Genomic DNA, 71,609 nt, shown 5'->3' on the forward strand with positions numbered 1-71,609 from the left:
AGGATGTACGTTACGGGACCCTTAAGGATTCCAGTTGGATGATTGGAGGATTATTTAGGAGGATTGGGATGAACAAACTGGTTTCAGTGGTGAAGGGTTAAAGGTATTGGCTCGGCATCAAAATTGTAGAAATGCAAAATAACTACACTTTATTATCTATATAAACATGTACTGGCTCCAGTTTTTTATTTTATTAAGGACTTTTGTCATAAATCATTACAGAAAATCTAAATCCTCTCCTCCAGACAGTGAAGAACTGTGTTTCGCTTACGTCACTCCAGCACGTAAAACAAGCTAGCTGCTGATGCTAGTATATTGTGAATCACTGTTATTTGTTTACTTTCATGCTCCTAATTATTACGTAAAATTGCATTTACAGCTGCAGCAAAAGGTCTGAGCCATGTGTCTGTGTCCTACACGCATTTTTAAATAACAGGTCTGATCTAAAATAATAACCTACATCTATAAATCCATCTAGAACCGCACCGCTACTTCTGGACTCCAGACGAGTCCCGTTAGCATGACTGCAGCAAAACTAACCGTGTTCGCTCTGGTAAGGAAAGAACAAGTCCTTTGGGAAAGCTACGACACACACACACGCACGCACACACACACACACACACACACACACACACACACACACACACACACACACACACACACACACACACACACACACACACACACACACACAGATATAATCTAAAAGATGATCTCTATATTTCAACATTAAAACCTCCATGACATCCTGGATTAGTGCAAACAACGAGTTGAGCTAAGGAGCTAAGGAGTTACTCCAGCATCAGGAAGACTTATTCTGGTAAATTGTCGGTTAAATATTTTCCAGAGTTATATCAATAAATACACACAGCAGTAAAACTGTAGATTACTGAACTATATTGGGACACATGATGGAGCTAAGACCAGCTGAGAACTCGTCAGCTTAGAGCTCCCAGTGGAGCAAATGAAACATTTAAGAAAAGTAAACAAACTGTACCAATTTTGGTTCTGAAGATGAACAGAATCCTCCTCTATGTCCAAATCAGGTTGCAGGTCTTCTGAGTCAAACGGTCTAAAACATGTCTGCACCTCTGGTAGTGATATCCAGCTGGCGGGGTCGGAGTTCGGTTGAACTTCTCCAGTAATCTAACATCCGTTCTCGTCGCCGTATCCCAGAGAAAAAACAAATCTGATGGACTAGTAGAGGCTTCAGAAGCTACATCTGATTGATGACACATTGTTCTCTGCTATAACGCTAACGAAGAAACAGCGGAGCCAGGCGTTGTTTCCTACAGCTGTTTCAGCAGAGCTCCATGTGAAACATCACCAGCTGCCCAGGGCTTAGACCGGACGTTAGTTTCTGTTTTTCCTGCGCCAGTCACAAACATCAGATTTTCTTACAATTCCAGCCGTCAGAATCCAAAAACCTTTTTCATCTGAGATTTTAATACACATTTACACATGCTGTTCAAACAAATTTTGCCTCTGGCCGATATCTTTAAATGAGTGAGTGAACCCACTACCAAAGATGAACTCTGCTAACTTTAACAATCAGCTGCTCTAAATAAGCATTCAGGGAAAAGTCATGGGCTTGTGACTATAACCTAATTTATGTTACTAGTTTGCAGTGTAACTGCCTTTGTACTTCAATATGCTTATTTGTTCATTTGATTTAAAAAACGGCCACTTTGACATTTATACCCCATTGTCTTTTTTTTTAACTATTCAGAAGAGCCCGTCCTTGCACAGTCAAAAAAGTAACTAAGTAACTTTTACTCTGACTACATTTGAAATAAGCTACTTTTTACTTTTACTTGAGTACATTTTGAGGCAGGTAATTTTACTTGTAATTGAGAAAAATTTCATGAAAGTTTGTACTTAAGTACAACATTTTAGTACTCTTTCCACCTCTGGTTAATAAATGTATTGCCAATTAAGATTTTTGTCTCAGATTGAGTTTGTTTGTGTGATATGATAAAAATTAACTGCAGCTCGTTAAAGATTCACGGAACGTTTAGACAAGATTGATGAGAGGTTTGGATTAATTTTTCCCTTGTTAAAAAGGGTGGTGCCCCGAGGGTATCTCCGGATATCCTAATTACGTAATAAAATCAGTAAATATTTCCATATTCACGAATTTTATTGACGAATCCAAAAAGTAAGTAAAAGCTTACAAATTATTTGTGCCCAATAATCACAACACTGCCATCACGACCCTCGCCTGTCTTCTACCACGTCTCCAGCCTGCTCCCTGTACCTGCTTGTGCCGATCTGGTTTTGACTCACGCCTGCCCTCCGACTCTGTCTCCTGCCTTGCCCTTCTCTGGTAGCTCCACAAAAAAATAAAAGATTTTTTTATATACTTTTACTGTGTTTTGCGTCATTACGGGTCTTCTGAGTTCTGTTCATGACAGTTCCTGTGTGAATCACAGCTTTAGGATTCTGTGTTGAACCTAAGAGACACCTGGTATAGTCTTCTGCAGCTGGGGTCCATCTGGAGGTGACCTGGATGCTGTTCTGTAGACCTTGGCCTGTTTGATCTGCTGTTGCCTTTGGATCATCCAGTCTGCTCGTTCCCGTCTGACCTCTGACCTCAACAAGACCTTTGCATCCACGCAACCGCTGCATACTGGTTATTTTCTATTTCTCAGACAATTCCCTGTAAACCCAAGAGAAGGTTGTGGGTGAAAATCCCAGAAGATCAGCGGGCTCTAAAATAGATGGATCACATTTAGGTTGTTAAATCAGTTCCCTCTGCACTCAAATGCTCAGTTTGAACTTCACCAAGTCATCTCCACCACGTCCCGATGCCTAGATGCATTGCTGTCATGTGATTGGCTGATTAACTATTCATGTTAAACAACAACTGAACTAGCTAATCAACAGTAGGTAATTAAGTGGGCCAGATAAAGATCTTACGTTTTATCTTGCCGCAGATCGGCCTCGACTACTTCTCTGTGCTTACCTGCATTGGACTGACACGTTCAGAGGTCAGTGTTCTATAATCTCGCCCTCACTCTCGTTAAGTTGTCACGGCTTTTAATTGGGGCGACAAACAGCCCACCTGGGACTCGTGGGTAAAGCGAGAGGCGAGTGATGACCACAAAACCGAACGTGGCCCGTCCGCTTCTGTCATTATTTTTACAAGTCTTTATGACTCAATTTAGCGGTTGGGAGATAAAACTAGCAGGGTGTCAGAGCTTCAGGGGCTTAGATGAGTTAGTGGGACTCCCTGGGCTGTCAGAGAGCTCATTTTGGTGGCATGGGGGCTGGGATTCAGCGGGCAGGAAGGGGCAAGACACGCCTCAATCAAGCTAGTTTACTCAGATCAACGTCAGTCTTTAGCTTTGCTTCGGATCTCGGCAGCTTGACGTCACGAGCAGTTAGCTGATTTTTTTTTACATTCCTTTTTATTTTCCAGACACTGTGATGCTGTTAGCACCGAGCTCTGATATCGGTGCCTCTGCTATGGTGCCCTGAGAAAGACGTATTCTTTCATTTTTCTCAAACAAAGCGAGAGCGCACACGTGGAGGAGAGGCTCTGTAATTAAAATTCTGTTCAGCATGACAACGCTGTTTCATGCCTCATTTTTCCGAACACGTGGGATGAATACAGGATGAGCTTGGCTTTAATAAGTAAAAACATGCCGCCGGCGTGCGCCAGAAGGGCACGCCGCTTCACCTCGAGCGTGCACGCAGGTGGAGAACAGACGCACGCCCCGCAAGCTTATCAGCAACAGCAGCTCGCAGGTTGTGTTTGGCAGTGGCAGACGCTGAAATGTTTCATGTATGCTTGGGAAAAAAAAGTCTGGAGCTTTGTGCTTAGCTCTGTGCTCAGCTCTGAACTTGTATCTGTGTGTGTGCAGGCCTACATGTCTGAGACAACACTGCATGCTTGCTTGCGTGTGCTGATTCTGTGATGTGTTTACTCATTGAAGGGTGGGGGTTGGTTTGGAAGAGCAGCAGAGTCTCCTGGGATCTATGGGGGTTGTCAACTACTGTCACTCAGTCATCAGCCAGCAATATCCCATGCTTCCCTGCACAGTCGTCTCCCCTCTAGACCCACCAAACAAAGACGGCGGCAGAGCCGCAGCAGCTGCATCCAGAGGGACCATCACTCTACCAGTCTTTAACCTCTGCAGCCTCCTCCTCCTCCTCATCTTCTGCTACTCTCCTTCATCAAAGCATTTCTGGCTATTTTGTTTCCCAGCTCAGCAGAGAGTTATTGCTCATGACAACGATCACAGTCGTTTATTTTCTCTCCACAGCCCGGCCTCTGTGCGCGCGCCAGGCTAGTATTACCCTATGATATTCAAGCACTCTCTATTAAATATGCATGAACCCTGGAGATGAAAATTAATTTTGGGAATGTTGTCTCTCCGTTTCTCCCCTCGCTCTCTCCTTTGAATGTTCAAATATGCCTTCATCTTCCTTTGTGTCAAACCGTGAATTCATGATTTCATTTGCCCGGCGATGGCGCAACGTAACACAAAAAGCGGACGTGCAGCGATGTTGCCATATCTTGTAGAAGCAAGGGCCGACGACAAAAACAACTCCAGCCAAAAACCATGGAGCGAGTTTTCATTGGAACGGTTCCCGAAAGTTTTGGCAAAGTTTTGCCCTGAGCTCTTATCACTCATGAATATTTAGGACCATAAAATCGAGGAATATTATGTGAATTATTCATGTAAGAAGCGATGGAAATCTGCAGCAGGACACTGCATCTTCTGTGCTTTTACAACACGATCATCTCAGCTCCTCATTAGACGCCCTGCTGACCTACAGACTCCCGCTCTGAGAAAGTACGTGGGCTCTAACACGCTGATTGGTGAATGGCAGTATTCTTCCGTCAGGAGCGTGTGGACATCAAAAACCCTGGAAACACTGACAGCCTGGCTGTGTGGGAAGTGGAGGATGAAGGATGCGACAAGAACCTGCACAGAACTGTTGAGTTGTTCTGCCGCAGTCACACCGTCCCCAGCTCGCTTCAGTCTTAGCTGCTACTTCTTGTTACTGAGCGTAGCTTGAGTTCTGAAGACCTCGTCAGTGAGGTCTACCGCGTTGCACCAGTTTACGTGACTGTTATCCGGTCATGATGCAAGGGCCTCGAGTATTCCAGCTGATCTTAGTGACCCGCTTTTCCCATTTTTACCATTTCTTTGTTTTGTCCGTCATTTTAAAATCACAATCAGCTAAAATCGGTCTTAAAAATGTCTCACTCGCACAAATGTCACAATTTATTTGCAGTTTTAATGCAGGTTATCAGTGAGACTCCAGCTGAAGATTTGTCTGTCGTGTTTCTCGAGTTAGTCGCAGCTGAAAGAAATACTGCTCTGCTGCATTTTTGGAAACTGTACCTCTAAAGGAAGACTGCATCTTTGAGCGTCATTCTAATTCACAATGCATAGCTGCTCGAATATCTGCAAACAAAATTAGTGCTGTGCATTATTGTATTTCAGTGACTCTGTGTCACCAGGAGGGTTCTGTTGCCTGGAAGAGCTGCCTGCTCAGCAGTAGGGGAGGGGGGCATCAGGCTGCCCCTATGGCCTTTATTCAGTCACCTCTCGTCCATCTGCATAACTGTATCTTTCATGAGGGTTGGTCAATGCTCAATCCATACTGTATGGGACTGTGTGTGTGTGTGTGTGTGTGTGTGTGTGTGTGTGTGTGTGTGTGTGTGTGTGTGTGTGTGTGTGTGTGTGTGTGTGTGTGTTTATTTTGTCTTCCCATTTCAGTTTCACCATGCCATACGTGAATCTTCAAAGCTCGTCCACGTGTCCAGGTTTGGGTCATGGTGGTTTTGGACAGTTGCAGACTAATTGCTCGGGTCAGCAAACGAATGGTCCCGGTTTCGATTAGCTACAAATTAGCACTCTCACCTGTATCTCTTCATCACCTTCATGGTTTCTACTAGTGGCACCTTGTTTAAGCCCGTTCAATATTAGCAAAGAGGGATGTGGGTGCCGGTAGCTGGAAGACGACCCCTGTAGTTCTTATCAGGTAAAGTGGTTTTTGATTAGTGTTAATGGCCTGGACTAAATAGCCTTCAGCTTTTCCACTGGCTACGCTTATTATATGTGTGTGTGTGTTTGCATGTGTGTGTTGGTGCTCTGCTCAAGGGCATGCCAGCAATTCATCACACTGAAAAAGCCGTGTTTGCGTCACATGCCTTGATATCTAAACCTGCTGTCCTGTTGTCTTTACGCATCTAGAGACTGCTGAGAGCGTCTCCCTGCAGCCAGTGGGACCTGCTACCATAAACAGCCTTGCACATTCTAGGCATCATCTTGTTGTGGCCCGGAAAGACGGGCTGCAGCACCCGCTCTCCAAAACGCTCGGCATCTGGTGCAACAGACAGCCATGCATGTTAATGCAGAGTTAATATTATTCTTATGAACTGCGAGTCACTTCGCATGTTAGTGAGCGCTCTGTCAAATTAATGTCACTTCCGTTAATGCCACCGTCTATTTCTTGTCACAAGCGCGCTTGTGCCAGGCATGCTGTGGCTACCCACACACACACACACACACACACACACACACACACACACACACACACACACACACACACACACACACACACACACACACACCAATGCACGAGGCTCATGCAAAGATTTACACCCCTGCATCTCACCAGCGGATAGACACAGTATTTACACATGCACGCAAGCGCGCACACATGCCATTCCTCTACAGATGCAACAGAGGAAAGGAAAATAAATGTCCCGACTCGTTTATCATGTAGCGCCAAAAGTACAGATGAATCCAGTGATGAAAATCTGTCCTGAGAAATGTCAGGAAGATATTAACTCCAATACATCACAGAGGAGCCGCGGTCTGTACTGCCAGCCCCAGCTCCCAGCCTCTGGTTAAGTAGGGGAGCACCAGCTCCAGTGGAACTCCGACCATTTGTCACACCCAAACGAGTAAATAAAGACACAAGTCGCTTCCATCCAAAGATTAACATCCGAAATGGTGCAGAGCGAATTTCATTAGTGCTCAAATGCCATTCTTTAGATCTGTCTGATCTCAATGAAGTGTGAGGGAGTGAAGAGAAAGAAAAGAAGAGGGAAATTGCCTTTTCATGTAGATTTCACTAATCACTTCCCTAACAAAATATGGCTGACTTGTACTAATAAGTGAGTTAAGGCTCAGTGGACAGATAGAGCGAAGCGGCACAGAGGGTAATGGAAATGAGAGCTTTCCATGCCTCCATGGGTGTCTTAATTGTCAGAAGATTCTCAGATGAGCGCTGCAGAGCTCTTGTCTGCTGGATTTTGGGAGGCCTAAATTGGCGGGAAACTCAGTGGGGTTGATTTAAGTCTAAGCTTGTGTTGTGTGTGCGGGCTGGATCCAATCCCCCCTTTAAAAAACCACGTCCTGGAATGTATGCTTGTTTATCCGTAAGCCTGCACCGCCAGCGTCAACTCCTAAAAACTTCTGCTGTCCTGAGTCTTCTTTTCTTTTCACAGATTCATCATTTCGTTTTAACATTCATGATGAACGTCACTGATGTGAGTCATCTGAAGGAGGGGGGAGCCTTTTCAATCCCAGCCGGCGTGGATTTATTGGTTGTCGTTGCTGCGGTTAGCCGTCTACCTTCACAGTGATCTATTGAAGCGCTGCTGCTAGTTAATGCAGCACTAGAACATCCAACCGCTGTGGTTCGTTAGGAGTGAAATTAGAGTTCCGGGGAGTCTGTGAGAGATGCAGAATGCACTTTTAATCTAAAAAGGTCAATGTGCACAAGCTATTTTGGAGATTCACTGCAAGCTTATAATTGGGGCCTTGTCTGAAGACAACGAAGAATTAAATGAAGACAAAGTTACAGAGCGTGTGGCTGGCCTTTGATGAGAATCAGGAGGTGCAGGCGCTTCATTTGCAACCTTTAATCAGTCCAGTGAGATCGGATTCACGTGTGATGGTAGAAGAGAAGAAAGTGGGGGGGGGGGGGGGGGGGGAGAAATGAAATGGTAATTAGTATTGATTACCTATGTGCATATGACCCCGCACTCGCCCCTTGCATTCTTAAATCAACCCAAATTATTGGATTTTCTAATTTCATGCTCAGAAAGAGGCAGCCTGCAACACAAAAGTGCCTGCACAACGAACCATGCAGCAGCAGCGGGGTCTCAGGAAATTATAGAGAAAGGAAACAAGTCTTGTTTTAGTGCAGAGCTGCAGGTGTGAACCCGAATTACTCAAAGTTTGGAGTAATTATTATCCCTGAAAAGTCTGCAGGGAATAAAGGTGATGCTGGTTGCTTTTTCTTCAAATTACATCCCACGTCACTCCGCTGTCACTAAGCCGTGGCCTCTACCCAGACATATATGTATGCAATTACTACAGTTAGCAGAGGAAAAAAGGGTCAATTTACCCAGGAAAAAGCTGCCCAATTACATGTATGCACAATTAATACACCCATGGGAAATTGAAATTTTCTTTCAAATGATAAGATTAATTCCTAATTATTGCAACACACACACTCATGCACGCTTGCACAAAGGCTCACACAGTTAATCTGTTTTAGAAATAAGCCACCGTAAAGAGGAGTGGACAGCAAGTGATGGAGGGAATCCGTGTCAGCATGGACCCGGTGAACCGGGAGGCGGCAAGGATTAGCCAGCATGCTGCCGCCATCTGCTGGCTCTGCAGCAACACAGCTCTTTTTCTTACCACACACACACACACACACACACACACACACACACACTGCATCATCCCTGAACACAGATGGAGGCAGATCTCTGGATCTAATCAATTTCCCTCTGGGATTAATAAAGTATTTTTGAATTGAATTGCATTAAAATTCACAAGCTGCACATATTTTATAATTGTAAGTTAAAAATGTTGACATTCTGCACAAATGCAGCATCTTTATGGGCTTAGTTTTTTTCTTTTATCCATTTTCACTTTTTCTGTGGTTATTTTGTATTTGAGGTGATTTTGTGTCGACACCCTCGGCCACTTTAGACACCTGCTTTATTAAAGTGACAGATAACAGGGATGTTTATATGTAAAATTGTTATTTTACAATTTTAGTACCAAAACTGATATTTTTTTCCAAGTTGACGTTGATGAAGTTGCGTTTCAGGATTTCTATTACAGGACATTTAAAAAGGAATAGACAGAACATGGTACACTTCTATAATCTGCTTTTATTCCATGGTAAACGTGGCTCACACATCTAAATTGGTGCAAATGACAGACAGCTACTTAGTACAGCAGGTTCTACGGTACAGTTATCAATATATCCATGTTTACAAGCAAAATAAACAATGTTAAATTTATAAATATTAGTTCTCTGTGTAAAGCACAACAAGTCAGTTGAGCTGCAGCAGCGAAACTGTTGCATCAGTCTCATGAATATACTGAACCTCTACTCGTGCTAGGCAGGCAGACACACACATACACACACATACACACACACACACACAGCAGATAAAGTGTCTATTCTGTCCTTGTGCAGCTCTGCAATCAGAGCCTGTCTAAGCAACTTGGGACAGAGAAAGTGCAATTTAAAATTAACAACACTAAACATCCAGGGTCACAAGAACACACGAGTTCATGGCAAGATGGCTCTGTGTGTGTGTGTGTGATAAAAGGAGCACTGCAGGAGCTGAGAGTTCATGAGCTCAAGGATAGAACAGTGACACTAAAAGAAATGAGAAACAGGAAATGAGCACAATGTGGGGCCAAACAGAGCGCTCCTTCACACCTGGACTATCACCTCACACGCTTCAGCCTCACACACATCAACTGGACTTTGGGGACACAAGGCGAGGGTCTTCACATGGCTACTGAAGCGTCAGAGTCTTTGGGTCGACTGTGGATGACGTGTTCCACCTGTCCCGAGTCCGAGACATCATAGCTCGTCTTGTACTTGGCCAAGATCTTCATCAGAGGACGCAGCTTCAGCCACCATTGTTCTTTAGGGATCCTGTGACTGCAGAAACACATGATGCTCCATGGTTACGATGTCTTGTTGTTGGGGTGCGTGAGAGAATGGATTTAAGACCGGGTAATAATATACGCACACAAAGTCAGTGTCATCTTTGAGCTGCACAACAGGTTGGAAGACCAGAGCCCTGGCACGCATCCCCAGCAGACAGCAGGAGTCCTCGGTGTTGGCAAACACTTGTCCTGCAGCAAATGTTCAGAAGATCACGAGGCGCAGCTTGCAGACACACAGGTAACACACACCCGCCAAGAGCATAGCTGTCACATTAAGGATGTTTAACGACTGGACTGATGCTCTTTTATTATGAACGTAGTTATTAGATCTTACTGCGTTTTCTCTCTTTCATACAAGGTCATCTTATACCTCTACTGTTTATAAGAAGCTGTGCTGAAGGTCCTAGAAGGACTTAACAAGGCCGGGCCTCAACTAACACTGGATTAACAAATACTCATCCGTCAGCCTCAGATAAACGACGTTTAGCAAACACGAGACTCAGTCCTACCACCAACTGGGACCTGCTGACACACCAGCGTCTGTCCACACTGAGACCAGCTTTACATCTATGTGCACCAAGAAGAAGGCTCCTGCTTCAAAAGACACACCTTCAAGCACAACTCTAATCAGTAGTTGTCCACATGGAGGAGACAAATGTCTCCTGGGGAAAGGTTAATGCCCAGATGAGCGCTGTCCAAAAATAACTAAGTAGAAAGAACACACTGCACAGCTAAGCATGGCGGTGGCAGCATCATGATATGGTGGATGAAATTATGAAGCAGAGGAGGATTCCTCTGGAAACATGGAATAAATCAATCATCAATAAAAATCCCCTAATAACGGACACCTTTGCTCATGGTGGGTGTGTTTAAACACCTGACAGCATCTGAACATGAGAACAAACACCACAGTCTATATGAAGGGACATCGAGGTGATGAGCCAACACAAAGAGAAGAGGATGCAAAAATAAAGGTCGTTACTAAAAGGCAACTACAGCGACCACACAGCCGGACAAACAGGAAGTGAGAGGGGAAGCAGCTAAAACATGTTTTATCCATCCAGCCATGCTTACACGTGCCCAGCTCGGTTTTTTTTAGACGACTCAAACTGGAGACGGCTCACATGCTGGCTGCTGACAAGCGTGTGGACAAAGGCACAGTTGTGCCCCTTGTGCCTGGACAGGATGTGTGCATCTCTAAGATACACAGTGGGACGGGGGACATGGAGCTAAACGTAGAAACATGTAGATGGTCATGGAGCCAGCATGAAAGACATTTACCTTCGTCTTATGTCGCCCGTGTGTAACAGAAACGACACAGAAACAAAGAGAAGTTGAATTTAAGCCATTAGAATAATCAGGAATTAACCAGACTCCATGACAGAGGTGTCTAACGGGGGCCATGTCTCTGCAGGGGAGGGGCCTCCTCTACTGCACCATGGGTAACGACACAGACACGGAGACCACCAGCTTTACCTCGTCTGTACGTCTCCACCAGCTTCTGGGAGAGCCACTGCATCGCCTTGGCTGAGATCTTGGTCCCAAAGTTACGATCAAACGGCGACGGCGCACCTCCCTTCAGAAAAGAATTGCGTTTCATTATAAAACTACATTTTAAAATGGGGAAGAGCAGACTTCCTGCTCTGCTGCCCAGTCTGGGGAGTCGTGTCTTCTCATGACTCGCGGTTTGATCTACCTAAGCTGCGGGTCAAATGAGAAAGGTTACCTGCTGCATGTGTCCCAGCACGTTCTTCCTGCAGTCAAACACCCCCTTCCCTTCTTCTGAGTACAGCTGATAAATGAAGTCCGTTGTGTAGTTGTCGCTGCTGTTCTCATTCCTACACACCAAACACGGCGTTAACACCAAGGCACCTGATCTGGCTTCAGCCAAACGGTTTGTTTCAGTTTTATTCTGCTTCACGCATGCTCCACACGTCTAAAGCAGAACAACACGAGGCCACCGTCTGTATCTTACAGCAGTTTATGGCTCAGAAACAGCGCCTGCCTTTTACGAACCACGGGCTGGTGTTTATCGATCCTGGTTCACGGTGGTGTTAAACACATAGCATTCACAAGAACATGTATTTCTCTACTACTCTGGTATTATTATGAGATGTTTATAGAAATAAGAAAAACCGTCTCCCTGCACTGTGACCACGTGGATCACCGATGGGAAACAGAACATGTTCTTTAAAGAACCAGTTAACGGCTCTAGCAGCAGTCATGGAAACCTCACTAATAGTCAAGCTCCAGCCTTATTACGTTCTCAAAGGTCCCACCTGAGAACCAGTCCTCTCTGGATGCTGGTCTTCATTTTCTCTGTCAGATGCTCAACGTTCGCCTGTAAGAATAAACATTAGCTAGTTTGACAGGTTGCGGCTAGCCTGCTCTGACCAGATTCAGACCAGTGTGTGTTGTTGTACCTGCAGATCTCTGATGTCAAAGGGCTCCTCGTAGATGTAAGCTGCATCAGCACCAGCCGCCAGGCCTCCGACAGTAGCCAGGTAGCCACAGTAGCCCCCCATGGTCTCAATGATGAACACACGCCTCTTGGTCCCGCTGGCCGACTGCTTGATGCGGTCACAAGTCTGACACACGCACACACAACCCCACAGCGTCAGTGCAGGTTAACGAGGTGTACATGTATCTGAGCTACGTGACGCTTTAGCGTGGTAGCTCATCTAACCAGCATGAACACTAGAGCAGATTAGTGTCATCATGTTAGCATACTGTCTAAATAACACAACAGCCAATCAGCATGCTCTTAAGTTTTACTGGGTTCAATCAAGCTAAACACCACTTCAGGGACTGGTCGGACTCCTGCAAAGGATGAGAGAGCATGTGAAACATTTAAACGTGTATGTGGGAGTCTGTCCTGTCCTCAGCTGGATGGAACTGGGTCGACCCGGTGCTGTACTCCTGCAGTGTTCTATCTAAACTGTGTGGTTTTAACTCTTGAACAAAGTGATGAAAGCTGCAGCAGACTGAACTGTCTTACCTCCACAATAGCATTGAGGGCCGTGTCTGCCCCGATACTTAGATCAGTGCCTGGTACATTGTTACTTATGGTGGCAGGAAGCATACACATCGGGATGCAAAACTCCTCAAAGGTAGCACGAGCTTCGTACAGCTGCAGCAGACACTCAAGCGCCTGAGGCGGCAGTATACAAAACAATAGGTTAGAGCCACTAGGGAGGGCCGGGAGGTAGGACTCTCTCAGTCTGAGAGGGCGGACCCTGCCATTCTGGCTCTTTCCGTGTGATAGCCGCTGTGGCTTCCCTTTGGCAGACAGTGCAGCAGAAAGGATGGAGAAGAGGGAAGAGTGAAGAGGAGGATAGAGTGCAGGTGAGCATCAGACAGGGAGAGAGGATGGAGATCTGGCTGTTAGTGTGTCATGGCGCTGAGTGGCTATTTCAGCTGTGGGGGCGTCTAAACACAACAGACGTGACGAGCAGCACTGATCAAGTCTGCAGACATGGAGGTGAGAAGATGATGGGCTGGCTGATGACTTTTCTTCTGCTTTACATGCATCCTCTCATAGACCACGCTCTCTCCTTATTTAACTCTATATATAAAGTTTGGAAAATGCAAATTAAAAAAAGCTTTCCTCGACTATTTCATCCGTGACCACACAAACCCAGAACATAAATCTACTCGGGCCTGCAACAGCCTCCAGAAAAGTTCAGATGAAGTTATTGATAATGTTTCCTTTCCTTTGTCGTGCCTTAGGTGTGCAGAAATGTGGGTTTTTATTGAGGTCAGTAAACATAAACCTGTTCTGTAAGATCCCCTAAAAGACTACCAGCATCGGTTCTGGCCCTGAAGTGTCCTGACCTTCTAGAAGGTGCTGCAGGAATCTGGGTGGAAGTCTTGAGTCGTTCCTTTGTTTTATGTCCAAAATGACTAGAGTGGTTTTGATCACTTTAACTCTCCAATGTTTTTCTTTGGGTTGTGGCTCCAGCGTCTGGAGTCTAAAGCTTGGTTTATGCTTGACGCGTTCACTTTCCGTGCGGTGATGCGGCTCGCGGATGGAACGCGCTTCACAACTCGCAGCGTTTATGGTTCGTGCGGCTCGTCTCTGCGGTGAGCCAATATTCTCCCAAACTGAACGGGGCAGCATGGAGCTCTACTGCATGCATCCAACACTACACCATAGTAGAAGTAGAAATTACTGTTTACAACATGGCATTCCAGCATTTTTAACAGCGTCCTCATCTTTTCCGACAGTGTGAGCTATTTCTCTCCAAGAATTATTAACAACATGTTGATCACGGTGATCTCTGAGAGCTGAATGATACAAATGTCTGTATTTACGAACCTCTGCCATACTAGTTCTTGCCGGTCCGCCATGTTTTTCCGCGTCCGTCCGTGTGGTTAGAAATTTCCCTAGGTGCGCGTTGCGGAAATGTTGGGCCGTGCGGAGACGCGGTGGAGGGGCGTGGTTGTTAAAATGACGCAATTTCGCCGTGCGGACCTCGCGGACTCGTCAAGCATAAACCAACCTTAAAGGAAACGGTGTGTGTACGTTGTAGCTCATCCCCACCAGAGTGTGAATGTGTGTGTGACTGATTGTTGTAGTCAGCTTTGTCATTTCAAATTGTCATTTTTAAAAGTGTTAGTAATAAATTCTTAACTTTAAAAACCTGACTCTTCTTTGAAATGAAACACAGAATGGTGTATATTTTTGGGTTATTGAAAAAGCAAAGATTCCTTTAACTTCTGATTCAATAAATAAACTTTTGCTATTAAATGTAATGATCTTAAATGAAACATTAATCTTTGGATTAAAAATAGACCAAGCTCGTTGAACTTCTATCGAATATATAATATCCTAGATATTTATATGTGACAGAAGCTTCGCTGTCAACTTGTTTGAGCTTTTCTCAGAATCTAACGAAGCTGATAGCAAACAGCGTTAATTCTAGTATGTAGTTAAACACGCTGCATTGTGTTGTAAAGCGCCTTGAGGGGTTCCAGGACTCTAGAAGGCGCTGTATCAAATACAGGCCATTTATAAAGGAAACGCTTGTGTTGTTGTTCCTAAATCAGTGCTGCGTGATCTGCTGTGGACGGTTTGAGTTCAGATCTAACATTTATTTTATTCCCTACTTGTCCATGCTGCTGTCGTGATCAGGCACAAGAGCTGGACAGAAAAAACACGAGGAAGCAGCCCAAGTCCAAAGACAAAGACTGGAGAACCATGAGAACTGTTCATCTGGAACATCTCAAAGGAAGCAAAGTTCAAATGAAAACATTAATGGTGTCAAACTTTTGCACTGAACTGTAGTTTAAACAAATAGTATTTAACATTAAATATTTTTTGAACTTCTTATGCTGACTAAACATTAAAATCTATGTTGTTTAATTTTCCCTTCACATGAATGAACACACACACACACACACACACACACACACAGTGAGGGGCAGGCAGAGCAAACATAGCGGTCACAACCCTCGTGCAGCTCACAGCATGCCTCCATGTTTCCACTTACCTGTTGGGTGAGGGAGGGATGTCGCTCATGACCTCAGCTGTCACCAGTCGTGTCTGACACAGCACACCGGCTGAATTTGATGCTCTAGTTGAGCTCTAACGTACCAGATGTGGTGTACAGCTGCTGACCGTCACAAGAACCGTATTCTGACTGCTTCCATGCTGTCGTTCTTTTTAAAACACAGAAACAGTTTTGTTTACCTGTTTTGTCGCTATGTTTCGCCGGCGGCTGCAGGCTTCCTCAGGCTGACGCTGATGGTGGCGCGTCACTTCCTTCTCCGTTTAACGTGCTCTGCTGCCCGCGGATAAACGGAGAAGGAAGTGACGCGCCACCATCAGCGTCAGCCTGAGGAAGCCTGCAGCCGCCGGCGAAACGTAGCGACAAAACAGGTAAACAAAACTGTTTCTGTGTTTTAAAAAGAACGACAGCATGGAATTAGAACCACGACACAGCAAGAACACACCTAAGATGTTCTGACTGGTTGGTACTGAGTAACTGGTGAAAAAAACTGGGTGTGATCCCTCCCTTCTTGGACCAGATGGATGTGCTGTGTGAGCATGTTTGTGGATTCTGTGTGTGTGTGTGTTGTTTGCATGCATGTTCGTGAGCTAATCTAGTCACCGTTCTCCATCACTTACAGTAGTGATGGCGTTCAGAGCCGTGTCGGCGCCAATGCTGAGGTCTGAGCCAGGCACATTGTTGGAGACAGTGGCTGGGACCATGACCATCGGCACACAGAACTCGTCATATTTCCCACGAGCCGCTGACAATTCCAGCAGCGACAGCAAGGCCTGCAGGGCACAGCCAAGGGGTTTAGTCGTGTCTGGAGGGGGGACTTTGGCACGGTGCTTTGGTTGAGAGGTGCTACTTGCCACAGGGAAGGGAAAGAAAACAGTGAAGAGTGCCAAGGGGAGGAGCCAGGTCTATCACAACGGACAGCAGCAAAACAGACAGGTACCACTCCACACTCAGCCTCACAGACACTCACATGAACACAGGAACACTTTTACTTCCATACGTCACAGGAAAATCAAAGCTGGAGAGCATCTAAACAGGACTGCATGAAATGGCTGGAGGAAAGCAGGATTCCAAATCAAAACTTCTAAGCTGGCCCAAATCACTCCGATGCTTCAAGTTATTCTCCCCATTTTTAAATCAAATGGTTGTTGCAGTTGGACTCATTAGCTGTGATGTTTGAGTTTTACACAGAGAAAGGACTCTGAAGCATCATTATGCACACATGAGCCATATGGTGATGTGCTGGCATGAGAGGGAGAGGACTAAAGGAACAAACACATCTGGTATAATAAGTCAAGCTAAACAGCTGTCGGTTTAACAGCATCAACAACAATCAGCTGCTCAAGTCATAAATATTCATCATTAAAGCTCTTTTTAAGCTAGGAGACAAAGATCAGCCAAATAAATAAATAAATAAATAAAGTAACAGGTCTGAACCTACCTCGAATCCACCGATAACCAGCAGAGCGTTGATGTTATGCTTCCGCATCTGCTCGGCTATTTTCTCCACATGCTTTGCAGGAAGTGTTCTGAGGAGGAGAAGTATTCACAAATGTACTCACGAACTGGAGAGGTGCCTAAAAACTCAGCAGCCGTTTCACACAGAAGGAGATAAACTAAACAATACCCAGCCACAAAACACAATCTGTTCTTATGTCCTGCAGGACAGCTGAGGTCAGAGGTCACCCTAGCACTGCTGCAGTCTTCAAGATGTCATAGTTAGTTCATGTGATGATATTATAAACTGTAGCCTTTTCAGTGCCTCCATAGGTCAGGTCCAGCAGGCCTCTCTAACATAAAAGTGACAGCACTGCAGAGGTTTAGATAACATGAGAACTGTGACATTCTGGTGGCCGAAGCCCCACCGTCGGAAAACACTTTGGTCCTGGCTGGGTGCAGATTAGCTGAATTAGCCATTAGCTTAGTGATCCTGTTGGATTTCAACTACAAACTCAGAAGATTCAGAAAAAAGTTGACTGGGAGGAGTTTCGTTTCCTATCTGAGGAGGAGCTTTCACATTCAATTCATCATGTCAGTTAAAATGATCAGTTTAGTAACTCGTTCTTTGAACTGAGGCCGTTCAGGACGGTGTCTCTGGGTTAGAATGACACAGAAACACACTCCGATCCCAAATTTCCATGGAGTTTTTACCTTTTGGTTCCTAAAAGCGAGCCACCCTGTCCTGTCCATCCTCCGACATCTCCCCATTTAATCTCCTTAATCTGGGAGGACGACAACAGCAGCACATCAGTCACTTCATGACAGCAGGTTCAAAGAAGAAGAAGGGTTTACCATGACCTGTTCCATGGACCCAGATCAGGAACAACAAATAAACTCTTTACATTAAACCTTAATGACAGATTGTTAAAAAGCTGCCTTCCCACGAGCTGCCGTCTGATTTCTGCGTTTGCACCAACTGGATGCAGAGACCAGTCCTTACACGGCATTAAGGGAACAGTAGCTAATGTATTCTCATGGACTGAAGGGTTTCAGGTTTCCTTACAGCAAATAACAGGAAATGTAAGAAGAGTGTGAAACCACTTCCATCGGTAAGAAAACAAAGAAACAGTCTCAGCTTACAGCCGAGGCCAGGCTAATCCGTCTAATCAAACCTGTCCGTCCCTCTGAGTGAGGACCCTCTAAAATCATCCATCTCTTCTGTTTTTAACAAGGTAACAGACGCTGTTGCCATCTGCTGTTTGTTAGCGGTACTGCAGCTGCTCAGGCGGCTCAGGGAGAGTTTATGTGAGATTATCCCTCGAGTTTCCATGATTATTCCACACTGCACTGCATCGGACGCCTGTCAAGCTAAGCCAATTCTCTCTGAGTTATTGATTTGATAAAAAAATAAAATAAAAAGTGAGCTGTGCACAGAGTAATTTCCATCAAGCTTTTTGGATCGATTCCAAACAATTCAAAAGGCCAATCTGAAATCTCTCTTTGCTGTGATGATTCAACATTCAAATCCTGGAGACGAGCAACATCTCAGCAGCTCACCTGTCCTTTGTAGAAGCCTTCAAAACCATCGTTGACTGCAAACATCTTGTGTCCCTCAGAGATCCCCACCCTGACCGCCGAACGGACAGCGGCGTTCATGCCGGCAGCGGGGGCTCCAACGTTCAGCACCGCCACGTTAAAGTTGCTCTGTGGGCGTGAAACACACAGCAACAGGACACATATGAGCCAGTGTTTCCCCTAGGAATTTTTCCAGCTGTGTGTGTGTGTGTGTGAAGGGGGGGGGGGATTATGACACGTCTCACCTTTATGTTAATATTGTTTTATTTGATGCACTCCACTCTGAACTGCACCAATCCAGCAACTGCTGCATTTTTATAACTAGTATTAAAGGTGAATACACCAATATTTGCACAAGAATAATTTTTGTTTTAAACTCGCAGTGACACACTTTGCAGGGGGGTTGGCATTTAATTTTTCTTGGCGTCTGGAAAAAACGTCTCCTTTTGCCCCCCTTTATTTGACTTCATGCCCCCTTTATTTTGGTCCAAGATCATTACTGGGCTGGCCCTATTAAAAACGTTCTACACTAGGGGTTGTATGAACTAGTCGACTAGTCGACTTCACGGCTCTGTAGTGACTTTTTATGCCTGTCATCGACTAGTTGCTGTCACGTGATAATGACTGACAAGATGCAGTCCTCCAGCAGGTGATGAGCCCCTGCGTCGGGAGGCGGAGGCGACGCGCTTTGCCAGAGCGTCGGTACTGACCCCGGCGGTAAAACGGACATTTAACCAAACTGTGACCTTTTCCCTCTTGCAATTTTACCTTCCCCTCACCCCCATCCTAATCTTAACCAGTTTGCGCATGCAAAGCTCTGATCGTTGACGCGCTCCAGACATCTGCGTCCTGAGCACCGCCAAATCAGGTGTCACCACCTCAAAAACAAATTAAACACGCGATCGTTCATGTCGGCTCATTTCCTTTCATGTTTTCTGTCTGTTATTTGTGCCTGATGCGTTTCGCTGCTGCGGAGCGGGGCGCATCACCTGTTTTGTTCTCCGGTGACGCACCCCAAAATTCCACTATCTCCGCTCCGGCACGAACTCCGCAGCAAAAACGGTTCCGTTGTAGTCGGCCGGCGAGCAGCGGCACTCCGCTGTTTTTGCGGTCGGTAGATCTTTTAGAACTGCAGTTCAGAGGTAACTCATGAGGTGAATATATATGAACCCAGGTAGCAGTTTTTCTTTAGGATTGAGAGGAGATGCAGGAAGATAATAAACAGACAGGACAGAAAAACTGTCAAATAAAAACAAGTTAGTTTTGTACCTGGTGGTTGCAACAAACAGACACCACTGAAGGTAATCAGAAGTGAGGAACAGAAAATGAAATAATTATTTTAATGTTTAGAGCAGCAGGAACTCCGAGAGGCTGCAGGCGCATCAGTGAGTTTGCGGCCGCTGCGCAGGGGGAGGGGGGAGAGGGCTGAAGTAGGATGCAGAAACTACCGTTATTAAAAGAGATGTGTTAACTTAGAAAATGTGTGCGCAATTTTAATTGTCAAAACTCCAGCGAACCTACCGACCCCCCCCCCCGGTGCCGCTTCAGGTGTATGACGTCATCAACGACTAGTCGAAGTCGACTCGATTTTCATTACTTGACTGTCGACTTGCAACTCCTATTCTACACCCCTGCTTAGTAGACTTAATGAAGTATTTTTAGGTCAGTAAATATAGTGCAGAGTGGAGACAACCCATAGAAGCACTGATTTGATCTCATTTCAGAGAAAAATAGAACAGGTCAGATGCACCAAATAAATAAAATTACTAACAAACTCAGGAATCTGTTTCTTTGCTTCATTGTTCTGGTGCTGAAAATATCACTAATGCGGATCAAAGGAGACACACAGATGAATGCACCTTAATATTTGGAAATTAGTGGGTGTGGTTTACATCAATTCATTATTTTAAATCAGAAATTGATATGGATTGATCAGAAGCTGCTATGTGTATTGTTTATTTGGAAACTATTTACAGAGCACCCTCAGAATTGAGATTAAATATTTTTGACCACAATAGTAAAGAAACTATTACAGAACAAGTGTTTCAGTAAAATCAGAACATTAATATTTAAGTGCTTGAATTAATGCATCTGAACTCATGCAGTAGGAACTAGGAAATATGAAATACTAGAACCATTTTACTTTAATTTGATTAAACAGATTTTTTCCTAATGCTGTTGGCATTTTTCCCACACACAGTTAAACAAAACAATGTTGATTAAGGTGTGTGTGTGTGTGTGTGTGTGTGTGTGTGTGTGTGTGTGTGTGTGTGTGTGTGTGTGTGTGTGTGTGTGTGTGTGTGTGTGTGTGTGTGTGTGTGTGTGTGTGTGTGTGTGTGTGTGTGTGAGAGAGTGTGTGTGTGTGTGAGAGAGTGTGTGTGTGTGTGAGAGAGTGTGTGTGAGTGAGTGAGTGAGTGAGTGAAAGAGAGAGAGAGAGAGAGAGAGAGAGAATAATAAAAAAAAAAAACAGACCGGAGAGGAGGCAGTGACCGACGCATGCACGAGCAGTTTTCAGCTCTGTCTTGTCAAATAAGACATTATCTGCGTACGTTACGAAAAAAGTAACTTTAAATATTCAACCGAAAAAGAGGCGAGCTGAAGAAAACCTAGGGAGTACCGAAGAAACGTGAGCAACAGTGATGCAAGCACAGAGAGATCCGTTACTGCCTGTGTGTGTGCGTGGGCCGGAGCAGAGTTTTGTGTGTGTGGGGAGGGGCGGGTGCTCTATGCCAGTGGTTCCCAACCTTTTTCCCAAGGGACCCCGTTTTTTACCAGTAAAATTTTTGACGACCCCCTCCCATTCTCTCTTCCAGTACAAACATTATTAAGAAATGATAAAATTGTTCAAGCACATTTTAATATGCTTTGATTCAATAGATAACAGTAATAGTAGGCTCCAGTACAGAACAGTCATTAACAATACCAAACAGAGCATAATGTGCTTGACAGTTTGTATTACTTTTCTGAACACATTGTTTCTTGTAAACACTGATAAATCAATCATTCCTTTCAATAAACGTTTGACACATAAAAAATACACTGAGCAAAATGTACTTAAATGTGTATATTACTGTTTATACTAGATTATTTACTGTAAAGGCTGTGATTAATCAACCAGTCCTATCTTTAATGAACTTTTGACACTTGAAAATAAAACAGTGAGCTGAGCAAAATGTTTTTAAAAGTGTGTTACTTTTTCTGTACTAATTATTTCCTGTCTTAATATCAGTAAACTTTTCACTCATGAAAAAAAAATGTGAGCAAAATGTAGGCTATAAACAAGTAATAAATGAAGTTTTAACCCCTTAAAGTGGAGAGGTCCTGGCGACCCACTGAGAGGCTTTGGCGCCCCCTTGTGGGGGTCGGGACCCCCAGGTTAGGAACCACTGCTCTATGTGACTGGCCAATCACAGAGCGTGAAGGCAGTCAGTTACCCAATGAGGATTTTCCTTCAGCACGATTACAGATATTTACTAGTTTTACTCATTTCATGCTGGTATTCGTCAAAAATGCTTTATCCGTACCGGATACTCATCTGAAACGAGTATCCGGCTCATCCCTAGCTGTAGCCACCCTGCCCTGCCTCCTCCTCCTTGCTGCCTGCCGGCTGTGATCACAAGCAACAACAGAGTAGTTCCCGCTGCTTCTTCGGGAAACCGCACAAAAAAATTTTAAATTAAAATTAAAATTTAAAAAAATCTATGAAAGGGGATCTTGCAGGCGTGGCACTGGGATTTCAGCCGTGGCGGGCCGCAACGGCTACGCCTATGCAAGGGAAACACTGTGAGCTGTACACATCAGAGGTGACCTTTCCATCACCCCTGCTGTAGTTTAATCCCACTAAATGTCACGCTGTATGTCAGAGGGCACCTGTTGATGTTCTGAAGAGGAAATCAATACTTGGCTTCTGGTGTATTCTCAGTTACCCGCAGAACACCCAACTGTGTGTGTTTGGGTGGGGGTCCTTAATCATCCTCCTGGCCAGCATCAACCAGCCACGCATCAGCAAGGGAGCAAATCGTCATCTGGTGTGTGTGTGTGTGTCAGACTCACAGTGGGCAGTTCAGACTCAGGTTTACGATGAGCCAGCAGTTTGTACGTCTTCAGGTTGTTTTCAAAGCTCCTGTATCAAACCCAGATGGTTAAAATGAGCAGAAGCTACTGAATCAGGTCTCCGTACAGCTGATCACACTCCACAACATGATGGAGTTCAAAGATATGATCACGTCCATACCTGCCCCGAAGCTTCACGGCCTCCTCAAACCGCTTCTGGTCCATGGCCTTCTGGACTTCTTGAGTCTTAGTAAAGAAGAATTGATATTTTATTTTTGATTTCAGCAGAGCTAGATTGTTTTTCATTCCTGTAGAGACTGTGTTTAACATCTACGTATAACCATCCTGCACACTACAAATCCCACAATGCACCAAAACAGTCACCTGACTCCAACATTACCAGTGCATGTTCTCCAGTAGTCTCATATTGAACCTGAAGCCTACTGAAACAAGTGAAACAGGTGGGAGGATATCTCCATCGTTGCATATTTCATTTAAAATCAAAATATTAATAAATTTAGTTGGATTTGATGACTTTGAGACTGAGACGAGGACAGTTTCTCCAACAGTCTCCTGCTGCAGAAATCAGTCAAATCCATTTGTGCTTCCAAAATGGCTATCAGATTTGTTCCCAGCAGAACCCAAGCAGGAGGGGCCACCAGAACAACACAGCTCCTTTGTCTCTGACATCATCAAGACGGCAGTCACCACCCACCCGGCCAGCGTCTTCAGATGAACGATCTTTAACCAGAAACACACGCTTCAAATATCTCCTCATTAGTAAGACCTGTGTGTGTTTGTGTGAGCAAGTGCAGTACACGTGCGGTATTCTTGGACCGTTTCCAGCACCATGCAGAACTCACCGTCTGTACACACTCCATCAGAGGCACACGCACCGACTGGTTCCCACACAGAGAAACCACACAGGCCGGTGTGTTGGCGGTGGTCTCCAACAGGGCCAGAACAGCCTCCACCCCCATACGACTGGCCTTCACGTGACACACACACACACACACACACACACACACACACACACACACACACACACACACACACACACACACACACACACACACACACACACACACACACACACACACACACACACACACACACACACACACACAGAGAGACAGATGAAACTGCATCGTTATCTGCTTGTTTTGGCAGCATCCTCGTGTTTATTTAGAATAGATCATAACACCTGTCTGCTTGGTGGAAACCAGGCAGGAACTAACCTGAATTTCTCCACCAGCTGAGCCCTAAATCTCTTAATGTATTTAACCTAAAGGCTGACACCATTTCATCACTCAGGTCATCCAGGTGACGACGCCAATTTATCTAAAAATAACTTTTGCGACACACGAAAGCAGCGTCAATAATTTATTTATTCTTTAGAAGCAAGTTGCTATTTAAGGCTTAATTATTTCATCAATTATGTAACAAATGGCAACAAAAAGCTGTAGTTGTATTAAATGCTGTAGGACAAACACATGCATGCAAAAACACCACCTCCTCCCTGTTGGAGTTAGACAAACTCACCAAGATGCGGTCAAAGGCAGAAGGTGTTCCTCCTCTCTGCACATGGCCCAGAATCGTCACTCGTGTGTCGAAGCCCAGGTTTTTGACAACGAGCTACGAGGACGAAGCACACAGGGTTCAGCAGCTGGTACCATCAGTCCTCTAGGAGGATCTGCTACTGAAATCTGATTCATTTATGTTTGAATTCAAGACAGAAGACATAACAGAAAACAGGCACATCACACACTGGGACACAAACACAATATCCAAGCTGAAGAGAAGGGGAAACGACAAAGCACAAGCAAGCCATTCTAATTTTTCAGTCATGTTAGCAAGGAGCCCGTAGCCCACAGAGGATCCCAGGCAAGATGTGAACTAGTCAAAAGAAATACTCAGGCAGGTACTATGAAAATAAAACACTCGATGGATGGAACCAGTCAGCTGGGGGATGGGAATCCCTCCAATCAAAATAAAAGTGAGTGTCACAAACCCAAAGAGAAAGTGTGAAAGCATCTTGGTGGACAGAATAGTGGCTGTGAGGTTTTGTGAGAGTGTTTTAGAGCAGTTAGAGTACAGTGCCATGAGAGCCATCTTACCAAACTAGCAACTGTGCCTGATAGAGCATTTCAGAAACACAGCAACAGAGTCAAAGCCACATCGGGGCAGAGGTAGAGGCATACAGGAGGCTTGCTGCACAAAGCTCTGTACTTACATTCTTAATATAGTCAGTGGTAATGGGCTTGTTGTTACGATCAATCGCCCCTTCGGCTACAATTATGATATTCAGCCTTTTCATCCCTGCACGGTTCTATAGGGAGGGCGTGGTGGAGAGACAACATGACAGAAAAACTCAGTGTGGCTGTGACGTGGGCTTTCAGAAGCACAGGGGCCAGACGAGGACAGCCGGGGAGCCCAGGTCCAGAAAATAGTAGGACCTGCTGTCCATCGCTGCCATCAGCAGCATCCTGCTTTTCCTGATGCTTGTCATCACTTTATCATCGTCAGATTAACAGGCTAGTGAATGTTCACTCATGCTAGCTGGGGCTCTATCAGGCGGCGCTCTGTGCTTCTGGCTTCCCCTCTCCTCCACAGTCAGGTACTCACATCCTTGACAAAACTAGAAGTGATAGGTTTCCCGTGCCTGTCAATGGCTCCCTCTGCGACTATGATAATGTTGAGCCTTGTGCCCCTGGACCGGGTCTGAATCATAGATCATTGGAACGTTTCAGAGCAGAAAACACAGAGCGAGACATCAGATGTTCAGATAGAATCAGACTTTTCTAAATGAATAAACCTAACGTTCCTCCTGCAGAAACAAGAGCTGTAACAGAAGTTAAATAAAGTTCGACTCATGATGAACACGCGTTAAATGTGCTTTACTGAGCTTCAGGTGGAGGTGCGAGTTACCGCTGATAGTTTCTGACACATCTTCTCCTCCCAGCCATCCTCAGGCGGCATCTCAGGGATCAACACCCAGTCTGCACCGCAGGCCAGCGCGCTCACCAGGGCCAGGTAGCTGAGATAACACACACAGACAGAACACTCAGGGGTCAAAGGTCGCCGGCGCTGCTCTAGTGAGTCGGCTTCTTACCCGCAGTGTCTGCCCATGACCTCCAACACAAACGTCCTCTGGTGGCTGTGGGTGAGGAAGAGAAAAGCTGAATAAGAAAAGGACTGATGTCTTCAACACGACAGGCTGGAGAACAACGCCACGCTCCGTCTCACCTCTGGGCGGTCGTCATAATCGCATCCACCACCTCGATGATCCTGTGCAAAGCAGAGTCAGTGCCGATGGTCATGTCGGTTCCACAGAAGTCGTTATCGATGGAGCCCACCATCCCCACGATGTGAAGGGCAGAGTACTTCTGGACCGCGTCAGCTTCGATCAGTCCTGAGAGGGTCGGGGGGGTTCAAACAAACACACTGGAAACTTTTCAGCTGAACAAACACGTAAACGCATCAGGACAATGATTTTACTTCATTTAAATTAGTTCCACAAACCAGAACAAAGCCTAAAATCCACCTGGAAGCAGAAACTAAATAAAAAGCCATCATGAGGGATACGTTTGTGTGTCTCTCCTCTACCTTGCTCCACCAGCTCAGCCAGTAGCCCGCTCCACTCCTCCCTGAAGAGGTTGGCCCCCGTCAGGCTGCCGTCTCCTCCGATCACACACAGGTTGGTGATGCCGTGACGCACCAGGTTGTGAGCGGCCTTCAGCCGTCCCTCGTGGGAGCGGAAGTCTTTGCAGCGAGCGCTGCCGATCACAGTCCCGCCCTGATGACAGAGACAAATCCCCCTCTATACGACTCATCTGTGTTTATTCCCCTCCCTTCTACACAGAAACATGACTGAAACAATCCTTTACGGGGTTATAGTAAATCTGTGAAACGCTGCTCACCACTTGCAGCATACTGGAGACACCCTCCCATGTGGCCTCCTTTATGTTCTCCCCTCCATCCACCATACCCTGATATCCCTGAGAATGGAAGCGGACAGGATTAGCTGAGTGGGTTTGAAAACAAACACGGCGAGGCTCACAGCTTAGGTCGAGTCATTGTCTTCAGACAAAGAGATAAGTTTACTACATGCATGTCATGAGTCCATCTCCGTTCTGTATGGTTGTGTGTGAGAACACACACACAATGCTGCTGTGCCTCGGGAGAGGGGAGGTCCATATGACGCAGCTAGGAAGACCTCAAGTCAGTTATGTAACGACACGCAGAGGGAGCAGAACACACATGTGAACGCTGCTTTCACTTCTCTAAGCTTGGTAGACAATCTGCTGCACCTGCAGCTTTTAAAACACACACACACACACACACACACACACACACACACACACACACACACACACACACACACACACACACACACACACACACACACACACTAGGGTTGTCATGATACTAAAATTTCAAACTCGATTCGATACGGGGGGAAAAACTCGATACTCGATTTCGATACTATTTAAAAACACCAATTTATTGAACAAGTTTATTCAAAAAATAACATTCCTCTATTTATATTGCAAAAATAAAATGTTAAGAATTAAGTGTATAAAGTGCTTAAACCTTTCAAGTATCAGCATTTTTTTTAAAACGTGCATACAAAAACTGGCGAAAGTTAACACTTTAAATCATGAATTGTCTCACTATATATACACTATTTGCAGAGTGATGTTTTGCTGCTTAAACTCTGTTTAAGGTGCATTTTTGTCATAAGCTGTAATGCCATATGTTTTGTTCTGTACTTTTGAACAACTCTGTTGGTCAGTAAAGGGAGAAAACGAATTTCTCCACAGTAGGGCAAAGGTACATCTACCGGTAATCTTAATAAAAACAGATTGGCACACGGCAGTGACGTCATTAAAAGCATCGGTTAATTAGCCGCAGCTAGTCTGTTTACGCCTAGAAATCCCAGACTTGCTCCAAACGAACAGGGGAATCATGTTAATGATTCCTAACAAAACCTTTCGACATGAAGATGTTTCGGTGCAGATAATGTCTTATTTCGAGGCTGCACCATGGGTGCCCGTCCGCACCCGTTATATGGATATACACTGACGGCGATTCGCCGATGGATCTAAATACCCCGGGGAATCCAAGTAGCACCAAAGTTGTCAGCGTGAGTAAACAAACGTACTGCATGCTAGAAACTAAGTCTGGGTTGCAATAAACGGGAGTTTTCCTTTAAGCACATAAGCGTGAATATACAACTACGTGTCGGACTCGGAATGCTGATGAAGTTGGGCTGTGAAGCGCCTCCCAAATTCGCTGTTTAAGTTTTTGTTTATTTGTTTATTTTGTTTAACTTGGATCGGAGACAACTCGCGTGGGAAATTGCAATGTAGCCATGCGGCGTCTTCTTCTTCTGTTTGTCTGGGAGGCGGAGGCTGCTTTACGGCATCTGGCTGTCGTGCGTGACTGTGTACTTGAAGAAGGCTGCGTATAATAGTCCATAATATCGATACCACAGGGATGGAGTATCTAATTTAGATACCACTTTTAGCATCGATTTATATCTAGGTATCGATTTTTTTGACAACACTAACACACACACACACACACACCTGGTCTACCTGTTTCAGCCAGGACAGAACCCAGTGACCCTCGGCAGCAGACCAAACTGGTGGAGTGATTCATGCAGCAATGCTAGTAAGATAAGTTAGTGTTAGCATGTGTGACTGTTGTGTGCTGACAGCTCACCTCATGAATGAGATAAACTTTTGCACCCACGTAGATCCCCATCCGGACCACAGCACGCACAGCAGCATTCATCCCTGCAGGAAACAGGAAGATCCCGTCATAAAAGTGACTTGGTGCAGTAACGTGTGAGCTAAAACCACACGTGACGACACGTTTGTGGTTGGGAGCAGAGGTTCTGCAGGTCCAAGTCTTTTCCTCCAGCCTCTTACTCACGCTGCGGCTGGCCCAGACTGTGTGACCGGAGAGCCAACATGGCGGGTTAGCTGGAACACGGACAGTAAAGACAAAAGACGTTGCTGCTCCCACCGAAGGACTGAAGGAACTTGGCTGACTTGACGAGGTTCATTTCAACTTACTCAGAAACGAGTGGATCACTGCAGTCTGGTCGCTAAGCAACCAAGCATTCAAGCTGCTGGACCAACGAAAACCTGCTGATTTTAAATTCAGTGTTTCACTAAAGTCTTCAACAACTTTCAATGTGTTTCAGTTTCTTTTTTAAATCTGTGAAAATCAGTTTTTAACATTTTATTCACAGGACATTCATTCTTTCACCGTTTTGTAAGAAATGTTTATTTTTATTTGACGAGCTTCACAGAATTCAATCTTTATAATGTCTCTAAACTTGAAGAACGAAGGTGTGTCGCGTCAAAACAAGACACACACACATAAATCAAGTTATAATCTGTAGGCGAGAGGAGTTTTAAGAGGATTCCACCACAACAACTCTTATTTTACCGGTGAGACATGTAAAATAATCCAAACCTAAAATCTGATATAATTTGAACGTGTTAACAACAGAAACTAGATTAAATCTCTCCTGTTATGTGTAAAGACTGCTATTTTTTTCAATTATTTACTAAAAACACCTCCTTCTAAAAAGCTTCTCCACCTCTGGCTTCCTCCACTCTTGGTCTGGTGAAATGAGTGTGCTACATCAGCTAACAGCTCTTTGGAAATAATGGAAATATCTTTTTCTACCTAAAAAAGTGTGAAACAAATTCTGTTTTTGTGACAACCTAAATGTAACTTCTGTCAGAGGCTTTTTTATGCTTGAGGAATTAAAAGGGTCAGTGTTAAATGACAAACCTTCCTATAAATTATTCACGTTGAAATGATCAGATAGACTGGACTGAACACGATCAGCAAAAATTAGTGATTGCTGATGAAAAAATGGACTTTTGTGGCTCCAGATCTTTAATAATACTAACTGGAACCAGTAGAACACATACAGGTCAGAGAGGGATTACCAGTGATGTTCATTGCAGCAAACCATGACCTGTCGTCTCATTATATAACCATGTAGAGACGTTTTAACTTAAATCGGGGGATATTTCATGGTGCTTTCAGGTCTCGATCAAAGCGGACAGTCTTTTATTCTGCATGACTGAAACTTTCTCAGGCACACCGAGTTAAAAGGCTGCAACAATGGCCTCGGACACCAAAGCTCTGCATAAACCATCTCAGGTCTCTAGTGCCTTCCCTGGGTGAACTATCGTTTCAGAAACGTCACCATAATCATGAAACATCTGGACAAACATTGTTATTATGTATCCGAGCTTTAATTCTGGTACATTTCTAATCAAAATGTACCGGTGGTGCTGCAGTCAATAAGAGATGAGCCGGTGGGTCACGTGACCAGAGTTTCCCCTCTGACGTGAGGCGACTGGGTGCTGCTCATCACGTACACAGGATGCAGGCATCCCACTGCTGGCCCACACTGAATATCATCACAGCCATTACCGGTGGCGTGGTGCCCTCAGCGCCGCCAGCATCCACTGCCTCCTCTAAGTTACCCGGCCTATTACACTTAGCTCGTCGGTGATTATGCTACAATATCCGGTGTGAACGGAAAACCCGGCCGGCACAGGCTGACCTTGACATCTTCTCGGACGCAGAGCTGATGGAGCACCATAGCCTGTCAGAAAGATGCGTCATGTGTTAGCACAGCTAGCTACCGGCCTTCCTGAAGGCAGCATCGCTGATACAGCGTTACTGTACACGGACCTCGCTGGTAAAGTAATAGATATAAACGTGACAGACACAGAAACACGTCCTTCATCAGCAGCTCACTGCTGTAGCCGTGTGTTTTTGCCTCCTACAGACCGGTCTGCTCGAACACCAAGGCTCTTCCGTGAGTTCCGGTGTGTGGATGTGAGTTTTACCTTGAGCATCTCCTCCGCTTGTCAGCACGGCGATGGCTTTCCCTGCTCCCGACAGGTTCTCAAAGAATATTTTCTTGGTGTCTGGCTGCGCCATTTCCCCTTCGGTTCAGAAAATGTCCAAGTTAAATTCGATAAAACAATCTAAGGATGTGTTGTTACAGCTTGTACACTCTGTGCTGAAGTGATGAAGGACAACAGTCCTCAGCCCCCTCTAACCGCGTCTCTCCTTCTCCTTGTTCCGCATCTAACCGGTGGCGCGCGTGAGGAGAGTGGTTGACGTAACGGTGAACCAATGAGATCTTCGCACAGCGGCTCAGTTGATTTTGAACCAATCATATGGAGCACAGCTCGTTTGTAGGCGGGTCTATTAGTAGAAGGTTTGTGATTCGCTCTGAGTGGTTTACTGGGTTAAAAAACCCATTTAAAACAAAGTTATTCCTAAATGCTACACGTGATACCAAAACATCATTAAATTATCCCAGAGTCCCTGCAGGTTTGGATAAATAGATTTTCTCATCAGTACCCATTTACGTCATTTGTATCCTTGCCATTAATATACATTTGACACATTTTTAGGCAAGGCGAAGCAGCTTTCATACAAAGGCAATCCAATGTGTCTAAACTATTAATGTCTCTTTCCAGTTTTAATAAGAAATTATTTAGTTGCTTTAAAACTTAGTTCTAGCCAAATTTGCAGTGTTGCGCAGTATCTGAATGTTTACTAACATAATGCTAGTTCATCATAATGTTATGTTAGGGATATAACATTATGATGAACTTATATCCCTAATTAAACGAACTATTTTTCTGGACTTTTTTCTTTTCTCTGTTTTGGGTTGTTTTTTATAACAGTCAGAGGTTTGGAAAATTATTATTAATGCTTTTAATCCATTTATTTATGTAAAAACGTCAACATGATTGCAAAATCACGGCGTTTTGTATATTTTAATGATCTTTCTTCTAATTCACTTCAGCGTTATATAGTTATTTTAATAGAACTGTTTCATACCAGAAGGCTTGTAAAGTTTTACACGTTCATCAAAGTCATTGACTTTTACGGCTTTGAGTTCATTTTGAGAGTTGTTGTAATTCCACCAAATTGCCATACGAGGGCGCTCATCATCCATGTAAAGCTGAAGCCAAAGATCAAACGGAGGTAAGATAATTCACTGCCTTCTGCTCTCGGGCTAAGATGCTAAATAAGCATCCTAGCAAGGTCGTGCACAAGCCCCCATTTCACCTTGGTATTGTTCTGTATTTCTTTTACTTTGACTTTAGTTTCCTTCTTGTTTTGTGCTTTTAAAGGCTAACTTTAAGGGGAAAATAAAATCCCTTTTGAAAAACAGCATGAAAGAAGTGTGCTATTATAGAACGTACATTTTGACTCATTCACCATGGGGCTCAGAGCTCAAACTACAAAGATGATCTACAACACTTTGGCCAGCTGGGATGCTGTTTTTAAACAGGCTTAGAAATAAATTTGGTATGGTATGATTTCCAGTCTAGTTCATTAGTGAGCAGATGAGTACTGACGTACTATGTTCAGACTAAATCAGTTGAAAATATTCAGTTCTTATTTTAAATAACAGTAACAGGTTATATATCAAATGTAAAATTTCATAATTTTAAGTCCAAAAATAAGTCTGACACCCTGCTGGGGTTTTAGAGAGGCTATGTGCTATTTCAGTCGCACCACAGCTACGTAGCGAGGCCAGTGTCACAACGCTGTCACTTCGGATTCTGTGTTTCTTCTTGAATGCATCAGTCTTCATCTGCGTCTCTGTGTTTTATAGAGGAAGGACTTCAGGGCGGATGTTGCTGGTGGTCTGATTGTTTCAAATAAACATTCCCTCTGCTGCAGCAGGAATAACCACCACCATATAAAACATTCTGTCTTTTCTAACTCTTCTTCCTCTGGGAGGGTGAATTATTCCCCTTACATTAGTGTGCCTCCTTCCCGTTCAGGCATGTGAAGCGATCATAGGTGCTAACTCCATGTAACTGCTAAAAAGCTCTGGAGGAATCTGCAGGAACAAGGCTGCCAGCTGCAGAAAAGATGTAAAACCACTTCTTCTTTTCTTTGCCTTTTGGTGTTTTTGTTCCACATAACTTTAAATGATGTCCTCTGTGTGAGTGTCTGAATGCTGGAACCACGAAGAAAAGTTTGATCCAGACCAGTCTAAATGAGGCTGATAGTAACCATCACATTCCTGTGGAGGTCGCTCATGAGCCCATCTCACATCCTATCAGCACCATTAAGAGGAGACCCAGTCCATCCAATTCCATTTCCTGTTTGGTGATTTCACAACACAAAGCCGGTCCCTCCTGTCTCCCAGGGGAAATCACGGCCCGGTCCGAGTGGGTTCCATGCTCACATTGATTGTTTAATGCCTGCTTGATGTCATTCAGATTGACTGTGTTTGTTGGGATTGTTGGGGACCCAAAGGGACGGAGCTCTGCCTGTCTCATGAGACAAGCTGGAGCCTCTAAAACTGTACTGCAGGAAGCAATTTATATTTCCTCACTCTAGCTCAGGGGTGTCAAACTCAAACTCACAAGGGACCGAAATGAAACTCTGGGACGGAGTCGAGGGCCAAACTTAATATTTTTTGAAAAAGTGACGGCAAATTTGCACATTTTCTTCATCGACATGTATGCAATTTTGAACCTTTAAATTTGGAAACAAACTTATTTCTGCATTAACACTGAATGTGGAATAACCAAATTACACACGAGCAAGTCAGTTTTAAATAAAAGGCATCAGTGGTATTCATTACTTGTGGTATAATCAGCATTTTTAAAATCTATTCAGGATTTATGTTTTCTTGTTTATTCATTTTTCTTATTTTTTATTCTCCTTTTTTTCTCCTGTAATAAGTGTCATCGCTGCTGTGACGTCTAGCTTTCCCCACTGAGGAACAATAAAGGGATTTTCTATTCTATTCATCTATCTGCAGCCTTTCCACTTCCTGTTTACTGAAGGTTAAATCTTTTCTCACGGGCCAACAACAAAATAAAAATATCATTTTATCTTAAATGAAAATGCAACATCTCACCTGTTAACTTTCATGTTTTGGAGCAGAAAAAGAGCATAAAACCAACATATTTAAAGCTCAGTTTGCGCCACTGATTTACTGTGATGCTCACCTGTTCCAGCCAGATACCTGCATCATGGGATTGATCTGAGCTGAGGAGGAGGCTCCTGTTGTTTTGTTCATCTTCATCATAATAATGACAACATTAGATGACAACAGGTGCTCACCTGTTGAGACAGAACATAAAACACAAACCATGTTGTAGTTTTCTCCTGCTTGTTGTTGTGTTTACTGACGAAGTCACTCGAGTGACTTCGTGCTCGGTCGGTGACAGCTGCTCCCCTGCTGCTTCGCGTCTCGTGGGAAGGGCCAAGCAGCAGCTTACGCGAGCAAGACGTGCTGCTGCAGTAACGTGCTGCTGACGGCTCCCGTGGAAACCCGGGGTAAGACAGCGTCACCCTAGAAGGTGAGTTCATTCAGCTGATCAGGTCACCTCTGATGGCCGCAGTCACGGCCGACCGTGCTGACATCACACAGGAATTCAGGTGACCCGGCAGGCACCAGGTGCTGGTGAAAGTGGGGACATGTCAGCTGGTTGCCATGGCTACAGTTATCTTTATGCATCTGTATGACTGCTGACTGGTGTGTGTTTCCTGTGACCTTTGACCTCAGACCGTTCGGTTGGGCGTTCAGATGACGGCTAACTTTAATTCCATCAAGGTAAGAGGAAGCTCTTCCCTTCCTGTCTGAGCGATCCGTCTCCAGGTTTCCTCGTCCGGCGTCCAGCCCGCTGGCGTCCACCTTCATCTCACTGGGTTTGGTTTCAATCCAGGAGCTGAACAACCGCTGGCGCTCGCTGCAACAGCTGGCTGAAGACCGGAGCAACATGCTGGGCAGCGCCCATGAGGTGCAGCGCTTCCACAGGTACCCCGCACACTTATGCGCCGCTTACGGGTCAGTAGAGTTTGGACCCACACTCAGACGGAGTTCTGATGTCTTCTCAGAGACGCTGATGAGACCAAAGAGTGGATCGAGGAGAAGAACCAGGCCCTGAACACAGACAACTATGGCCACCACCTGGCCAGCGTTCAGGCTCTGCAGCGTGAACATGAAGGCTTTGAGCGTGACCTGGCAGCTCTGGGTGATAAGGTTCGCTTCCTGATCGGTACCAGGACCCGGGTTGTCTCTGGAGACACGTTCTTCATGGTTCTGGTGACTCCACCCCAGCCGTTCCTGATCAGCAATCAGCGGGGTGCTTTCCTATTTAAGGTGGATGGAGGACACAATTTGACGCCAGAAGATTGCCTCAGTTTTGGTAGTAACCAGCCACTCGTGTTACCTCTAGTGTTCCTAGGATTAATGTTATTTCGTAGTGTTTTTGCTCTTATATTGGATTTACCATTCTTCAGGATTCCTGTCGACCTCATTGGATACTGACCTCTACTCCAGGATTTGGATATTCAACACACGGACCTTATCACCACCCTCCATAACCCACCTCTCATCTCACCCAGTGCCCCATCCACCAGGACGCCCCGCTTCTCTCCACCTCTGCTCCCTCTCCTGCGCTTCCCCCGGCTCTCTACCTCTCCCTCCTCCAGCCAACCCATACACCCACCACAGTAAGTCTGCTGAACACCTCTGCCTGCCTACAATGGATTTTGAAACCAGAACCTATGCTCACCTGTGTTCTCCCTCCTCCAGACGCTGAGCTGTTGTTGCAGCTCCAACCACAGACTTATCTGTGCACCTTAAGTTCCTCCTTATAAATAAATCATTTTTTCCATCAGTTTTTGGTCAGTGTTGTATTCTGCATGTCTTGGGTTAAGTACCTTCCTCCAAACATGACACTCCTCTTCAAAGAGCAAATCTGTTCAGCACATTCTGACAGACAGACCACCATTCTTCTGTCATGATGCTGTACAGGACATTTTTAGAGTTTTTCTTTTTAAAGATAAATAGGATTACATTTATAGTGCAATACTTTCACATTATCATTTTCCCACACTTCTGTATAACTGTATTTTGTTGTTTTTCAATAAAGAATGACAAATTATTTAAGTTTGGATTTGTTGCACACAAATATATATCTGTAAAAAATATCTACAAAGCTAATGTTTACATAACAAGTATGATTGGGTTTTGCAATACGACACTATTTTAGTAAGATTTTTAAACCAAGTAAAGTTAGTAAAGAACACATTTCTATTGGCTGCTAAGAAACTGTTGGGATTTAAAATGGGCCTGTTGTACAAATAACTTGTAAATGATTATTCCTCACTTTTGTCTTAACCAAAGAAATTCCAGTAATTGAGCAAAAACATTTATTTTTAACACTACATTTTATAAAACAGGGCGCAAAGTGTCGGCACATGTATGTATGTCGATGGTCCGCCCCAACCGAACCAGGAGACACAGACGTCAGGGAGGCCAAGGTTGTGTCCGACGGTCTCTGCAGCTCTCTGGGCACCACGCCTCACTCAGCTGTCTCCAATGATCCAAATGGCTATGGAGAAAAAATAACAGGTTTGTCATAATTGTTTAAAGTACAAAACCATACATGAAGTGGTGAGACAGGTATGTGGAACTTACACTTGCTGCTTTGTGTAGCTGATGTTGGAGACACACAGGCTGCCATGGTGACCTTTAAACAGATCTAAGAAAAAAATGTAATAAAAGAATGAAACTTAAATACTCCCAGACCTCATGTCATATTTACTAATCAGCTATGGCTGATTTATTGTTTGGAACACAGTGAGTTACACTAATTCTAATATATTTTTATTTCTATTACACATACATACTTTTTAACTGTTATTTTCACATGACTGTTATCAGGCTGTCTTGTTCTGGTTCTCATGATAATAATTCTGTTTCTTCCAGTAAGTTATCTTGTGCTTACTTCATCTGTATAATGTCTCTTTACTTTTGGTGAGTTGTACTGAGTCCAGAATAAAGGCTAGTTGGCTGAATACAAGATACAAACAGGTATTACGTTTTGGAAATATATGAAATATATTTAGGCTGCTAATTTAGCTCGAATACTAATAACTGCCATATTTTCCAGATTATAACTCGCACTATTTTACATAGTCTGGCCGGTCCTGCTACTTATACTCCGGAGCGACTTATATAACAAAATATGTAGGCTACGGCTACACCGCGCTGCTGCGGGTCTGCTGCGGGCCGACTCCGACCCGCCCAAGAATGAGTTCCCCTGTCCCGCTGCGAGGGTTTCAAAAACAGCCTTCCTCGACTAGAGAACGTGGCGCGCTGCTGCGAGCCAACTCCGACCCAAGAATGACTTCCCCTGTCCCGCTGAGAGGGTTTCAAACACCGCCAGCATCTGTTGGAGCCTGTGGCGGGGTGCTGAGGGCTGGCTCCAGTCCAGGAATGAGCTCTCCTCGCCGGCCGGGAGGGTTTGAAACACCGCCATCCTCTCCTCTGCTGGCTGTTGTTCATTCTGTTATGGTTACCGGTGCTTGTGTTGCAATGTGAAACGCTTGGTCTCAGATTTTGTAAGAAAGATAATAAAATGTCCCCCCAAAATACGAGTTAAATATATTTTCTCTTCTTCATTATACATTTAATGGCTGGTGCGACTCAGGAGCAATAGCCAGGAAGATACGGTACTGAAAACTTGCTCAAAGCAAAATGTTTTCATTACGGAAATAAATTATAAACTTACCGATTCAATACTTTTTTAATCCAGGTACTTTTCACGAACAGGCGCCGAAAACCTCCACCTAAACTCCGTGTGAGGTTCAGGTCGATGGGTGTTCCAGTTAGCTCCGGTTGGGTTGAAGCTAGGTGGCTACATCCGTTAGCTTGGCTCCCACCTCCGCGTTAGCTTTGGGTTAGCCAGGGTTAGCTTCAGGTTAGCTCGTAGCTAGTTCGCACGGGTGTCGTCACTCGAGCCCAGCCTTACAGCCCCACCCTCAGCTCCTCCTCTCTTCCCTTTTATGGAAATGTCTGGGCTGGACGGAACCTGTGACACGGTCAAAATGGCGGTGGTGGCCACCTCCCATTATGGACAAAAAATGTGTTATTGGAGCCTATGGAATCCGTTTTTCCAGTATGTACAGTCTATGGTGCTCACATAGGTTTGTGCTGATGAACATGTCTGAGCAGCTTGACCACGTTGTTGTGTGTCGGGGAGGAAACACGACAGCAGCCACAGAGCTGTGCTGGTTTGAGCGTGTCGCTGCTCGCTGGAGTTATATCGGCTCTGTCTGGACGTTAGTTGGAAAACTTTCTCTTTCAATCGTGAACACATTACTGAGCGGCTAGAATCTCCGTTTTTGGGCTTCAACGTCAGAAAACAGCTGAGTGAACTCGGCGCTGAGTGAGAGGAGTGTAGTTTGTCTGAGACAGCGGAGCTGCAGACACCCGGCAGCAGGCGCTGGAAAAAACACAAAGGGAGGGGGCGCGTCGGCTCCGCGCTGACGCCGCAAAGCATCATGGGAGTTGAAGTCTTTGCATTAAAATCGGCCAGAGGGACAGTTTTAATATATTTTTGATATTTATCTCGCGGGCCACATAAAAATGCTCCGCGGGCCGCATCGGGCCTTGAGTCTGACATATGTGCTCTAGCTGTACTGGGAGTGATGCAGGAGTATTGGGTGATACAATCCCACAAAGGGAGTGGGAGTTTGGTTTGCATAGTGAGTAATGAGTCTGAATCATTTCCAGGGCTTCCGTTCACAGCGTCGAGACAGACAGGTGCAGTAGGGGTCTGTGGTTTCAGGTGAGCTGCAGGTTCCATCAGTGCTTTTTGTAGATATTGTGGTTCTGTTTACCTCCAGCCTCCAGGTGGATTGTAGCCAGATGTGAGCAGCTGGGATGAAGATCAGCTCCTTCTAGTCTGTGGACATGGTTCAGGATAAGAACATCAACTCTGGGCTTAGAATGAGCTTCTGCTCCAGAGGAGTTCAAGGGTCTCAGCATCTGTTAGTAGAGTGGGATGTGAAAGTTTGTGCAGCCTTGTTAATCTTCAAGATTTTCCTGTATGAATTGTTAGTATTTATGATAGCAAATGTCAGTTAAATAAATCCCAGAGGAGACACACACTGTGTTATTTCAGAAGTGAAACAAAGTTTATAGGATTTACAAAAACGTGTTCAATAATTGTCTAAATTAGACAGGTGCACAAATGTGGGCACTGTTGTCACTAATTACTGGAACTCTGAATTGGTTTGGTAAGCTCAGTGACCCTTGACCTCCATACACGGGTGAATCCAACTATGAGAAAGAGTAGTTAAGGGGGTCAATTGTAAGTTTCCCTCCTCTTTGAATATCCTCTGAAGAGCAGCAACAACATGGGAGTCTCACAACAACTCTCACATGAGCTGAAAACAAAGGTTGTTCACCATCATGGTTTAGGGGAAGGATCCAGAAAGCTGCCTCAGAGATTTCAGCGGTCTGCTTCCACAGTTAGGAACATATTGAGGAAATGGAAGACCACAGGCACAGTTCAATTTAAGGCTCCAAGTGGCAGACCAAGAAAAATCTGAGATAAACAGAAGAGAAGAATTGTGACAACAGTCAGAGTCAACCCACAGACCATCACCAAAGACCTACAACATCATCTTGCTGCAGATGGAGTCACTGTGCATCGTTCAGCTATTCGGTGCACTTTACACAAGGAGGTGCTGCATGTGAAAGTGATGCAGAGGAAGACTTTTTTCCACCCACAGCACAAACAGAGCTGCTAGAGGTTTGCTAAAGCACATCTGGACAAGCCAGCTTCATTCTGGAATAAGGTTATGTGGGCTGATGAAACTAAAACTGAGATATTTGGCCATAACAAGAGGCGTTATGCATGGAGGAAAACGAACACAGCATTGTGTTACCTACAGTAAAACATGGTGGTGGTTCCATCATGATGTGGGTTGTGTGGTCAGTGCAGGGACTGGGAATCCTGTTAAAGTGGAAGGACGCATGGGTTCCACTCAATATCAGCAGATTCTGGACCCCACTGTAAGGTAAAGGCAGGCAGGCCGAGCTCAGACCAGAGTTTCTGCTTAACCCAGATCGAGCTGCTGTGGATGCCTCCCTGGGGAGGAGAAAGGACATCATTTGGCTGGTCTGGGAACACCCTGGAGCCCCTCCGAGGAACTCCACTTAAGCTAGTAGCCCCGTGACCAGGATCTGGATGAATGGACTTGAAACAGTTCCGTTTTTATCATCTAAGTTTTACAAAAAAAACTCCTTATATGACAACAGAAAAGAATGAAACAATCTATTTATTCTCCATAATTATGACGTTTATATTCAAATCTAAGCAATAAAACAACATTGTCTTTATAAAAAAATAAATAAATCACCCCTCTACGAGTTACCCAGACCCACTCACTCCTCCAGTGCAGCTTTATGGACACGTGCAAAAGAATAAAGGTGCTTATGTTTCTCTTCATTAACTGAAGGCCTCACTTAATTTCTATCTTCTGCATCGAGCAGAGCCCAGACCAGGCAGACATCAAGAGCAAATGGTGCTCAAACGGAGCAGAACAGTGTCCACCACGGCCCGTCTCCGCAGACGCAACGCATCATCCAGACTGATAGACGTTCTCTCATGTAGCAGACTCTTCTAACAGCAGAATGATGATTCACAGCTGATTTCTTTACAAGCTGCAGGGCCGACAATAACTGTGGTGATTATCAGAAATAAAAAATAAGTTCCTTTAAAACAGAATTTAATTGGTGCTATTGTTGGAGTGGTAGGCGTAAAACTGGGATTAATAGAGATCACATTTGGAATCAGGAACATTTATTTGCTGCTGCAAACCACAAAGAAAAAGAAGCACAAAAAGCTGGAAAAGTAACAAAGGGACACAAAGAGGTGGTTTATAATGTCTGGTAATAGCATTAAGGTTGTGAACTGATTTCTGCGCTACACTGATTGCCACGTGGGAACAAACGAGCGAGCTGCCAATCTGCAGGACTGATTTCGGGGGGCCTCAGGTTGCTGATTAATGAAATGTGGGAGGACAAAAAGACGGCAGTGAGCGGCGCCACAATCCCTCGCTGCTGTTTCTGATTGGGCTAATCACCCCATTGTCCTGCAGCACTTTGACTCTGGGATTCATAACAGCAAGAAGAAAAGACAGGAAGTGCCCAGAGAAGTGCTGTTCTTCTCTTCCCTCCTCCATCCTCCCACCCACCATCTCCCGCTTCCAATCTTGCACCATTACCTCCCATTTTCCCTTAACGCCTCATGTGTCATCTATCTAGCTCACTTTAATGGCAGCCTCATAATTATTTAGATGATTATGTGTTGCAAGCCATTTAGCATGCTCAATGACACATGTGTAATTTATTTGCTGCTGCAGCTTCCTGTGCAGGAGCTGGAGCTGCTGGTGAAGCAGATCTGAGCCAAAATTGTGTGATGAATTGCATATGTTGACATAAAATGCTATGCCACATCAAAGAGCTAATGCAATACAAATAAGGTATGCTTTGTGTTGCTCTGCACGGCAACGCTTGCTCGGGCTAATGATGTGTGTCTTGGTTGACCAGTGAACCCACAGAACAGATCGCACCATTGAACAAGCTATTAGGACATGATAATGGGCCTGATGCTGAATATAACCTCATTCTCTGTGAGTCCTGCAGAAAACAAACTGGAAATCAGCAGAAGCTTTCCAGGTGGAGTGTGGACCTGCAGCAAATCCAAATATCTGTGTAAATTAACATATAAACATGCATTTGCTGCTTAATAAGAGTCCATTTAGTTTAGATGAATGACACATATATTTATGGTGCAGGAAGTGATTTTACAAGCACGTGGATGGATTAAATCCAGTGTGTTTGGGTTTTTAAAAGCTTAGCATGGCTGCACTGACGTCAGACTGCCACTAGAGGGCAGCAAAAGCTCGCTGGAAAAGGAACCGTAAAATGATCTCTTTCCGTGTTTCTGAAGGAAGCGACAATAATGTATTAAACATATGTTATGCAGCTTGTACTTTTTAAATAACTATGTTTTGTGTCTTTAAGAACAAATAAACACATGTTGATATTTTTAAATATTTTTGTGCTGGTTTTCACTTTTTATGTGTGTATTTTAGTTTGGCTACATGTCTGATAAATTCAGGGGTATGTGCAGGGTCTGATGCTTGCACGCCTCTCCACGGTGTTCAAAAGGAGGGAAAGGGTGATTTAAATTTACACAGCAAACGTGAGACTGCATGGATCATTTTCAGAAACTGTTTATTTTTCAGAAAAATAAATAAATTAATTGGGACTGATTTATTTTTCATCTTGTAACAGTCTGATGTCAATTAATAAATAATGAATGAATAAAAATTTTGTGTTTTTCTTGAAATAGTAAATAAACTGATATATATATATATATATATATATATATATATATATATATATATATATATATATATATATATATATATATATATACATACTTACATACATACATACATACATACATACATATATATATATATATATATATATATATATATATATATATATATATATATATATATATATATATATATATATATATATATATATGTATAAAGAGGCAGTCCTATGCCATTTAGCACCTCAGGCTAGCTTTACTTTACTCACTTAACTCTTCTATAATATATTTTACATTAAACTACGAATTTTTCCCATGATGATAAACTCTTATGGTGTTGTGGACCATTTTAGTGTCTGCTCAAAGCAGCATTTGCATTCTTCCAGTCACTTAGTCCTCTCTGTGTGAAATTAATGTCTTTTGCAGAGATAAGTTTCCAGCAGAAAGAAGCAAGTGTTGTTCTCTTTTCCACATGTCACCAATAACAGGCGACGACGATAACATTCTGCTGGGATTCATGAGTACCGCGACTCTTCCCCTGCAGGAGCGCGGCCGTCTCCCCTTGAGCGCGGATGTGAGGCGCGGCGCTGAGCGGTAGCTCAGCAGATGCTGGTCCTGACGCGCGCTGATGTCTGTCACCGCGCACCGCGGCTGCTCTGTCTTCTCGGGCATCTGCCGTGACTTTTGGAAAAGCTTCTGGAACAATCACAGTTCTCTGCTTGTCAGCACCTGGTGTTCCAGTCTGCTTCTCCACAACATGTCAGCATAACACACACGCGCGCGCACACACACACGCACATGCACGCACACACGCACACACCCGCACGCACGCACGCACACACACATGCACGAATGCATGCATGGACACATACGCACGCACGCACACACATACACACGCACGCACGCATGCACACGTGCATGCACGCACTAACATAAAACCACTTTTCTCTGGGTCTCTGATGCCTTCTTGTGTTTAAAAGATCTCTTGCTTGACTGCAGGACATTTCTAGCTGTTGTGACATGCAGGTTATTTTATGCTTTTATAACTGAATTATTCACCACAGAGACATTGTTTCAATAAATAAATGAGGTACAATACAGTAAAAGTAAAGGTACCAGAAGAAAGCTTAGTTCTACTGACCCAAGTCAGCATGCTGTAATCACCTCATCACACAATGCATGGTTTTAGACAAGTAATCAGGAACAGTAGAAATCCAAAAAAGGCAGGAAAGTGAATAAACAGCACTTCATGTGGAAAATGTCACATATTTTATTCATGTTGAGGACTTGCTCCTAATTACCTGCCAGCTCTGGCCGTGTGCTGGCTTCATCTTATTACCATAAAGTTGTTTCTTCAGGAAACTGCTTGGAACTGTACATGTGTTTGTAACTTATCTGATAATTAAATCTGAAAAGGACTCACACAGAGTTAGCAGGGGAAGTTAAGTGAATGATCAGAACAGAAGTTAAGTTTTGAATTTGCTGGAGGGAAATCCTGATAGGACTTTCATTTCCTATTGACATTTTTAGGGGATGTTACAGTTTTTACACTTAAAGAAGCAGAGGTAAAGCAAGGTTCTGGTGTTAAAGCAACAATAAAGGCTTTTAACACTTTTAGCTATTGCTTTAAATTTTGTTTCAGTAGTTATTGAGCCACAAATCTGAGCAACTTCACGTTGGACAGCTCTCTAGCCCTCTGCTGGCCAGAAACTGACCTTAACCGTATTCTTGTTTGGGGGTGCTTTGCTGTTCCAGTAGCTCTAAAGTCTAACAGTTAGCTTTTTCAGTTTGCTGACTGTCAATAAAAAGCACAAGAAGAAGACAAATTGTTTTTTTTTCTGTTGGCACCATGGCAGAGCCTGGAAGTAAAAGTAAGAGAGTAAATATCTCTGGAGGTGAAGCAAAGAGCTAAAACCAGAGTAAACATCTGGCCTACGCTAGTCTGAGGTATGAGGAAGCTAAAGGAGGCTACCAAATCACAGACTGTGTGTGTGTGTGTGTGTGTGTGTGTGTGTGTTTGTACGTGTGCATGTGCTTATGTGAGTGTGTGCGAGAGTTTGCATGTGTTAGCACGTGTGTTTTTGTGTGTGTTTGTTTGAGTGTGTGCATATGTGTGTATATGTGGGTTTGCAAGTGTTTGTGTGTGTGTGTGTGTGTGTGTGTGTGTTTGCATGTGTGCATGTGTGTGTGTGTATTTGCACGTGTGCATGTATTTATGTGCATGGTTGAGTGTGTTTGCGTGAGCGCATAGGTGTGTGTATGTGTGTGTTTGTATGTGTGCACATGTGTGTGTGTGTGTGTGTGGGGGGGGGGGGGGGGGGGGGTGTTAGCAAAATGACACATTACTCTGCCAGAGGAAAAAAAAACAAATTGATATTAAGGCGGATTTAATTTTTGTTACGGCCACCGCCATTTCTTTTCTATTTCATGTTCCTCTGCCACCTGTTTTCCTCGTGTGCTGAGGAGAGCTACTTTGCAGCACCTTTCTTCTCCTGCACTACCTGGCTCAGCCCTGAGACACCCAGCTGAAGAGAATCACAACCAGCAGCTGAAGGAGGACAAACGGCTCAAAAAGACTCCTGGAACAACTCCTCAAGGAGCAGCAGACTAGAGACACATGTCTCTGGCCTGATGTCTCCTCGGCTTGCATTTTAACATCTGTGCAGCCGATATGTGTTTTTGTGTCATAGTATTTAGTGTCTGTTTAGTGTGTGTTTGTCTGAAGAGCGGGAGTCCCCTATTAGAAATGCAAGTGAGGTCTGGCTTAAAACCTGTGGAGTTTGCAGGGGAGTCCCTGATTAGAGTTTAGTGTTTGGTCTCAGTTTGGACAAAGTGGTGTCATTTGTCAATGTGTGTTCCTTTATGTTGTAGCCAATTCAGCTCCTTGTATTTTCTGTTTCGGTTAAAGTTTAAGCCTGATGTCAGAAGCATTTTTGTTAAATACATTTTTTTTATACTGGGTTTGCCTGTATCACATGTCCATGTTACCCCAGGTCCCCTAGACCCCTGGGGTTTAACATTTTCAGGAGGAATATGGATGCTGTAATCACAGTTTGCTATGAAAAACCCCAAAATGTTATTTCACTATGACAAAAACTATCAAAGGAAATGATAAAATGTTGAAAAAACAATTTAATTTCACTGCAGAACAACGGCGCAGTGGTTAGAGCTTTTGCCCTGCAGCAAGAAGGTCCTGGGTTCGCTTCACATGCGTGGGTTCTCTCCGGGTACTCCGGCTTCTTCCCACAGTCCAAAAACATGACTGTTAGGTTAATTACTCTGTCTAAATTGTCCTTAGGTGTGAGTGTGTGTGCATGATTGTTTGTCCTGTGTGTCTCTGTGTTGCCCTGCGATGGACTGGCTCTCTGTCCAGGGTGTACCCCGCCTGATTGCCCATTGACCGCTGGAGACAGGCACCAGCCTCCCCCGCGACCCTATGTGGACAAGCGGGTTCAGACAATGGATGATGCAGAACAGTTATGTCACATTATCTCTCTTTAATTAGTAAGCTTATAGCAGACAGGTGGCCTATTCTGACAGAAAACGTATCTAATCTAATCTAAAATTTCATTCAGGATTAAACACTGTCAGTATTTACATCGGACTGCCAGAACATAAATACATAATATTTGAAGGTTACTTAAACTTTAATGTGATTAAGAGTGATATGAAAATGTGCATCCTCTATCTTCGTTAGTTATTTTTAGTACATTTACTTATCTTCATTTTTGCGCACTAAACCATACAAAATATAGCAAATAATTTGGAAAGTTTTCATGTATCTGATTAAACAATATTGTTTCTTGATTATATTAATGATTTATTTGATTAATGACTTATTTGTTTTTTGTTTATATTAATGATATATGTAAAGTGTCAGTATCAGTAAAACTGGTGTTGTTTGTCGATGACACAAATATTTTCTGCTCAGGCAGTGATCATCAGTTGTTAGTGCAGGAGATAAATAAGGAATTAGAAAAGATCAAATTATGGTTTGAGACAAACCAAATTATCATTAAATTTAAAGAAAACAAAATTAATGATGTTTGGAAGTGGTTGAAGCAATTTGAAAATTAAAGTTAAATAGGCAGAGTGAATATTTAAAGTGTTAAGGAAATAAAATTATTAGGAGTTCTAATTGATAGTGAAGAGAACTGGAAACCTCACATTAGCCATGTAAGGAGCAAGGCATCCAGGAGTATAGCACTAATCAGTAGAGCAAGGCAAGTTTTAAATCAGAAGTCTCTACGTATACTCTATTGTTCATTGGTCTTGCCCTACTTCACATATGTGCAGAAGTCTGGAGAAATAATTATTCAGCATCAGTGCAGCCACTTGTTATTTCACAGATGAGAGCTTTAAGGATTATTCATGAAGTGGGCTTTACAGCTCATACCAATACACTTTTTTTGGAGTCCAAAATATTCAAATTTAAAGATCTAGTGGATCTACAGACTGTTCAAATTTCATTTAGGGCAAAGTGTAATGACTTACCTCTTAATTTTCAAAAAAATATTTACTCAGAGGGAAGGAGGGTACACTTGGTACCAGGGCAGCCTAGGTCGCAGTCGATGATAGACTTTGTAGTCTTATCATCTGACCTGCGGCCGTATGTTTTGGACACCCGAGTGAAGAGAGGAGCGGAGCTGTCAACTGATCACCACCTGGTGGTGAGTTGGATCAGATGGCAGGGGAAGATAACGCGTAGACCAGGCAGACCCAAACGCATAGTGAGGGTCTGCTGGGAACGCCTGGCAGAAGAACCTGTCAAGACGGTCTTCAACTCCCACCTCCGGCAGAGCTTTGACCACGTCCCAAGAGCAGTGGGGGACATTGACTCCGAGTGGGCCTGGTTCCACTCTGCGATTGTTGAGGCGGCTGTTGCTAGATGTGGTCGCAAGGTGGCCGGTGCCAGTCGTGGTGGCAACCCCTGTACCCGCTTGTGGACACCAGAGGTTCGGGGAGCCGTCAGGCTGAAGAAGGAGGTCTACAGGGCGTGGCTGGTCTGTGGGTCTCCGGAGGCAGCAGACAGGTACCGGATAGCCAAGCGGGGTGCAGCAGTGGCAGTTGCCGAGGCAAAATCTTGGGCGTGGGAGGAGTTTGGTGAGGCCATGGAGAAAGACTATTGATCGGCTCCAAAGAGGTTCTGGCAAACTGTCCGGCGCCTCAGGAGAGGAAGGCAGCAACTCGCTCACACTGTTTACAGTGGGGATGGGGAGCTGCTGACGTTTATGTTTATGTTCATGTTTATTCATTTGTTACGGCTTCCAGTCTGGCCAGTGAGATCCAGGAGCCAGGATCACCCAGCCCCGGTGATCAGCCTGGCACCGCTCCTCCTCTTCCTCTCTTCCAGGCTGCTGAGGAGCACAGCTGTGCTGAATCTTGCTGATTACCAACACCTGGATAAAAAGGCTGTGCCTTCAGCAGTCTGGGAGGCAGCAGTGCAGGGGTTATGCTGCCCTCCAGGTCTCAGTTTGGTTTAACCCCTTCGTTGTGATGAGTTTTAATTGTGGTAGTTTTAACTCTGAGTGAGGAGGCAGCAGTGCAGGGGTTCTGCTGTTCTCCATGCTTCGTTTTAGTTTCAACCCCTTTCGTTTGGATGAGTTTGTACCTTTTTAGTTCAAATTCTGAGTGATCCAGTGGGATCTTTTTGTGTGTTCGTTTTAAAGGTTAACTTAGTTTGTTGCAATTTTACTGACTTCGGTTTCAAACACCTTCGGTTCGGTAAAGCTTTTAATATAAGTTTTTACCACGTGTTTTTATAGTTGATGATTTGTGTGATGTTTATGTAACCGGATTACAGGATACAATAAGATAATTAAAAGAAAAAATAAACAAATGGGCCAATAATTAGGTTCGGGGAGAATTGGAGGTTGTTTAAGAATGACTGGAGTCACGGGTATAGCATGAAACGGTTTATATACTAAATTTTAATAATAATGGGAAATATAACACATAAAGATAACACACAAAAACAGATGAAAACAATCGACAATAGTAAAATGCTCGGTATGAGATTTGATCATATGAGTCACAAGTCAGCCGGCGTCAAGTCAAATCCCCACGCTTGGGGTGAAAGTCAGAGTCCGGTGGTGCGATTTTTTCCTACCGCACCGTTGAGATTGTTCACAGAAGAGAGCAGTCTGCTCTTCAGTTACTTGAGATGTCCTGGTTCGTTCAGTGGTTAAGGCTCGCCATCTCCCTCGTCAGGAAGAAATCCAGTTCTCGTTCCAAGTGAGTGATCATAGGAGTCGGGATCAAACCCAAGGAAAAAAAAAAAACCCAGCCTGTAAACAACAGGACTGTTAGCGAGTTGGCATCGACCCTTCTCGTCACATCACAGCATAAAGTCTTACAGACTTAAACAAATGCTTCACTCTATTGGCATAGCCAATCATGTTTGGGTTCACAGTTCAACTAACATAACATCAATTTGATTGTCTATTAAAATAATTCTCAGTAGCTCTGGAAATATAATTACATATGACAACAATTGTTCAGCTCAATAGGCTCAGTTAGATTCTATTACTCTACACTATTCAACAAGAAATACATTCATGACAACAAGGATACATTTAGTTGTGTTTCTATACAGCATTGTGACACCTTGTATATCTGTAACACAATAAATAAATAAATAAATAAATAAATAAATAAATAAATAAATAAATAAAATGTTCTATAACAAAATTCAACAAAATATAAATTCTGGTCCTTTGGTCCACCTCTGTAAAATAATTCCTCCCTAATCAGTTAGCTTTTATTTATTTTTATTTATCTATTTTTTTTTATTATTAAATGTTTGGTTAAGGGACGCATTGCTAATTCTATGGCGTTAGCTATAACGCCCCTGAGGACCTTGTACATCTAGGCCGTACCACCATTAACTGGCGGTTTGAGCCGTTAACTCCTGGGAATCCCATATGCCCTACCGCCGTTAACTGGCGGTTTGAGCCGTTAACTCCTATATGCCCTACCACCGTTAACTGGTAGTTTGAGATGTTAACTCCTGGGATCTAACGTCTAGCAGCCCACTGCTGTCACCTCGGTTGCTGTAATTAGCTTTTTGAATTTAATAATTTACTGAATTTAATCTCATTCACTCACCAACGCGCTCCAACGGTTCCCTCCTACAGAGGATTGGTTCACTCTGTCGTCTCCACACAAATCTATAAGAATGGAATTAATTTGATAAGCTATTTAAGTTTCCTTTTTTTTTTTAAGTTGCATCGTTAGCTTTTTCTCTTCTTTTTTCTTTACTCACCGCGTTGGTTCCAAGTTCCTAGCTCTTATTAGAAGGAGTCAAGTCCGCCTCTCCCTCTATCTATGCGGCACCCAAATCAGGGTTCTTCACGGCCTCGACCGTTGTTTTTTTTCTCTCTCTCTCTCTCTCTAACCGCTCAGTCTTTGCTTTCTGTATCTGCGTGCTGCACAGCCGTTTGTCTCTCCTCTCGCTCAGCTGCGTCGCACGGTTTTATTTCGCGGAGGCGGGACTTATTTCTCTCAGCCAATGAAATTTCAGATTCCCACCTGGACCAATAGTATACAGCTTTCCTCTTCTGTTTCTGTTAGTGATGTTCAAGATTCTTGTTTTAACCGATGTTTAATATTAAACTCGTTATTTTAGTTATTCACCCTTCCAATAATTCATTATGAAATTATCTATTAGTTAATTAGATATCTATTAATTAGTATTGTTAATTTCCTTAATTTATATTTTATATTTTATCTAAATTGAGGATGGATCATATTAGTAAGCCAATTAGTTAATACCTCATTAAGGTTCTAGCTTCTGGGTTACATCCTCCCCCATTAAATATCATGCACGTCCCTGTGCATTGTTTCTACGGGGTACACAACTTCTTGAGTAAGAGAGTCAATAAAAGCTTTATTAAGTCCTTGGAAAAGGGACCTAACTACGGTCACTAGTGGATTGCCCAATTGAGAGTAAGTTAGTCTTTGAGGAGGCTGACTACTTCGTTCAGATCTCCTGACATACATCTCTGGTTGCACAGTATCATGCTCATCCGTTTCGGTTTGATTCTCAACTGAGACAGGACGAAGTGAGCTCTCTGTTTCCGACAGAGCTGATGAGCTATTCTCTAAGACTTTGGTCTTTTCAGATGTATGTGTCTGATCGTGTATGATGGGTTCAAAACTTACATCACGTTGCTGCGACTTTAGGACACCATCCAATTGAGGTAGGTTTGTGTTAGTTTCATCCCCCGTTTCTACGTCAGGTAAGTATACTTCGTTTTTTTTCGTTTTTTCAGGTAAGTATGTTGCTGCTTCTTTCACTCTTTCAGGTAAGAATGTCGCAGTTTCACTCATTCTGTCAGGTAAGAATGTTTCGGTGTTGATGCCTTTGTCAAGTAAGGACAATTCAGCATTTTCATTACCAGCTAAGGTTGGTTCCTTGCGATCCCCTGTGTGTAAGGATAGTGTGTTTTGTTGTTGAATATTATTTACCGGTCCTGAATCTGCTATGAGTTCCCTATTTGGCAAGGTGACCGCTATTTGATAGGATGGTCGGTTTAGCACTTGTGGAAGATCAGAGTAATAAAACTCATCTACCTCTTCGTCAAGTGGCTCATCTGGGTCAGGTTCTAAGGCTGAACTCTGTCTTGTATGAGGTCTGCTAGGTTTCGTAACGCGTTCTGTTTCATTTTCTAATGAAGAGAGAAAACCACAAGGCAGTAAAAGATCTCTGTGGAGTGTTCTGTTGGGTCCTTCTCCGTTCTCTGGTTTTACAGTGTATACTGGCAAGTTTTCCATCTGTTTGAGAACTATATACACTGTTTGCTCCCATTTGTCTGCTAATTTATGCTTTTCTCTTAAGCGAAGATTTCGGACTAAAACACGATCTCCCACACCTAGTGTGGACTCACGAATGTTTCTGTCGAACCGTTCTTTGTTCTTCCTCGCTGTTTTTTGAGAGTTTTTTATGACAATGTCATAACTCTGTTCCAGATGACTCTTCAGTTCTTTAACATACTGAGAATGAGTTATAGAGGGCTTGTTCAAATGCGGTAACCCAAAGGCAATATCTATAGGCAACCGAGGCTGCCTACCGAACATTAGCTCGTAGGGAGAGTATCCCGTCACGTCATTTTTTGTACAATTGTACGAGTGAGTAAGTGGTTTTACAAAATCGCGCCAGTGATGTTTCTCAGTGGCTTGTAAAGTTCCCAACATGCTGAGTAATGTACGATTGTACCGTTCAACGGGGTTGCCACGAGGGTGATAAGGGCTCGTTCTGACTTTACGGATACCAAGTAAAGAACAAAGTTCCTTGATTGTACGTGATTCGAAATCCCGTCCCTGATCACTATGAAGACGCTCAGGAAACCCGTAGTGGACTAAAAAATGTTCCCACAGGTTCTTCGCGACGGTGGTGGCTTTCTGATCTTTGGTTGGGATGGACACTGCATACTTTGTAAAATGGTCTGTAATCACTAAGACATCTTTAGTGTTCTTACTGTCTGGTTCTATGGAGAGAAAATCCATGCAAACTAACTCCATAGGTCTGGTGGTGGTAATACTCACCATTGGAGCAGCTTTGTCAGGGAGGGCCTTCCGACGGATACATCTTTCGCAAGTTTTAACTTTGATTTCGATATCACTAGCCATTCTTGGCCAGTAAAAACGGGACCGAATGAGATCTGTCGTACGTTCAACCCCAAGATGCCCCATATCATCATGTAGGCTTTGCATGACTGTTGAACGTAATGAATCAGGCAAGACTAACTGCAATGATGTCTCTGGTCCTAATTGGCGTCTCCGGTACAGTAAATCATTTTGAAACTCAAACCGTTTCCACTCTCTCAAAAGGTTAAGAACCACCGGGGGTTCTGCAATAGTATCAGTTGGCGGTTTATTGTCAGTCATAAGCAGCTGAATGACTCGGCCAATGGTTGGATCTTTCCTCTGCAAGGAGACAAGGTCAGCATGGTTATACTTGGGCACAGCAAAGAAACTGTCACTATTGTCTTCCAACTGGAATAGGTCTGGAATGGCCGCTGCAGACATGGCAAGTGACTGAACTAAACCACAAGGAGAATCAGTCTCATCCAAGACCATGTGCTTTTGGCATGTTGCCTTCACTGCTTCGGCTTGAAGTTGAAGCTCGACTTCTTTGACAGAGGATAAAAGATGAGATCGGAACTCATCTAGTCGTTGGCATTCCTCAGTGAATTTTGAGTTGTCTTCAGGTTTATCATGCAGCCTCCTAGACAGGCCATCCGCGTCAACGTTCTGTGTACCTGCATGGTATCTGATGTCAAAATTATAGGTGGACAACGCAGCTAGCCAACGATAGCTCGTTGCATCGAGTTTTGCCGTTGTTAAGAGGTAAGTTAACGGATTATTATCAGTAATGACAGTGAATGTGTTCCCATACAAATAGTCATGAAACTTATCTGTTATGGCCCACTTTAAGGCTAGAAACTCCAACTTGTGTGCAGGGTACCTAGTTTCACTAGAGCTTAAACCGCGACTTGCATAAGCGATTACCTGTGTGACACCGTTTTGCACTTGGTATAGCGCTGCACCGAGTCCGGTCGTACTAGCATCTGTGTGTACTAGATATGGGAGTTTTGCGTCAGCGTAGCCAAGAACTGGCGAAGTGGTAAGTTTTTCAATAATAGTTTGAAAGGACTTCTCACAGTCTTGGCTCCAACGATTCCCAAAGGGTTCTTTGGGGTTCAAGTACTTTGATCTACATGGTGGTGTTTTAAAGTTTTTCCGTTTGGGTGGATAACCAGCCGTGAGAGATGTTAGTGGCTTGACAATATTTGAGTAATCTTTAACGAAGCGTCGGTAATAACCGGTAAATCCTAAGAAAGATTGGAGTTCCTTCAAAGTCTGAGGCTTCGGCCATGTTTTGAGTGCTTCCACCTTATCTGGATCGGTTTTTATGCCATCTCGAGATACTATATGTCCAAGATAACGCACAGATGTCTGGAAAAAACGACACTTATCTGGTGATAGCTTGAGTCCGTATTCTCTAAGCCGTTCAAGAACGTGAGAAAGTCTGGTTTCGTGTTCTTCCAAGGAGTTGGAAAAGACAATCAAGTCGTCTAGGAAAACTAACACTTCCTTCAGATTAATGTCCTTCATACACTTTTCCATAACCCGTTGGAAAGTGCTTGGAGCATTTGTTATTCCTTGTGGCATACGGTTAAATTCATAAAACCCAAACGGGCAAACAAAAGCAGTTTTAGGTTTATCCTTTTCACACATCTCTATTTGATAGTAACCTGACTTGAGGTCCATCACAGAAAACCACTGTGATCCAGCGAGAGCAGAAAAGGACTCCTCCAAGTTAGGCAGGGCATATGCGTCGCGAATGGTTTGCAGATTAAGCTTTCTATAGTCTATACATAGACGTACCTCACCATTCTTTTTCCGAACTACCACTATTGGTGAGGCAAATGGAGACTCCGACTCTCTTATTATACCGGTTTCCAAGAGGGCTTCCAAATGTTTTCTCACGGCTTCATAATCATGTGGATGGATCGGCCGAGATTTCTGTTTGAATGGGGTCTCGTCTTTTAAGTTGATGTGATGTCTTATCTGTTGTGTATGACCAAAATCAAGATCGTGGTGCGAAAACACATCGGAGTAAGTGTTAAGTTTGTTGGTGATCCTCCCTTTCCATTCTTCGGACAAGGGCGAAGTACCGAAGTCAAAACTGAGAGGAGGGTTTGAAGGTGAAGTCTGTTGCTGCGAACTACACGCCGCAAGTACTTTCTGATCACTTTTGTCAGGTTCTGGATATGGCATAACACGATCGGCTTTAACTAACTCAGCGATCACACAGTTAGTGGGTAATGTGATGTCATGGTTAGTTTCGTTTCTTAGTACAACAGGTACTTTGTATGGACCATGTGAAGGTAAGGAAATGAGGCAACAGTCTACAATTATACCCCCTGGTAGAGAACCATTGGTGGGTTGTTCAATGAGTGCATAAGGCTCATGCTTGTTTTGGCTGGGTTGCATAAACCCTTCTAGTAACAGTTTTTTATTTGCAGGGAGAACTTCTTGGGTTCTCCCTCGAAGCTTCACCACACCAACTCGTCCATCTTTGCTTTGTTTTTTTCTGACTGCTAAGGCTTTTAGCACGTGTTGGTACCCATAAGAGAGTGCCTTGGAATCAGGTAAGTTATTGGCAGACAATTGCTCATACAAAGGATCGAGTGTGTTTGTGCCAATGAGTAGTGGTGTATCAGAGTTTGAGCTTATATCCGGAACCACTAACGCAAGGGTAGGTAACTCAAGTCCAGACTGATCGAGCTCTTTTGGAAATGTGACACTTATCTCTATGTATCCTAAATAAGGAACTGCTTGACCGTTTGCGCCCTCGACTTCTAACAGATTACTGATGGGTTTAATTGAGAGGTCAGGTAAGTGTTCTTGGTAAAAAGAATTGGCAATGGTGGTTACCTGGGACCCTGAATCCAGTAAACAATTACATTCAACACTGTTAACTGAGACTGTAGCTGTGCATCGCCCACCCACTAATCTTTTGGGAAGTTTTGGCACTGAATGAGCATGAACTGGCTTGCAAAAAAGTCTCTCTGTCCTTTCCTTAGAGGGACTTGGTTCTACTTTAGCACCTATCTGTCCCACGATAGGAGCTTCTACCGGTTTAAAGGAGGAGACTGAGCAATTGGCTTTGACATCTCCCACTCGCGCTGCTTCTGTCTAAGAGCAAGTCTTTTAGTTGCAACTAGTGCTGGATTTGGCTCGTTGCTACAGCTAGAAGCTATGTGCCCATCTTCTCCGCACTTAAAACAGTATCCAGGCTTTGGTCTGGGCACCACTGCTGTTATCTGCTGAATCTGTTTGGGCTCATCTGGAATTTTAGTCCCCACACGGGGTTTTGACTCTTTTTGAGTTTTCTTTGCCTTTTTATCTGTGTTGTTAACCTTAAGCTGTGCAATTTGGCTCCTGAGCTCAGCGATTTGTTTGCGTAAGTCATCACAGTTATCATCTTTTTCCAGTTCACAAGTGTTTTTACTCTGAGAGCATGTTGTTTGCACATTTGAATACACTCTAGTTCGTTGTGCCCCTAAGTGTTGTTTCATGCGTGCTGCTTTAGTAGCCTGTTTGTCTTCTTCAGTGCGCAGTTTGAGGAGAAGTGCTGTAAAATGAGGCGGGTTGTCTTTCTTTTGTTCGAGTTGCAGGTTTGAAATCAGCGAGCTGTCCCAACAGCCTCTGCAAAACTGCTTGAGCAGCTGCTGGTCGGCGTCACTGGAGGAAATTCCATTCCTCTGAATAACTAGGTTTAACAAGGTGTATAACCTCTGAAAGTAATCGGAAGGTTTTTCACCACTGTCCTGGTTTGTGTTTAAGAAGCGAGCAAAGAGCTCGTCGCCGTCTTCGACAGCTGCGTAAGCTGAATCGAGATGTTCAAGGTACGTTTCCGGGTCGGATTTTGGACTAAGAGCTTTAACGATGCTCGCTGCTGGGGCTGACAGACTCTCCACGATTCTTCGTACAATTTGGGACTTGGTGAGTGAAGGATCATTTATGCATAACACTACACTACTACGCCAAGTATCATAGTCAGTTTCAAAAGAAGGGTGTGGAACTCGCCCTGAGAACGGTTTTAGTCTGTATTGTGAAGTAGGCGGAGGGATAACCTCACTGCTTTTAACAATGTGTTCCACAATAACTCGCTGAACCTCAGGTGTGTTTAAAAGATTTGGTGGAATGCAAGGGTTTTGTTTTCCAGTCTCTGTAGGTGGACAATTGTCCTTTGAGTTGTTCATATAGTTAACTTCTGGTGTTAAAGGCAGGGAATATGTAACTTGGTCACTATGGAGCATTGGCTCTGGTTCAGTGACTGGTTCAGATGCATGGGTATCCCTTCCTAAAGATTCCCCAATTTTTGCCAGTTCCTCCATTAGAAGGTCTTTAAATGATTGATTGCTACGCGCAGCTATGTCCCTGAGCTCTGACAGATAGGCATCAGTGGCAGATGTGCTAGTTTCTAGACTGTACGCGCTGGCTAGGTCTTGAATATGAAAGAAAACATCTGGGTTCCTAGTACAAGGTTTGTCATAGGGTAAACATTGTTTCGTTAATTCCTTAACAGTGGCTTCATGTTGAAACTCCACAATAATCTGATCACAGTTTGGTAACTTAATGCGCCTGTTAACTGGTCCGAATCCTTCCATAAACCCAAAGACTTCGTTATCAAGGTCTGTATCAGTTAACCCACTGATTAAAACAGCATTTGAAACCTTGACCTTTTCTGTTTTTACAACTTCCATTTTAAAACACTCAAAAGTACCAATAATGCCAAAATGGCAAACCACTGTGACCTCCAGGCACTCTTATGATGTCAGTCAATGGTTAGCTAAGGTAACAACTCTACAATTCTCCTGGCTGGCTCGCCAAGTTTTATGTAACCGGATTACAGGATACAATAAGATAATTAAAAGAAAAAATAAACAAATGGGCCAATAATTAGGTTCGGGGAGAATTGGAGGTTGTTTAAGAATGACTGGAGTCACGGGTATAGCATGAAACGGTTTATATACTAAATTTTAATAATAATGGGAAATATAACACATAAAGATAACACACAAAAACAGATGAAAACAATCGACAATAGTAAAATGCTCGGTATGAGATTTGATCATATGAGTCACAAGTCAGCCGGCGTCAAGTCAAATCCCCACGCTTGGGGTGAAAGTCAGAGTCCGGTGGTGCGATTTTTTCCTACCGCACCGTTGAGATTGTTCACAGAAGAGAGCAGTCTGCTCTTCAGTTACTTGAGATGTCCTGGTTCGTTCAGTGGTTAAGGCTCGCCATCTCCCTCGTCAGGAAGAAATCCAGTTCTCGTTCCAAGTGAGTGATCATAGGAGTCGGGATCAAACCCAAGGAAAAAAAAAAAACCCAGCCTGTAAACAACAGGACTGTTAGCGAGTTGGCATCGACCCTTCTCGTCACATCACAGCATAAAGTCTTACAGACTTAAACAAATGCTTCACTCTATTGGCATAGCCAATCATGTTTGGGTTCACAGTTCAACTAACATAACATCAATTTGATTGTCTATTAAAATAATTCTCAGTAGCTCTGGAAATATAATTACATATGACAACAATTGTTCAGCTCAATAGGCTCAGTTAGATTCTATTACTCTACACTATTCAACAAGAAATACATTCATGACAACAAGGATACATTTAGTTGTGTTTCTATACAGCATTGTGACACCTTGTATATCTGTAACACAATAAATAAATAAATAAATAAATAAATAAATAAATAAATAAATAAATAAAATGTTCTATAACAAAATTCAACAAAATATAAATTCTGGTCCTTTGGTCCACCTCTGTAAAATAATTCCTCCCTAATCAGTTAGCTTTTATTTATTTTTATTTATCTATTTTTTTTTATTATTAAATGTTTGGTTAAGGGACGCATTGCTAATTCTATGGCGTTAGCTATAACGCCCCTGAGGACCTTGTACATCTAGGCCGTACCACCATTAACTGGCGGTTTGAGCCGTTAACTCCTGGGAATCCCATATGCCCTACCGCCGTTAACTGGCGGTTTGAGCCGTTAACTCCTATATGCCCTACCACCGTTAACTGGTAGTTTGAGATGTTAACTCCTGGGATCTAACGTCTAGCAGCCCACTGCTGTCACCTCGGTTGCTGTAATTAGCTTTTTGAATTTAATAATTTACTGAATTTAATCTCATTCACTCACCAACGCGCTCCAACGGTTCCCTCCTACAGAGGATTGGTTCACTCTGTCGTCTCCACACAAATCTATAAGAATGGAATTAATTTGATAAGCTATTTAAGTTTCCTTTTTTTTTAAGTTGCATCGTTAGCTTTTTCTCTTCTTTTTTCTTTACTCACCGCGTTGGTTCCAAGTTCCTAGCTCTTATTAGAAGGAGTCAAGTCCGCCTCTCCCTCTATCTATGCGGCACCCAAATCAGGGTTCTTCACGGCCTCGACCGTTGTTTTTTTTCTCTCTCTCTCTCTCTCTAACCGCTCAGTCTTTGCTTTCTGTATCTGCGTGCTGCACAGCCGTTTGTCTCTCCTCTCGCTCAGCTGCGTCGCACGGTTTTATTTCGCGGAGGCGGGACTTATTTCTCTCAGCCAATGAAATTTCAGATTCCCACCTGGACCAATAGTATACAGCTTTCCTCTTCTGTTTCTGTTAGTGATGTTCAAGATTCTTGTTTTAACCGATGTTTAATATTAAACTCGTTATTTTAGTTATTCACCCTTCCAATAATTCATTATGAAATTATCTATTAGTTAATTAGATATCTATTAATTAGTATTGTTAATTTCCTTAATTTATATTTTATATTTTATCTAAATTGAGGATGGATCATATTAGTAAGCCAATTATTTAATACCTCATTAAGGTTCTAGCTTCTGGGTTACATCAACCTTTTTGTTTTTGCATTATCTTTATAATGCTAGCCATCTGTTTGCTCATTTTTAAAACCTTTTATTACAAATAAATCCATTTTAAACTCCACTGTCACATTTCTTATGTTACCCCCTCCTTCGCATTTTAACATCTCCTGTCGGGGACGTAACAATTTAGCAGACGCTTTTATCCAAAGCGACTTACAATTTCAAACCTATAGGGCATGTTGTGACGTCAACTGGGGCTATAGTCGGACGATGGAAGGAATACTTTGAGGAGCTCCTCAATCCCACCTATGCGCATTCTGAGGAGGAACCAGAGCCGGGAGACCTTGGGATGGACTGTCCAATCTTGGGGCCAGAAGTTGCTGAGGTAGTCAAACAACTACACAGCGGCGGAACCCCGGGGGCGGATGAGATTCGCCCTGGGTATCTCAAGGCTATGGATGTTGTAGGGCTGTCGTGGTTGACACGTCTCTGCAACATTGCATGGTCATCGGGAGCAGTTCCTGTGGAGTGGAAGACTGGGGTGGTTGTCCCCATCTTTAAGAAGGGTGACCTGAGGGTGTGTTCCAACTATAGGGGATCACACTCCTCAGCCTCTCTGGAAAGGTCTACTCCAAGGTACTGGAGAGGAGGGTCCAATCGATAGTTGAATCTCAGATTGAGGAGGAGCAATGTGGTTTTTGTCCTGGCTGTGGAACTGTGGACCAGCTCTATACCCTTGCAAGGGTGATGGAGGGGGCATGGGAGTTTGCCCAACCAATCCACATGTGTTTTGTGAATTTGGAGAAGGCTTATGACCGTGTCCCCAGGGGCACCCTGTGGGGGACGCTCCAGGAGTATGGGGTGGGTGGCTTTCTGTTGAGGGCCATTCAGTCCCTTTACCAGAGGAGCGCGAGTTTGGTCCGCATAGCCGGTAGTAAGTCGGACCTGTTCCCGGTGAGGGTTGGACTCCGCCAGGGCTGCCCTTTGTCACCGGTTCTGTTCATCACTTTTATGGACAGAATTTCTAGACGCAGCCGTGGTGTGGAGTGTGTCGAGTTTGGTGGCAGGAGAATCTCGTCTCCGCTTTTTGCAGATGATGTGGTCCTCCTAGCTTCATCCAGCTCTGACCTTCAGCTCTTGCTGGGTAGGTTCGCGGCCGAGTGTGAAGCGGCTGGGATGAGGATCAGCACCTCCAAATCTGAGACCATGGTTCTCAACCGGAAAAGGGTGGCTTGCCAACTCCGGGTCGGGGGAGAGGTCCTACCTCAAGTGGAGGAGTTTAAGTATCTTGTTCACGAGTGAGGGTAGGAGGGATCGGGAGATCGACAGGCAGATTGGTTCGGCGTCTGCAGTGATGCGGACACTAAGCCGATCTGTCGTGGTGCAGAGGGAGCTGAGCCAGAAAGCCAGGCTCTCGATTTACCGGTCAATCTACGTCCCAATCCTCACCTATGGTCATGAGCTTTGGGTAATGACCGAAAGAACGCGATCGCGGATACAAGTGGCCAAAATGAGTTTCCTCCGTAGGGTGGCCGGGCTCAGCCTTAGAGACAGGGTGAGGAGCTCGGACATTCGGGAGGGACTCGGAGTAGAACCGCTGCTCCTCTGGATCGAAAGGAGTTAGTTGAGGTGGTTTGGGCATCTGGTCAGGATGCCTCCTGGACGCCTCCCTGGGGAGGTGTTTCGGGCATGTACTGCCAGCAGTAGGCCCCCGGGTCGACCCAGGACACGTTGGAGAGGTTACATCTCCAATCTGATCTGGGAATGCCTTGGGGTCCTGCCGGAGGAGCTGGAGGAGGTGGCCGGGGAGAGGACGGTCTGGAGCTCCCTAGTTGAGATGCTGCCCCGCGACCCGGACCCGGATAAGCGGAGGAAGACGGCGAGACGACGGAAGGAGGGTACGTGTTAAGAGGAAAACAAAATTTTATAATACCAAATGGCACATAGTAGGAAGAAGAGATTTTGTGCTTCTGTACATGGGGTGAAATTGTGGAATAATTTAAACATAAAGCTTAAGGAATGTATAAATATAAAACAATTCAGGGAGAGATTTAAAGAAATTTTTTTTTAGTTATAAAAATGAAGGGCAATGAAGTGGAAATGTAAAGTTAACGAGGATGTATGACTGGGAGAAAGTTCTGTTAGAAAATTTTGTTCCTAATACTTTGGAAATGCTTTTGTCGACTTATCACAATTTTGTATAAAGTTATATGTTTTTGGTTTTGTAAAATGTATGGATACAATTCATGTACTGCAATTTTATATTAGAATTTGAAAGGGGGGTTGGAAGTAATAAGTGTTAAACTTCAGCCCACTCCATTTCAAGCAGCAGTGACTATAAAAATGTCGTACATTTTCTTTTTTTTTCTTTTTACAAAATGTTTTATGTTTTATATATTGTGCATTGTTGTTTCTTTTTCTTTTTGTGCGCTTGAATTAAAATTGAATCGAATTGAATTGAAAACACGTTTATCAAATAAAATCAGCTGTTGTGATCAAATATTACCTCAGTTTTTTGTAGCCTTTTTACCATATATTTTTTTTATTTGACTTTTATTTGAGTAGTCTATACATTTATTGTGAAATCCAAAAATATTAATGTTTTTCCTGCTTACAACAGAATTTGGACCTTTTGTTTAATTCAATGTGTGAGTGGGTTTATTAGATGCAGTTTGGTATTTCTTGAGCTTTGAACTAATAATCGCGCATGCAGGAAGCCACTGCTGGCTGACTCCAATGAGAGGCTCCCTCTATAGGCAGGCAAGAACTTCAGCCAGCCAATCAGTCGTTAGTGGGTGTGTTGAGTCGGATTAACACGAAGTGGACTGCCGGAGAGCATGTCCAAAAAAGGTTCATGGAAAATGCACCCAGATGTGAAAACTTACCGGTGCTGTGCTGATCCAGATGTGAAAGCCCCATTAGAGTGTGTGACCATGATTTTGGTGATAACCTTTTTTTGGCTAGGTACTGTATTATTTGAATTGTTTTTAGCTAAATAAAAAGGAAAAAGTCTGTTGGAGTGAGACCCTGTTTCTACTTCATTGAGATAAGGAGGACACACGTTTAGCAGAAACAGGGTTTAGTTCTAACCTTTCACCACTGGAGGGCATCAGTTCCCCTTCTTGCTTTCATGAGGTCAATCTAAAACTGAACTTGTAGCGCTGTAGCTAGGAGAGTGTATTCAATAGTGCTACGCGATGTGTAGCTCAGATTAACCCTTTTCAGCGTGAGAAATTGGGGGTGTGGAGTGAGAGCATGCGAAGACAGTTAAATTTGTTTAGTTTAGCCCCGTTATTTAGACTTGCTTTAAATATTTTTTTTGTTAATTAAACGTAAGAAATGTGTGCTCTTATGGAATATGCTGGTGAAGGTTCTCAGTCATCCAGGTCATGGTAATCCAGAGGGGTTGGAATGAAGGCAACTGGACTTCTTTAGTTTCTTGAAGACGTTTCGCTCCTTATCCGGGGAGCTTTGTCAATTCTGACTGGAATATGGGAGACTAAAGCTTATAAGCTGTCTATTGTTGTGTAACAAGCAGAAACTACATATGAATACCCCTCTTCACTCCATAGCCCCTGATTATTCAGACCAAAAAGAAATAAGATGAGTAATATTTTTCTTTTCTCAGTCAATAATCCATGGTGCTAACATCACAAAAACTGTCGTCTGAGCTGCTGAGTACAAAGCTGTTTAGCTATCCTTGGGGCAGTACCTCAGGTAATGCTTCACCAGTGTTACTGTTGAAATCTGAAAAGTGCATAAAGTCTAATTCATTTCCCCCATCAAGAAGCATTTCCAGAGCCAGTACTTAGGAAAGCTGAGGAATAGGGAAAAGAAAAGCAGGTGGAAATGGTAAGAGGGAAGGAAACACTCAGACTTCCTCACAGCCTTTCTTTCTTTGGATCGGGGCCTGCGACACACTCCTAGCTCCCATCAAAGTGAATTTACACTGTAAAGCAAACACACTCGCCTCCTCTGCAGAGTGGGCTCAGGCAGCTCGGCATCCACACATCCTTTAGCAGGAAAAGGAGAGTAGCTTCCCCCTCTCTGAATAAAGCATACTAAACTCTGGTTCCTCCCAGAGCCGGGCTCTTTTGTTTCCGAAGCAGAGTGGAGTCACATTTCTGCCTTATCATTATTAATTAATGATTAAATGATGATTGAAGGTTCCCTCACCTGGCTGCTTATGGAGATGTATTGATTGAAGCCTCTCAATCAGCAGCCAAGTCTGTAATCAACACCTTGATTATAACGCAGACATGTATTGCCCCCCCATCCTAAGTTTCATCTCTCTATTTATTTCAATTAATCAGTAATGGTCCATCGTAGCTGTCAGATCCGACTCTTCTCTCCTGAATCAGCCCAGATTTGCTTCACTGCTTCCTCACACAACACAGAGCAGGATAAACTGATCTATGTTTTCGTCTCGGTGATTGATTGGCAGGTTAGGAAGCAGAGAAAGCAGCTCAGATCCCAGATGTTACAGATGTGAGCTGAACAGTGCTCCACATGAGACTCAGTCTGCCTCTGAAATGAGTGAATGTGTGATGCTGCTGATGCTGGTTCTGGGACACAGAAACGATCAGACCTGATTTGTGTGTATTTTCTACAAACCAAAGAATGATGAGTGGAAATGTTAAATCAGAGGCTGAGAGCGCAACACTGCAGCTGAGTCTTACAAAAAAGCAGGGAAAACACAACTTAGAGTGAGATATTTTCTCACTTCATTTCTGATTCATAAAAAAAAAACATTTCTTTTTGTGATCATGTTACTAATGCATCACGTCCCAAAATGACTGTCAGTAGACTTAAAAACTAATTTCTACTTTATTAGAAGTAAAAATAGATTAGGGCTTCAGCTATATTTACTTTATTAGTCTCAACAAATATCAAATAATACAAAATAAATTTCCTTTAAGCCTTCTATAGTCGTCCTGTATTCAGACACGTTTTCTTTTTTTGGTAATGGAAGTTTTTAGTTGCTGTCCTCCATCTAAAAGGAATCTCTCATATGCTGCAGAGCAAAGGATATATCTGGTATGATCAGAACCTCAAGAGCTCCATGTTAATAAAATCATAAAGTAAGTAAAAGAGAAAAAACTGACGTTCTAGCTGTTTAGCTGAAAACACGTGCACTCAGAAAAGCGGAACACCAAACAGACGTTTCCTGTTTTCTTCAGCTTTGCAGACACCTTTTATAGCTGAAGCCTGATGTTCCTCTTAACTAACTTTCTCATTATTTTTTAGCTTTTATTTGAACGTCATGTAATTATTCTCATTCTAATTGAAATAATGTTCAAACATAATATCTATGATTATAAAACAGAATGCCTTCATGTGTTTAGTTTGGGAACTGTGGAAACAGAAAAAAATATGTTCTAAAAGGAAATTACTACTGCAGATATTAGAATTAAAGAGACAATGTATATTTTTACCATTACTGGAAATATCAATCAAAGTATTGTTGAAAATTAATAAAATCATGTCCAGTCGTTTGAAAAAATTGGCGGCTTTGCAACATATAAAAATCAGGTCTAACTCTCTGAAAGGCGCCATATTAGATGCCATGTTTCCTTTTACTAGAGCCGGCTCAGGATCCTGCATCTGCCAATGATGCCACATTTGACAACTTGCTGGTGCACATGACTTATGGAAGTAACGTTACCATGTTCGTAAAAGTTACATTAGCACGTTGACAAAGAATACTATTATTGGTCCAGAGAAATTTGCAATTGTAGTCCTTGTTGTTGTTGTCCTGCAGAGAAAAAATAAATAAATAAATAAGTACAAATTTGGGGGGAAAATATGTTTGTATTGCCAAAGGAAATGTAAAAGAAAAGCAAAAATAACAATTGATAAAGAAGATCCTGAGCAGCTCTGACTTTGATGAAATGGAGCAAAATTTAAAAATACTTTATTGAACAAAAAACAAGTGAATGAATAGATTTATTTACGTAAAAACTAACATAATTTATAGAATTTCCCATTTATATGAATGGAAAGGGCTCCTAACCATGTAAATTTATTTAAAAGTTTTCACAAATGAGAACTGTTGGCACAGTGTGATGTTGGTTTTATGTAATTCCATCTATCCATTTTCTTCAGCTTATCTGAATTGGGTCGCGGGAGAGTTGCCCAAGTTGAGAGGTGCAGACTTCCCTTTTCCCAGCCTCTTGGGTCAGCTCCTCCGGGGGAATCCCAAGGCGTTCCCTGGCCAGGTGAGAGACATAGTGTCATGACTCCCATCCTTCACCCTCCTCCACTTCCTCATTATACCTTCATTCAGCTCACCTGGTTCCTCTCACCAAGCTCCAGCCAAGCCCTGCTTTCCCCAGCAACCTGTCAGCTTCAATCAGCTCCATTCATTTCACCTGCTTCCCCTGCTATAAAAGAACCAGCCATCCAGTCAACAGATGCCAGATTATTACAGCCTTGCCAGTAGTTCTCCAGCCATCCACCCCGCCTGATCTTTGCCTCTGGACCTTGTTTTTTGCCTGACCCCTGCCTTGCTTTCTGCCTGCCACCTTGACCTTAGCCTGCCTCTGAACCTGCCTCAGCCTTGCCCTCCAGGTACCTCTGCATTAAATAAAGACTTTTTTTATATATTTTTACTGTGTTGGCGTCTTCACGGGTCTTCTGAACTCGGTTCCTGACTGAATAATCTGGCCAAAAATCTGACCCAACGCTGACACAGCACTTGGAGTATTTTTTTTCTTTTCTTTTTTCATCGTACCTGTCATGGAGGATCTCACGCTCCTGGAGTTTATGGAGCTAGAGAAGGAGCAGGAGTCACCGTTCTGGGGAACGCGGCTGGCCATCAGGCCAGAGCCACGCAGAGGCTCCACTCCTCTGTCCAGGCCTCCTGCAAACGTCTTGTGCAGCAGGTTCATGACCACACCGCTTCAGCCTCAAACCCCTCCTGTCAGGTCACGACGGCGGCGGTCCCGGAGGTTTTCTGGAGCTGATAAGAGGGTTGATCCTTCTCCCGTGCTGGTGTCGGCGGGTTCCTCGGACAGCACCTCATGTTCTGCTTCTGGACCGGTCCCAACAGAGGAGATTGTTCAGGGGATTATGCAGATGGTCGAGGAGGCTGTGTGGGAGGTCTTTGCCAAGCCAACCTGCCCCCACTTACGTCTGCGGGCGGCTGATAGGTTAAATGTCATCTTCTCCACCCATCCAGAGTTGATTGCGGTTCCAGCACTTGGTAATTACTACCTTTATGTCCGGAGGGTATATGGGTCTGCACTGAAGGATGTCGCCACAGAGGGTCTGACCTGCTGTGAGAGGTGGTCACCTTCCCCAGAACCCTCCAACGCATCACATCCTGCTCTGGCGGTGGTCCCGGGGGACGCATCGCATCCTGCCTCGGCGGTGGTCCCGAGGGACGCATCGCATCCTGCTCTGGCGGTGGTCCCGGGGGACGCATCGCATCCTGCTCTGGCGGTGGTCCCGGGGGACGCATCGCATCCTGCTCTGGCGGTGGTCCCGGGGGACGCATCGCATCCTGCTCTGGCGGTGGCCCCGGGGGACGCATCGCATCCTGCTCTGGCGGTGGTCCCGGGAGACGCATCGCATCCTGCTCTGGCGGTGGTCCCGGGGGACGCATCGCATCCTGCTCTGGCGGTGGTCTCGGGGGACGCATCGCATCCTGCTCTGGCGGTGGTCTCGGAGGACGCATCGCATCCTGCTCTGGCGGTGGTCTCGGAGGACGCATCGCATCCTGCTCTGGCGGTGGTCCGGGAGGACATATCGCATCTTGCTTCGACGGATGAGGTCCAAGGGGCTCCGGCCCAGCCTGTCCAAGGGGCTCCGGCCCAGCCTGTCCAAGGGGCTCCGGTGAAACCTTTCCACGAGCCTCCAGTCCAAGGGTCGACACCTCCAGGCTCTGAAGAGGACCTCTCCTGCCCCTGCTCTGAAGAGGACCTCTCCTGCCCCTGCTCTGAAGAGGACCTCTCCTGCCCCTGCTCTGAAGAGGACCTTTCCTGCCCCTGCTCTGAAGAGGACCTTTCCTGCCCCTGCTCTGAATAGGACCCCTCCTGCTCTGAAGAGGACCCCTCCTGCTCTGAAGAGGACCCCTCCTGTTCTGAAGAGGACCCCTCCTGTTCTGAAGAGGACCCCTCCTGTTCTGAAGAGGACCCCTCCTGCTCTCAAGTTCCCCAGTCTCAAGTTCCCCAGTCTCAAGTTCCCCAGTCTCAAGTTCCTGTGTCCCCTCTTAGTCGTAGTCCAGTTTCCCCTCTTAGTCGTAGTCCAGTTTCCCCTCTTAGTCGTAGTCCAGTTTCCCCTCTTAGTCATAGTCCAGTTTCCCCTCTTAGTCATAGTCCAGTTTCCCCTCTTAGTCGTAGTCCAGTTTCCCCTCTTAGTCATAGTCCAGTTTCCCCTCTTAGTCATAGTCCAGTTTCCCCTCTTAGTCATAGTCCAGTTTCCCCTCTTAGTCTTGGTCTTGGTCCAGAGTCCCCTCTTAGTCCTCGTCCACCAGTGTCCTCTATCACCACACTCCTACAGTCCCGTCTCCTGGTTCCCCATCGCCGGCCCCCCAGGCTCTCACAGTCCCGGCTCCTGGTTCCCTGTCGCCGGCCCCCCAGGCTCTCACAGTCCCGGCTCCTGGTTCCCCGTCGCCGGCCCCCCAGGCTCTCACAGTCCCGGCTCCTGGTTCCCCGTCGCCGGCCCCCCAGGCTCTCACAGTCTCGGCTCCTGGTTCCCCGTCGCCGGCCCCCCAGGCTCCAACAGTCCCGGCTCCTGGTTCCCCGTTGCCAGTCCCCCTGACTCTTCTGGCCCTCCTTCCTGGTCCCCCCTCCTCCCGCCCTGCTCTGGCCCTCCTTCCTGGTCCCCCTCCTCCCACCCTGCTCTGGTTTCCTGTGGGCGTCTGGTATCCGCCCTTGAGGGGGGGGGGGGGGGGGGGGGGTTCTGTCATGACTCCCATCCTTCACCCTCCTCCACTTCCTCATTATACCTTCATTCAGCTCACCTGGTTCCTCTCACCAAGCTCCAGCCAAGCCCTGCTTTCCCCAGCAACCTGTCAGCTTCAATCAGCTCCATTCATTTCACCTGCTTCCCCTGCTATAAAAGAACCAGCCATTCAGTCAACAGATGCCAGATTATTACAGCCTTGCCAGTAGTTCTCCAGCCATCCACCCTGCCTGATCTTTGCCTCTGGACCTTGTTTTTTGCCTGACCCCTGCCTTGCTTTCTGCCTGCCACCTTGACCTTAGCCTGCCTCTGAACCTGCCTCAGCCTTGCCCTCCAGGTACCTCTGCATTAAATAAAGACTTTTTTAAATATATTTTTACTGTGTTGGCGTCTTCACGGGTCTTCTGAACTCGGTTCCTGACACATAGTCCCTCCAACCTGTCCTGGGTCTACCTTTAGGTCTTATTCCAGTTGAATGTGCCAATGAAACCTCACCAGGGAGGTGTCCAGGAGGCATCCTACGATACCTGAGCCACCTCAACTGGCTCCTGTCGATGTGGAGGAAAAGGTCTACTCTGAGCCCTCCCTGATGACTGAGCTTCTCACCTTATCGCTAAGCCCAGCCACCCTGTGGAGAAAATTCATTTTGGCCGCTTGTATCTGCAATTCCATTCTTTCGGTCACTACCTAAAGCTCATGACCAAAGGTGAGGGTAGGAACGTAGATCGACCGGTAAATCGGGAGCTTTGCCTTCTGGCTCAGCTCTCTCTTCACCACGACAGATCGGTACAACGCCCGCTTCACTGCAGACACAGCACCAATCTATCTTTCGATCTTGCAGATGCTCCAGGACTCTTGCAAGGCCATGAGATACTTAAACTCCTCCACTTGGGACAAGACCTCATCCTTGACCTGGAGAAGGCATTCTATCCTTTTCCGAATCAAGACCATGGTCTCGGATTTAGAGGAGCTTTCTCAGGCCACCAAAACAAATCCCCTCAACACATTGGCTGCACCTAGAAATTCTGTCCATAACATTTTAAACAGAATGTGTGACAAAGTTCAGCTTTGGCAGAATACAACTGTTACAGAACCCAGTCTGAGCAGCTCCACCCCTCCTGTCTTCCCAGCTTCTCCCTATATCCTCAATTAAGCCCAGAGAGCAGAAAAGAGGAGACATCTTGAAGAACAGTAGAGAGGAGAACTCAGATCCGTGCTGCAGTTTCTTCTCTCTCAGCTTCTCCTCTAGATCACTGGATTAAGTGTATTTGTTCTTAGGGACTCGTTTTGTAAGTAGTGGCCTCAGAGGAGTAGCTTAGGCCTTTTGTCCAGTGGTGGACCTCAGAGCAGTGTGGAAACACTCTGCGGCTTTTGTTTGTTAAAGTTAATAGTGTGAATGACTTACTAGTTTTAGCTGTATCGGCCTCCCTTTGTTTACAACTAAGGATAAGAAACCCTTTTTGTTGTTTTTGTTTAAGTATAAGATTACTGGTGGAGTGTAAGTCCGGTGGGATCACTAATTTCCCTTAATTATAAATTCATTGGTCATTGGTGGAGTGGTGCTCCCCATTTTCCTTTGTTTATTTGCCTCTCTGTGGTCTCCCTTAGTTATAGTTAAAGGTTACTTGTTTATGGGTTTAATCTTACTTTTGTAAATAAAAAAATGTTTACTTTTAAAACATCTACCTGCATGCCTCTTATGTTATGCCAGGGCTATTCAATTCCAGGCCTCGAGGGCCGGTATCCAGCACGTTTTAGTGGTTTTTCTGGTCCAACACACCTGATTCAGAGGTTGAATCACCTGTGCAGCAGTTCCTCAGGCTCTGTTAATCACCTGCTGATAGAAATCAGGTGTGTTGAAGAAGAGTAAAACCAAAACATGCTGGATACCGGCCCTCGAGGCCTGGAATTGAATAGCCCTGTGTTATGCCGTCCTTCTTTTTACCATCCCCAGTCGTATCAACAACTCACATGAACCTGACTTACTGTCGGCAATGCGGACCAAGCTCTGACATCGACCATACAGGAAACTAACAACCCATATCAGAGGGCCTGGTGCCTCATACTCCCAAAGTACCCCCATAGGGCCCCGAAAGGACACAGTCAAATGCCTTCTCCAATTCCACAAAACACATGTAGATTGGTTGAGGAACTCCCAAGCACCCTCTAGGACCCCCCTAAGGGTATAGAGTTGGTTCCGTGCTCCACGGTCAAGACGAAAACAACACTGTTCCTCCTGAATTTGAGGTTTGACTGTCCGACAGACCCTCTTCTCCAGAACCCCTGAAAAGACCTTAACAGGGAGGCTCAGGAGTGTGATCCCCTGTAGATGGAACACACCCTGCGGTCCTCCTTTTTGAATCGGGGAACCACCATCTTCAACATTGCATTTTTTCTATGGAAGTAACTGAAGGTCCATCAAAGTCTGAGGAGTTACGCCGAGGTCACATGATTTCTGCTACATTTACCATAACAGCCACAGCAATGTGGTGTAAAACTACCCTGAAATGTATGCATGTAGTGCCAGAAAACTACACCCTGCTGCTTTAATGACCAATCATTACTAAGGCTTCAATAAAACAGCCAATGATCATGATCTACAATCGTCTAAGAAAGGGGTTTAGGGTTTACCCCGTCTGGTTGAAGTTTCCAAAATCCAAATTCCTTTTTGGCTCTGAAAAGACGATTAGGTCGTTTGTGATTTGGTTCCAGGATTGGCTTATAGTGAGGTACAAATGACCTGACAGAGGGAAATGAGACTACGGCCAGTGTTAGTGGCTTTGTTCAAATTTGAATTGACAGGGCGGAGGTGGGTGGTTAAGTTCAATCCACTATTGTTGATGAGCAGGTTGATTTCTATTAACCTGCAGCCTGCAGATCAAGCACACTGTTCCGTGCTGCTGCTGCTTCGGCAAAGGAGAGGGAGAGAGCCTCCACCACCAAACTTTTATGACACAGAAAGTGTGCTTAATGGGCTGGAAGATTCTTCCCATTTAGCCCTGAAATAAAGGGAAGCTAGACTGTGTCAGAAAAAAATGGCTGCTTCCAGTTAAGTTCCCTTGTGGATAGGAAATTAGGAAATTAAAAGCAGAGTGATCAATCTTGGAAGAATGTGTGCTCGAGTATAAAATGCCCTAATATTCTCCAGGATGTGAGGAAGCAGGGTGATGCAACACCCCATCAGGTGCATCACTGCCTGTCCCATTAGTGCAAACAGACAGGGCATGTTCACCAATCTCCTCCTTGACAGAAAACAGAGGCTCTCACAAGCTGCAGTTGGTTTGATTTCTAAGCTCCAACGCAAGTAGGTAAGTGCATGAAAACAAAATGTGTCATATTTTGTCCCATATGTTGCCTAAAAGGAGTCATTTGTGTTTATTCTCGTTCACACTGCATTCTCCAACCATCCACTTAGACATGACGCCTACTGGCAACAAGCAAGCGCAACATCCAGCGCTAAAAAGGATTGACGCTTTGTCTCTGAGCCTCCCTTTCTGCGACAGCCGCAGCCCTAGAACATGAACAGAGAGCCTGGAGCAGCCGCAGATCAGAGGATGTGAAAGGAGATGCAAAGAACTAGGGCGGGTGCAAAGAAATATGTCAGCTCTTGTGCCATGGGAGGGTTGGAGGGAGGGATTGTGATGCAAAGCAGTTGTGACAAACAAGACACAAATTGTCATCATAAACAATCAGACATTCTTTACGGCTGGCAGTTGGGGGAGTCTGATTGATAGTGAGCCACAATCTAAATTTAAAGATGCTTCAGTTACATTTTTCTACTATTTGATTGATGCAAGAAATAAATACAGTTTGATGACATAATTAGAAATTAAATGCCAATTAATATTAACAGTAATGTTTCAATTAAACCCCAAAGGCAACACTGCTTAGACAGAAATGTAAAATTCATAAAACAGCCATTATGCAACATGATGTTTTGGATCAACTCCAAAACTTTGGCGCACCACCAAATGAACACCTCTGGGTGAGTTTGCATGCATGGATTTATAATCTCTCTACATTCTGTTAGTTTAGGGTGAATACGACTTAAGCTTTGTTGTTTCTCCAGTTGTAAAATCCTTTTAACACTTCCTTAAATTTAATGTACATTTACATTACATGACAAGATTGTGAGGGCTTCTAAATGAGCTTTAATTGAACAGTTTTAATTATTACTGCATCCAAGAGCAAAGTAACTAAACAATAATAATAGTGTAAGTGAGATGTAACAATGTTGCAGAGAACAGATCCTGCTGAAGTTATTGTATGTCTTCTCTGGAAGGGTAACCCATGGCACTGCAAGGTTCTTATGAGGCCCCAACTAAAAAGACCTTCTCTCTGGCACAGACAAAATTCTCTGGATGGTGGTGTTTGTTGTAGAGAGGATTCTTGATTGGAGCAGTGCATGGGGGTAGGGGTATTGGCAAACCAGAAAGTATGAAGCTGAGCACTTGGGAGGGAGGAGGAGGGTCCCGTCACAGAGTGTGAGAGAGCCAACTGTTCTGTCAAACAGCTTTTCACTGTCTC

General features: G+C 44.3%; 2 protein-coding genes across 7 annotated transcripts; one reads left to right on the top strand and one right to left on the bottom strand.

The window, feature by feature from the left end:
• Positions 1-9,140: 9,140 nt before the first annotated feature.
• On the bottom strand, positions 9,141-30,654 carry pfkpa (phosphofructokinase, platelet a). Of its 5 annotated transcripts, XM_054751337.2 has the most exons (23): positions 30,424-30,654; positions 28,262-28,335; positions 26,455-26,532; positions 26,141-26,330; positions 25,781-25,946; positions 25,647-25,691; positions 25,463-25,571; positions 24,768-24,863; positions 24,077-24,169; positions 23,398-23,523; positions 22,716-22,780; positions 22,535-22,604; positions 18,464-18,610; positions 17,618-17,688; positions 16,908-16,995; positions 16,087-16,239; positions 12,955-13,107; positions 12,380-12,544; positions 12,236-12,297; positions 11,683-11,794; positions 11,433-11,532; positions 10,040-10,145; positions 9,143-9,948 (listed from the first exon to the last, which is right to left on the bottom strand). In XM_054751337.2, exons 1-23 carry the CDS (start codon positions 30,515-30,517, stop codon positions 9,792-9,794), a joined length of 2,520 nt encoding a protein of 839 aa, XP_054607312.1. In that variant the 5' UTR covers positions 30,518-30,654; the 3' UTR covers positions 9,143-9,791. The 5 variants fall into 5 exon arrangements, with proteins under 5 accessions (XP_015810380.1, XP_015810378.1, XP_015810379.1 ...); XM_015954894.3 differs by lacking the exon at positions 16,087-16,239 and having other exon boundaries at positions 9,141-9,948; XM_015954892.3 differs by lacking the exon at positions 12,955-13,107 and having other exon boundaries at positions 9,141-9,948.
• A 3,252-nt stretch (positions 30,655-33,906) lies between these two features.
• LOC129167150 (spectrin alpha chain, non-erythrocytic 1-like) lies at positions 33,907-35,367 on the top strand. Of its 2 annotated transcripts, XM_070553334.1 has the most exons (6): positions 33,907-33,924; positions 34,131-34,178; positions 34,291-34,382; positions 34,463-34,773; positions 34,868-35,080; positions 35,163-35,367. In XM_070553334.1, the coding sequence occupies exons 2-6, from the start codon at positions 34,152-34,154 to the stop codon at positions 35,225-35,227; spliced, it is 708 nt and encodes a 235-aa protein (XP_070409435.1). In that variant the 5' UTR covers positions 33,907-33,924; positions 34,131-34,151; the 3' UTR covers positions 35,228-35,367. The 2 variants fall into 2 exon arrangements, with proteins under 2 accessions (XP_070409435.1, XP_070409436.1); XM_070553335.1 differs by lacking the exons at positions 33,907-33,924; positions 35,163-35,367 and having other exon boundaries at positions 34,014-34,178; positions 34,463-34,727; positions 34,868-35,071.
• The last annotated feature ends 36,242 nt before the right edge of the window (positions 35,368-71,609 follow it).

Source organism: Nothobranchius furzeri, chromosome 7, assembly GCF_043380555.1.
Source record: "Nothobranchius furzeri strain GRZ-AD chromosome 7, NfurGRZ-RIMD1, whole genome shotgun sequence".
NCBI classification, from domain to species: Eukaryota; Metazoa; Chordata; class Actinopteri; order Cyprinodontiformes; family Nothobranchiidae; genus Nothobranchius; species Nothobranchius furzeri.

Excerpts from the sequence above, each read along its gene's own strand:
- pfkpa (XM_054751337.2), bottom strand. The coding sequence starts at position 30,517 with ATGGCGCAGCCAGACACCAAGAAAATATTCTTTGAGAACCTGTCGGGA. Across the intron at positions 25,692-25,780 it reads ATTATGACGACCGCCCAGAG|CCACCAGAGGACGTTTGTGT; the intron begins GTGAGACGGAGC and ends CCTCACCCACAG. Across the intron at positions 23,524-24,076 it reads CTGCCTTTGACCGCATCTTG|GCCAGTCGTATGGGGGTGGA; the intron begins GTGAGTTTGTCT and ends TGTCACGTGAAG.
- LOC129167150 (XM_070553334.1), top strand. The coding sequence starts at position 34,152 with ATGACGGCTAACTTTAATTCCATCAAG. Across the intron at positions 34,774-34,867 it reads AGAAGATTGCCTCAGTTTTG|GATTCCTGTCGACCTCATTG; the intron begins GTAGTAACCAGC and ends ACCATTCTTCAG. Across the intron at positions 35,081-35,162 it reads CAACCCATACACCCACCACA|ACGCTGAGCTGTTGTTGCAG; the intron begins GTAAGTCTGCTG and ends TCCCTCCTCCAG.